Source organism: Carassius gibelio, chromosome B15, assembly GCF_023724105.1.
Source record: "Carassius gibelio isolate Cgi1373 ecotype wild population from Czech Republic chromosome B15, carGib1.2-hapl.c, whole genome shotgun sequence".
NCBI classification, from domain to species: Eukaryota; Metazoa; Chordata; class Actinopteri; order Cypriniformes; family Cyprinidae; genus Carassius; species Carassius gibelio.
Window position 1 is genome coordinate 25,689,898 of NC_068410.1, and position 72,089 is coordinate 25,761,986.

General features: G+C 38.2%; 1 protein-coding gene and 1 long non-coding RNA gene across 2 annotated transcripts in view; both read right to left on the reverse strand.

Moving 5' to 3' along the window:
• Positions 1-30,818: 30,818 nt before the first annotated feature.
• Positions 30,819-32,442, reverse strand: LOC127972601 (uncharacterized). Its single transcript, XR_008157125.1, has 3 exons — positions 32,266-32,442; positions 31,921-31,989; positions 30,819-31,750 (listed from the first exon to the last, which is right to left on the reverse strand). It is a non-coding gene; the product is annotated as an uncharacterized LOC127972601 (long non-coding RNA).
• Positions 32,443-71,803: 39,361 nt separating this feature from the next.
• LOC127972391 (olfactory receptor 52A1-like) overlaps positions 71,804-72,089 on the reverse strand; it is a gene marked incomplete at its 5' end in the record, with an annotated part of 913 nt that continues 627 nt past the window's right edge. The window contains 2 exon segments of the mRNA XM_052575854.1: positions 71,804-71,830; positions 71,832-72,089. The exon segment at positions 71,832-72,089 is cut by the window's right edge and continues 627 nt beyond it. Of these exon segments, the coding sequence (XP_052431814.1) occupies positions 71,804-71,830; positions 71,832-72,089 (285 nt within the window).

Here is a 72,089-nt window from a genome sequence, read left to right on the forward strand (position 1 = left end):
AGCAAGATAAACCCCCAAAACAACCATATGCCAAACTCCCCAACACAACTGATGCGATGTGAATGGCTGGCAATGGAAATGTTCCTTAATACTATATTCATGGGGGAAGCATCACCCCGATACAAAAGATTGCTTAAGCTGGTTATGCAAATATTAAATGCAAATGGGTAAGCATACACCCCTAGCAGCGGCATAAGTCTAATACGACGTTAGTTTGTATTCATCTAATTAAATGTATAACATGCTCTAAATTACAATAAGGGAGAAGCTTACACCCCTAGCAACAGCAGCAGCAGTCTAGTATGACGGCAGTTAACACGTTAACGGGGAAGCATCACCCCGAGTTTGAGCAGGTTTCACAAATGCTTAAAGCAAAGTGTGATTTGTAAAGGAGGAATCATACAACCCCTAGTGGCGGCACGAGGAGTATGATGTATGCTTTAAACTTATTGCAGAATTGGGTGGCAGTCTGGCAGGGGAAGCATACACTCTGCGGGAATACTTCAAATGACTGTCGCAATGGTATTCAGAAAAGGTATGACAACTAATATATGCCAACAATTAGAGGAGAGGAGAAAACACAAAATACAATATTTCATATCGAAGAGAACCTTATTAGATTAGACAGATGCCATGGATTTTTGAGCATCTAAAATGTCTTTAAGTCCAGGACGTACATAATGTTCATATGCGGAAGAAGACTATCTTCCCATCACTTTAAGGGTGTTGATCACTGTGACAGAGGCTGCTGATGTAGCTGCTCCGATGCGAATGGAGTGGGTGGTGTACTGCTCTGGTGAGAGGCCGCATGCAAGGCAGACCAGATGGAGACGAGCGGCAAACCAGGATCTGGACATAGCTTTTTTCTCTTCCTTGACGATTAAAGGTTCATCATGATGAGCATGAGGGCGAAAGCTCCGATACCGGGACATAGAATGAAAGGGGCAAAAAAGTGTGTTAGTACGAGCAACAACAACTGAAATACCTTTAGATTCCAAGTCAGACTTGGAATGCTTAAGGAAAATTGAAAAATATAAATCATCAAAAGTGATGTCAGACACTGTGAGGTCATAAGAGGGATCGAAATTATTATTGCGTGTAGTGAATTCACCAACCCTCAGAAAACCATCAAAAGCACACAGAAAAACAGCTTCTAGAAGAAAATCCACGTAAGGACTAAAGCACCCTTGTCTCAGTTTAACCCTCGGGAGTCTAAGGGTATTTTTGAGGCCTGGAGAAGTTTTGTCATGCACTGATATTTGTGCTTTTTTCCGTTTCTTATAAATATCTAAATGGGTAAAGTCTAATATCACTGTAATCAGCACAAACTGGGCTATAATAATATGTGAAATGCATGGTGTACATGATTGTATTTTTGAGAAAAAAAATGTTATGCATGGTTAGTGAAAAACTAAAAATGTTAAATCACTTGAATAAGGCCATAAAACACATACATAACATTGGTTCCAGGGATTGTTGAGAAATGGAGCTTGTAGCCTAGAATTTTTCTTTCTAAATTATGTGAAAATCATCTTGTTTACTCATTCACAGAAAACAATATATTGATTTAAATTTTCTAAGACACTTTTTGTTGGTAAAAGTCATATGCGAGTAGGCATCAACTATCATGAATATCATTGTGATTTACACCTGAGAAGACAAAGCCCTGCATAATGAGCTGCATAATGAGCCTCTCATTCAGCAGTGCCACTGAGGGGGAAGAGTTACAAGAAAGAATGTGAGAATAAAATAAATCTATATAATTTTATGTTTGTAGTTTATTAAAAATATATTTAATTATCCCACAACATAATTTAATATCCACTTGGGGGAGCAGTTAAACAGTTTATTAGGGACAATCAAAGCTTACTTTCAAACTATTTTTTTTGGCATCCTTACTCCAGTCACACAATCCTTCAGAAATCCTTTTAACAATCTTATTTTCTACCAAAAAAAAAAAAAAAAAAACATTTATCATCATCATCATCATCATCATCATTATTATTATTAATGTTGAAAAGAGCTGAGAATATTTTTCAGTTTTTTTTAGGGGGAATAATTTGAAAGAACTGCATTGTTTTTACATTTATTAGAGTTATCTCTATTTGTCACATTTATATTATTTACATCAATCTTTTGAATGGTATAGTATTGTATATTATTATTGAAACTTCATAATGTTTCACTTGATTATACATTTAGTCAGGAATTATAGTTTGGAAAAAGTATTTGGAAAAAGTCTAACTAGTAAAATGTTTACACGTTATGTGAAAAATAGTACAAATAAATAAAAAGAGACTTACTCATGTTTATGATCTCTGCTGAATAAAGTGCTTCATTCTTTTTTCTGAGGAAATCCATTTCTCAAATCCTCAACCACATCACATCTTTTTGGAGTGATTTATGTCTTATTCCTCTCATCGCGAAGCAAACAGTAAAATAAAATAAAAACTTTTTCTTCTGTGTGGGCGTATTCAAGCTGCGCGCTTCAGTTTGAATCTGAATAGCGTGTTCAGCGCGGGGGCGTGGTCACATTAGATATAATGAAGGGAGACATGAAAAATAGACATCGCGTTGTTTTCATATGGATTACTTTATCTCAGAATATTTGTTTTCGGCAACACTTGTTTAGTTTATAAGTAGACATTTCAGGCTTTCTATAGATATCTCTCTCATGTCTCTTCGTTGAGTATTCAAGGAGTTACAGTTCATTTTAATGACATGTTTGTAAATGAAGATCAGCGCACACAAAGGCTGCAGACAGCGCACCTTGTTTGTTATCTTTATTTCATAAGTGCACAAAGGTGTTTTGTTATTATGTCTGTATCCAAAAAAAAGTAGACCCTTTACAGATTCGATGGATGTATTGCTCTTATCTGTACGATGAAAACTGAGAGTGTCATTTAAGTTCTTTTCGGGGTTATCAGGAGAAAATGACTCAAAACGCATATATGCGTTAATCGACTTCAAAGGGTTAAACCGAGGTCCTGACTCTCTGTGGTCATAAAAAATCCCAGGATGTCTTTCGAAAAGAGAAGAGGTGTGACCTCGGCATCCTGGCTCAATTCGCCCATTGGCCTCTGACCATCATGGCCTCCTAACAATCCCCATATCTGCTGATTGGCTTCATCATTCCGTCTCCTCTCCACCAGTAAGCTGGTGTGTGGTGGGCGTTCTGGCGCACTATGGCTGCCGTCGCATCATCCAGGTGGATGCTGCACACTGGTGGTGGATGAGGAGATACCTCCTGACTATGTAAGCGCTTTGAGTGTCTAGAAAAGCGCTATATAAATGTAAGGAATTATTATTAGCTATCAAATAGCACAACTAAGTTCCTAAATGATGATGAAGAATTAAAAGAGCAGCCATCAAGTCTTAGACAGTCTTCTAGGTTATTAAATGCAGAGTTTTTAGGTCCTATAATTAACACCTATGTTTTTTCAAAATTTAGCATTTTGGGGGGTGGACTCATTTAAAATAATGTAATTATCAGGTTTTAGCCAGGTTTCTGTCAAAAAGAACACATCTAATTTATGATCAGTGATCATATTATTTACAAAAAGTGTTTTCGTAGAAAGGGATCTGATATTCAATAAGCCAAGCTTTATCATTTGTTTATCCATATTGCATCTGTTTTTTGTTTGTTGAACCTCAATTAAATTGTTACTCTTAACTTGGTTTGGACATTTTTTGTATTTTCTAGTTCGGGGAACAGACACGGTCTCTATAGCGTGATATCTAGGTGAAAGAGTCTCAATGTGCTGAGAATTAACGGACCTCTGTGACGTGAGGCAGCTAGCAGACGGTTGATTTAGCCAGTTTGTCTGCTTCCTGACCTGGGCCCCAGTTAGTCAGATATAAACTCTAACGCCCGTTTCACACATACTCCGTCTGCAGTGCGTATGCATTGCGTATTTTTTTACGCACCCATGTTAATGGATTCCAGCGTTCACACTGCATGTAGTTGCGGTCCGTCAATGCGTTCCAGGAGCGGTGCGTCTGCAGCATTGCAGCGATCATTTACGTACCGAGTCTATTTTTGCTGTGCTGCAGGCACTGAATTAAAGTGACAACGCATTTTTCGGGGTAAAAACTAACATGGATTGACACTGAAATGCAGTCATTTCACAAAAAATGTATACTAATTAAAGCTTACTGTGTTTCACACGCAACACATGGGTTTTGGCTAGATTTAAAACAAGAAAAAGAGCAACTTTAGATATACAAGGCAACATTATATATACACTTTTATAGAGGCAGAAAAACAAAGTTATTTAAGACCCGTTGGGTTGCGTGTAATAAACATTTAAATGCAAAAGGCAGGAGAGTCGACTGTTTCTGTTAGTGGTGAGTTTTAATTTTAAATGTTTGTGATAGCCTAGCAAGAAAAGTAGGCTAATGTTGTGTATACATGTGTTGCTGTCACAGTGTCTGGGTTGTGTTCCCTGGGAATCCACTAGATGTCCCCCTTCCCCACGGTGTCTGTCACTTTATGAATCACATTCCTCACGTTCTCTGCTTAATTATTGCACCCAGCTGTCACTAGTTACTAATCATTACACTCTGTCTAATTCCCATTAGCATTTGTCTCTCCTTGTGTATTTAACCCGGTCTGTCTTAGTATGTGTCACGGAGTCCTTGTTTATTCATGTCCGTCAGTTCATGCCCTTGCCCTGTGTTCTTGTTTAGTTTATGTTTGGATTGATGTTTTGGTTTTTGACTCATGCCTGGACTGTTTATTCTCTGTGGATTAACCCCTAATAAAGACATACTCGCAATTGGTTCTCTCTCCGTGAATCCTTGTATCACCGGTCGTGACAGAAGGACTCCGTCACTGCAAGAGCCAGCGGTATGTCAGCTTATGTCTCCTCCCCAGCCACAGAGCGGGAGAAGAATGGATTTGAGGGAACTCGCCTGGTGGTTTACCGGGGGACCAGGGGAGGTCGCCGAGGAGGGAGTGGTCGAGAGGAGATTCAGCACCGCTCTCAACCATGGCCTCCCTTCGACCCGGGGCTCGTGTGGGATGGATCAGAGCTACCGTCTCACCATGGCGGACGGAGAGGAGAGAGGAAGCGCACGTCCGCCACGGTGGCGCCACTGCCCATGATGGCCGCTAGTTCAGCGCCACGAGGCAGGATGGATGCCAACACAGCACCACAGCACAAGGTGATCACCAGTCCAGCGCCAACGCCCAAGATGGCCGCTGACTCATTCTTGGATTATTTATCCATGCTGTCAAAGACCTTAGAGATTCCCAAGACTGTTCACGTCACAGCGGCTGAGCCAGCGCCACAGTCCAAGATGGTCACCAGCCCAGCACCACAGCACAAGATGGCCGCCGATCCAGCACCACCGCACAAGATGGCCGTCAGCCCAGCACTACAGCACAAAATGGCCGCTAACCCAGCGCCAAGGCCCAAGATGGCCGCTCATCCAGAGTCATGGCCCAAGATGGCCGCCAATCCAGCACCACAGCACAAGATGGCTGCCAGCCCAGTTCCACAGCACAAGAGGGCCACTCACCCAGCGCCAATGCCCAAGTTGGCCACCGGTCCAGAGCCACGGTCCAAGATGGCTGCCCGTCCCGAGTCATGGCCCAAGATGGCCGTCAATCCAGCGCCACAGCACAGGATGGCTGCCAGCCCAGCGCCACAGCACCAGATGGCCGCATGTCCAGAGTCATGGCCCAAGATGGCTGCCTGCCCTGTGTCGCTGCACAGGATGACATTCACAGCTGACCCTCTGGAGTTGAGTCAGGTTCCAGTTGACCCTCCGGAGTTGAGTCAGGTTCCAGTAAACTCTCCAGAGTCGAGTCAGGTTCCAGTGAACTCTCCAGAGTCGAGTCAGGTGCCAGTTGACCCTCCAGAGTCGAGTCAGGTCCCAGTGAACTCTCCGGAGTAGAGTCAGGTTCCAGTTGACCCTCCAGAGTCGAGTCAGGTTCCAGTGAACTCTCCAGAGTCGAGTAAGGTTCCAGTGGACTCTCCAGAGTCGAGTCAGGTTCCAGTGAACTCTCCAGAGTCGAGTCAGGTTCCAGTGAACTCTCCAGAGTCGAGTCAGGTTCCTATTGACCCTCCAGAGTCGAGTCAGGGGTTCATGGACCCTCCAGAGTCTGGGCTAGTCACCGATGACCCTCCAGAGCCAGGGCTAGTCACTGATGACCCTCCAGAGTCAGGGCTAGTCACCGATGACCCTCCAGAGTCAGGGCTAGGTACCATGGACTTTCCAGAGACAAGGCTAGTCACCGTTGACCTTTCAGAGTCGGGTCAAGTCACTGGTGATCTTCAAGGACCGAGACAAGTTGCCGGTGATCTTCAAGGACAGAGTCAAGTCACCGGTGATCTTCAAGAACAAAGGCAAGTCACCATTGATCTTCATGAACAAATGCAAGTCACCAATGATCTTCATGAACAAATGCAAGTCACCAATGATCTTCATGAACAAATGCAAGTCACCAATGATCTTTATGAGCAGAGTCAGACCACCAAGGATCTTCAGGAAGAGAGTCAAATCAGCATTTATCTTCTGGAATTCAGTCTAAACACCATAGGGTTGCCAAAGCATTGTCAGGTCCCAGTCGAACTCGCTGAGCACCCGACGGATCCTGTTGTGGCCAAGGAGGCTACTCTTAACTTGTTCAGATTCTTTGTTTCAGATTTGCCCAACCAGACTCGTCCTCCTGTTGGTCCGGCCGCACAGATGTGGTGGTCTTCTGCTCCGCCATGGGGGCTTTCTGCATTGACCACAAGGATGTGGTGGTCTTCTGCTCTGCCCTGGGGGACTCCGATCTCGACCACAAGGACGTGGTGGTCTTCTGATCTGCCCTGGGGGGCACCCGTACCGACCACACGGTTGTGGTGGTCTTCTGCTCCGGCCTGGGGGCTCTCGTCCTGACCACACGGTTGTGGTGGTCTTCTGCTCCGCCCTGGGGGACTCCGGCCTCGACCACAAGGATGTGGTGGTCTTCTGCTCCGCCCTGGGGGGCTTCCACCCTGACCACACGGTTGTGGTGGTCTTCTGCTCCGCCCTGGGGAACTCCGGCCTCGACCACATAGATGTGGTGGTCTTCTGCTCTGCCCTGGGGGGCTTCCGCCCTGACCACATGGTTGTGGTGGTCTTCTGTTCCGCCCTGGGGAGCGTCCGCCCTGACCACACGCTTGTGGTGGTCTTCTGCTCCAGCCTGACGACACAGCGGTGGTGGTCTTCTGTTCCACCCTGGAGGGTTTCCGTCTTGACGACAGGGGTGTGGTGGTCTTCTGCTCCACCCTGGAGGGTTTCCGTCTTGACCACAGTGGTGTGGTGGTCTTCTGCTCCACCCTGGAGGGTTTCCGTCTTGACGACAGGGGTGTGGTGGTCTTCTGCTCCGCCCTGGGGGACTCCGGCCTCGACCACAAGGAAGTGGTGGTCTTCTGTTCCGCCCTGGTGGGCGCCACGTGATGTCCTTCATGGACTTATGTTTTGTATTTTTGTTTTCTGTTGTGTTTTCTGTCTGTTCCCCTCTGTTAGCCTGGCCCTCCGTCCCTCCCCTGAACCTCCTCTGGTCCACCTCCCTCCTGGTCTTCCTGTTTTGTGTCTGTCGTGGAGCGCCTGGGAGCCGCTCCGTAGAGGGGGGGTATTGTCACAGTGTCTGGGTTGTGTTCCCTGGGAATCCACTAGATGTCCCCCCTTCCCCACGTTGTCTGTCATTTTATGAATCACATTCCTCACGTTCTCTGCTTAATTATTGCACCCAGCTGTCACTAGTTACTAATCATTACACTCTGTCTAATTCCCATTAGCGTTTGTCTCTCCTTGTGTATTTAACCCGGTCTGTCTTAGTATGTGTCACGGAGTCCTTGTTTATTCATGTCCGTCAGTTCGTGCCCTTGACCTGTGTTCTTGTTTAGTTTATGTTTGGATGGATGTTTTGGTTTTCGACTCATGTCTGGACTGTTTATTCTCTGTGGATTAACCCCTAATAAAGTCATACTCACAATTGGTTATCTCTCCGTGAATCCTTGTATCAACGGTCGTGACAGTTGCAGCTTGTTTCAGCAACTTATAAAACCCTAGCAGTCAAATACATAAGTAATACATTGTTTATATTTGAATTTAAATATGTATATGAAAGATTGTTACTGTACTGTGATAAAAGAGTATCACAATGCTGAAAAAGCTTTTTGAATTTATTTATTTATTTATTTTTACATGTTTTGATATCAAAATAATGGACAAATATTGTGTTTTTTGGCTTAAACAGGTGCGGATCAGTAGCGGACTGCAAACGCGTCCTGTGTGAAAGCACAGTGAGTCCGTGCTGCTTCAGCACCACATACGTAACACATATGGACTGCATACGCACTGCAGATGGATTATGTGTGAAACAGGCATAAGACTATTTCTAGAGAGAAGAGCGGCCCCACCCCAGGAGGGATGAAGACCATCTGTTTTCAACAGGTCAGGTCTGCCTCAAAAGCTCGTCCAATTGTCTATGAAATCTATGTTATTCTGCGGGCACCACTTAGACATCCAGCCATTGAGTAATGACAATCAGCTATGCATCTCGTCACCACTGTTAGCAGGGAGGGGACCAGAGCATATTACAATGTCTGACATTGTGCTTGCAAGTTCACATACCTCTTTAATGTTATTTTTAGTGATCTCGAACATCATTTAGTGAAGTCGAACATCATTAGCATCAGCATGAATAACAATCTTACTGTATTTGTGTTTAGCATTAGTCAGCACATTTAAATTTGCCAAGATGTCAGGCGCTCTGGCTCCTGGTAAACATTTGACTATGGTGGCTGGTGTCTCTATATTCACGCTTCGTACAATAGAATCACCAATAACTAGAGCACTTTCATCAGGTTTCTCAGTGCGTGTATCACTGAGTGGAGAGAACCTGTTTAATGTTTTGATCGGAAGAGAAGAACGGTGTTTTGACCGATGACTATGCTGCCTCACTGTCACCCAGTTGCCCTGCTACTGGGGCTCTGTTGCCCGGAACCGAACAATATACATGAATCCCTGAGTTAGATGCTTCCAAAGCCGTATCTAGAGCCCTAACATTCTTACTGTCCTCAATTAAAGTTAGGATGTGTGTCTCTAATTCTGAAATCTTCTCTGTCAGCCTAACTATTTCCCTGCCTTTATCACATGTGAATCCCTCATCAGTGACAGAGATAGATACACTGTACATGTGGCAAGAAGTGCAAATAACAATAGCAGGAGAAATTAATCTGATAAAATTGATTGATAATATCAGAAATATGGTGTGAATTAAGTTATATTTTATCACTTTAAACAACAAATAGGTATAGTAAGACAAGGATTCTAGAGAAACAGATACTGAGCTATGATCAGCTGCAGCAAGGCCAGTAGGCCAACAGGAAGCAGAGAAAACACTGTCCAAAAGCGACACCCGCAGTCAGGGAGTCAAAAGAGCAAGCAGGTTATGGCATGCTTTACTAAGAGCAAGCATGCCATAGTAAAGTACCTATAATAGCACAACAAACTGTTTATCTGTCTTTGATCTATTCTTCCGAATAAAATAGAACAAATACAATGTAACATGTCTTGGAATTATGTATTTTTAGGTCACATCTGTCTGCATTCTCCACCATAATGTAAGGAAATATTAGATCATTTATTTTGAGAAGAGTCCAAATTGAATTAGTTTATACTTCATCAACGGTTCGTCCACCGAACTTAAAATTGAGTATATCCTTAAAATTCTATTTAGATTGCTTCATGAAAAAGAAAATACAAACAGAATGATAATTAATATGCTACAGGCTAGGAAGCACAGGATCTGGGCAAAGTTTAATCTTAAAGGTCCCCTTCTTCGTGATCCCATGTTTTAAACTTTAGTTAGTGTGTAATGTTCTTGTTAGAGTATAAATAATATCTGTAAAATGCTAAAGCTCAAAGTTCAGTGCCAAGCGAGATATTTTATTTAACAGAATTCGCCTACAAAAAACGACCCGTTTGGACTACAGCCCTCTACTTCCTGCAGTAATGACGTCACTAAAACAGTGTTTTGACTAACCTCCGCCCACATTAATTCACAAAAAGGGAGGCGTGGTCTTGTTGCACTACGACGGAGAAGAAGGAAGAGCTCCGTTTTTGTTTGCCATGTCGTTGAAACGCTGTAATTTTCATCTTGGAGTCAAATCATCTTTGTTTGGGCTTCCCAGGGACGCTGTACTTGGAGATTAATGGTTACAATTAATATTTAACTCGGTTCCCGAAAATTATAATCCACATGTAAAACTATGTGTAGCACATTTTGCTGAGGACAGCTTGCTGAGGACAACTTCCTCAATCTCAATCAGTTTAATGCTGGATTCGCACAAAGCTTATTCTTGAAAGATGGAGCAGTTTCCTCTTTGTCTGAAGAAGGCGTTTTTTATGGAACACAACCGTTAAGTGTATTTTATTATTTAAGTTGGTGCATTTAACAGTTTCTATAACTTATTACACAAAGAGCAATGCTGTTTAGTTTTGTTAACTAGATGTTAGGGCTGTGCAAAAAAAATGAATGCGATTTTCATGCACGCTCCTGTGATTATAAGTACATCTCCAGTGCGTGCGTTCTAGCCCAATCACGTTAGCAGGAGGGCAGTGTGCGCTCAGCTGCTGTCGAATCACAACACAGGAACCGCTGGCCCAATCAGAACTCGTTACGTATTTCTGAAGGAGGGACTTTATAGAACAAGGAAATGATCAGCCCGTTTTTATGACAGTGAAAGCTGAGGTATACAGATAGGTGAATTGTGTGAAAAATACTGTTTTTTTACACGCAAAACATGAACACATGTTATATTGTACACTGTAAACACAATCAAAGCTTCAAAAAAGCGCAAATAATGGGACCTTTAAAATACACCACACAAGACAATACTTCTTCATAAATGAAACAAGAATTCATTGAGCTATTCTATAGATTATATGGATCTAAAACTATTGAACACACACATACAAACAAACATACACAGTTACAATGGATTTATGAGGTGAGTTATGGAGAAAATCTCTACTTAATTCACAGGCATTCCAAGAATCAATAAGAGCAGAACCCTAGTTTATCTTTACAACGTAAAAACAACCTTGCACCATTTCAGCAATAGATAGAGGGTTTGTTTGCCTTTACTTGTGGTTGTGCTGCTGACTGCGGTGTCGTTTCGTCTCCTTGGCTTGCGTTGAGCTGAAAGGGGAATCCTGGCTGGGATTCGCTGTTGTAGATGACGTCTGGGGATACCCTTTGCCTTGATTGATTGGTTGGCTGCCCGGTGATTTTGAGAGATCCAACAGCTCTTGCCTTGACTGTGGACAAAGTTTCTTCTGAGTCCTCTCGTTTGCCCGGTGTAACCTTTGAAGATTCTGTCACAGAAAGTTGAAGTTCTTTATGAATTGCAAGCACGCTGATGGCTAGAGGCCGGTGGTTGGAAGGGTAAGCAAGCCAAAAGAAATTCAGGCATGGTGGTTTTAAGGGGAAGATTTTGGTCCGTCCCATGACATTATCCTCCAATCGACTGGATGCAAGGCGGACCGTGCATTCCTTAACACGACGCTTCACTTTAATACATGGAGATATAACTTTGTAGGTTTGTAAAAGAACTTCTCTAACGTGTCGTGCACATCATTCAAAATACCATCTTTTCATTCATTTCATATCCTTGCAAATGTCTCGACCGTTCATTCAATACTATACTATATAATACAATACAATACACTACACTACCTTCCCATATCTTACACTCATTTAATAGCATACATTTATCTGCTGACAGGGATATAAAACAATGATTAAAGTTACACAGATTACATTGAACACATCAAATGTAGTTAGACTTATCAAATTATAAGACATATAACATTATTTGTGAGTATCATTAAAACTTCGGATTTCTCAGTGGTTGTCCTTTTGAGATCATTTATTGAAAAGTTCAGTTTGTAGAAAAATTCCCAAGTAAGTCACAAGACATGGGACACTCTGAATGGACCTTTGTTGTGGTCCATTTTAATTATTGATGATTTCTGGGTTTGATTCCTGGCTGACAGGATGACAATTCAGGATGTGATGCCACATGATTAGTTTTCTGACAAGAGGGGTTATAGACTTGTCCTGTTGTATGATCACATTATCACTTCACTTAATGTCGAAAGGTCCTTTGTTCATTTGTTTCCTTGACAGGAAAGGGGTCCAGACAATCTTGAGCATTGTTTGTCATCAGCTAATCCAACATGTCCATGTGGGCCCCACATGGGATTTATCTGGGCTATGTGGGTATCAACTGGGAATGGGCTCAGAGTGGGGACTTTGATGGGCTGAATGTGGGCCCCAGCTTGGATACAGTTATGGGCCCCAGTAAGGCTGCCCATTATTGTTTATTTGTGGGTCCCAGGTGGGCCACATTTGGGCTATATTAGGATATATTAATAGTAGGGGTGTAACGGTTCACAAAATTCACGGTTCGGTTCGGTACGATACACTGATGTCACGGTTCGGTTCGGTTCGGTTCGATACGTTTTAGATACAGCAAAATGTAAAAACATCTCAACTTTTCAGAATGCCGCAAGCGCATCGCGGGTCATGTGACAAGAACCAACCAATCAGCTTCATCCTTTCCCGTAACAAGGTTGAGAGCTCAGCCAAGATGAAGGAACAGCTGATCATAGTTGTATATGGATTGCAATTTTGAAATAAATTTAGTAGCAGAGCTACTGCAAGCGATTTTTAGAGCTGCAAATCCATTTATCCTTCGCTGAAATTTCCGCGTCTCATGGAGAGAGCACGTCATTGTTGCTTAGCAAAGACAGACGCCTCATGAGCGCTTCTGCCCGAGCGCTTTGGAAAGGAGGAGAAAGATATTTTGCAACGAGCCTTCAGCGCGTACTGAGTGAGCGAGCGCCTGCTGAGTAGCCTAACATAAACATATAAGATGGTGTTTTTTTCTTCTTCGGGAGTGTCAGGGGCGTTGCCTGTTACGTTGTTTGGGTTATGGGACTACCTTGTTGAACGCATATCATTATATTTCTATCTCTCTCTTTTTTTTTTTTTTTTTCCAAATATAATTAATTACTCCAACGAACCGTTCGGTATACATAATGCGTACCGCGTACCGAACCGAAAGCGTCGTACCGAACGGTTCAATACGAATACGCGTATCGTTACACCCCTAATTAATAGTTACATACATTTTTTATTTATTTTGCAGATTATTTTTTAATGCAAATATGGGTAGCTACATAACCCTAACAATTAAATTGATTTAATTGTATGTATTTCATGTTTTATGTCATTTAGGGTTATATCATAAGGTAACAATACAAGATTATTTATTTTATGAATAATCATTTTTTATTTTATTTATAAGTATCTCAAAGGGTTTTGTTTAATAATCTAAAAGAACTTGTTTTATGCGGTCGAGTCATGCGATGATTGGCGTGCGTGTCTTCCCGCCCATTCTCATTTTATTTTGTAATATTTGAAAATACAGTAATGGCAGAGTCGCTTATGAAACTTAAAGGGTTAGTTCACCCAGATAGCAAATTTATGTAATTAATAACTTACCCTCATGTTGTTTCAAACCCGTAAAACCTCCGTTTATCTTTGGAAAACAGTTTAAGATATTTTAGATTTAGTCCGAGAGCTCTCAGTCCCTCCATTGAAGATGTGTGTACCTTATACTGTCCATGTCCAGAAAGGTAAGAAAAACATCATCAAAGTAGTCCATGTGACATCAGAGGGTCGGTTAGAATTTTTTGAAGCATCAAAAATAAATTTTGGTCCAAAAATTTAGCAAAAACGACGACTTTATACAGCATTGTCTTCTCTTCCGTATATGTTGTGAGAGAGAGTTCAAAACAAAGTAGCTGGATATCCGGTTCGCGAACGAATCATTCAGTTCACCAAATCGAACTGAATCATTTTAAACGGTTCGCATCTCTAATACGCATTAATCCACAAATGACTTAAGCTCACCGCGTCGCCAGGGGGGGTGCCAAAAAATGCCTTGACCGCCCATTTGAACCCCACCCTCTTCCTGATTAAAAAAAATATATATATTCGGGATAAAGATCCAAAAATGTTTCTCTTCAAACTACACAGATCAATAATAAATAATAATTATTTCGACATTTATTCGTACACTGAACCTAGAACCGTTTCTGTTTGACTCGTCCAATTCAAGAACCGATGAGCTGATGATACTGCGCAAGTGTGATTCAGCGTGAAGCAGACTGACACAGAGCGCGCATCTGAACCGAACTGATTCTTTTGGTGATTGATTCTGAACTGATTCTGTCCTAATGTTATAAACGCGGGTAAACCAAAGGCTTGAATGAAGGGCAATCATCGCCAATGACGGCATTACATCGAGCGCAAAAGAACCGGTGAACCATTTTTTTCTTTCAACTGGTTTATTTGATCGAATTGTCTGAAGGAACCGGTTCACTTGAGCACCTGCTCCTTTGCCCCTTAAGTGCCCTTTTGTCAAAGCAAAATTTCCTCGAATTTGTTTTTGTAATAACATAAACTTTTGTGAATACCTGCCCACGCCCAATCATAATATTAGTACAATCTATCAATAATAATTTAGCCGTAAATAAAATGACCAACATGATGACCTTTCACCTGACAACGACCTTATCCAACCGGGAAGATTCCTCACACTGCACGCACATTTTTTAATTGCTAGAGGATATTTTCAACATCGTGGCAGCTGGTAAGTGGCGTTTCATTCTCAGCGAAGTGATTTTGATGTTTATTTACTTATTATTATTTTACAAGAACGATGTGATGTGAGAACATGCTGATATGTTCTTTATATTGCTGTGTGTAGCCTGTAGTGTAGAAGTAACATTAGCGTGCTGTTTGAGGGAGAAAAGTTTCACAGGCATCGAGGGGTCTAGTATTTTTTTATGTTATTTGACTAAACTTTTATTATATTACTTTAATAGGTAAAAATAATTATCACAACACTGGTAAGGCTTATTATATTTTAAATGTGATGCAGATATTTTTTTCTACAATAGCAACAGTGTTTACAACACAAGACCACTTTAGCCTGTAAACTCAATAATATCTCTCTGGAAATAAATGTAAAAATAGCAATGTCAATAAAAATGCATAATATACCTGACATGAAAGTGCAGTGTGAAGGATATGAATAACAAATGTAGCCTGTCATTTGTTTACATTGCAAAGGTGTTTTTGTTGTTAAGTAGCAGTAATATGCAATTATTAGCCAAGTCCACTGTATTTTTTGTTGGTTTTTATGAGACCCCCCTTGAAAAGACCAGGACCCCCCAATGACCCCCCCAATGAAAATTGTCTGGAGCCGACACTGCTTAAGCTGCTAACTTTTTTTAATGTGGCTGACACTCCCTCTGAGTTCAAACAAACCAATATCCCTGAGTAATGCATGCACTCAAACAGTACACTGACTGAACTACTGTGAAGAGAAAACTGAAGATGAACACAGAGCAGAGCCAGATAACGAACAATAGACTGACTTGTTCACGAGTGAAGAACCGGTTGCATCGGTTTTCGGATCACCAGTAGCTCTTTCGGACTCAATAAACCGATTGATTCAATAAACCGGTTGAAGAAAACGGTTCACTGGTTCTTTTGCGCTCTTTGTAATGGCGTAATTTTTGCAATGATTGCCCCTGATTCAAGCCTTCAGTTTACCCGCACTCATAACACTAGCACAGAATCAGTTCAGAATCAATCACCAAAAGAATCAGTTCGGTTCAGACGCTCTGTGTGTCAGTCTGCTTCAAGCTGAATCACACATGCGCAGTATCATCAGCTCCTCGGTTCTCGAATCGGATCCGTCTGACAGAAACGGTTCTTGACTCGAGAAGATTCAGTCTTTTGTTCGTTATCTGGCTCGGCTCTGTGTTTATTTTCAGTTCTCTCTTCACAGCAGTTCAGTCACTGTACTGTTTGAGTACATGAATTACTCCGGGATATTAGTTTGTTTGAACTCAGAGGGAGTGTCAGCCACATTAAAAGTTAACAGCTTAAGTCATTTGTGGATTAATGCATATTGGAGACACGAACTGATTCAGTTCGATTTGGTTAACTGGTTAAAATAGATCCGGTTACATCGAATGATTCATTCGCAAACCGGATATCACAAACTGCTTTGTTTTAAACAATAGACACAGAAGAAAAGACAATGCTGAATAAAGTCATCGTTTTTGCTATTTTTGGACCAAAGTGTATTTTCAATGCTTCAAAATGTTTTAACTGACCCTCTGATGTCACATGGACTACTTTGATGATGTTTTTCTTACCTTTCTGGACATGGAGAGTATACCGTTCACACAACTTTAGTGGAGGGACTGAGAGCTCTCGGACTAAATCTAAAATATCTTAAACTGTGATCCAAAGATAAACTGAGGTCTTACAGGTTTGGAACAACATGAGGGAAAGTTATTAATAACATAATTTGGATATTTTGGGTGAACTATCCCAGATAGCAAATGACATGTGGCCCAGTTCTGGCCCACATCTCCCATATTCTTCTGGCCCACATACCGCGCGGAATGACGGCGATGACTCAACCTGAGTCTGGCTGACATATGTCAGCCACAACTGAACCAGATCTGGGCCACATCTCAGAAATGGTGTGGGTGACATCTGGGCCAGATCTGGCCCAGTTTTGTCTGACAGAAGTCAGCCACAACTTTACCAGATCCATGCCGCATCTCACAAATGGCATGGGCGACACCTGGCCCAGATGTCAACCACGCCATTTCTGACATGTGGCCCAGATCCGTCCCAGTTGTGGCTGACTTCTGGGTTAGATATGGCCCATATTAACCCTTTCTAGACACAAAAGAATATGTAATTCATCCAGAATAAAGAAAACACTCATGTAGTCTAAACTGCTTTATTAAAATATAAAAATTTGACAAATAAATATACATACATGAATACAGCTGCATGTATAGATATAAAACAAATACATTTACATTATTACAAAATAAAAAATACAGATAAATATTTATAAATATAGTTAAATACACATTAACATTACATTTACATTTAGCAGACACTTTTATCCAAAGCAACTTACAAATGAGGACAATGGAAGCAATCAAAATCAACAAAAGAGCAATGATATACAGGTGCTGGTCATATAATTAGAATATCATAAGTTGATTTATTTCACTAATTCCATTCAAAAAGTGAAACTTGTATATTATATTTATTCATTACACACAGACTGATATATTTCAAATGTTTATTTCTTTTAATTTTGATGTTTATAACTGACAGCTAAATTCAGACGCGGCAGAGAGGAGTGAGTATGAGAAACATTCAGATACACAGGCTGATTCAGTTGTAACAGATATGCAGGTCAGCGATTCATGGGTTAAATTCTGTTTTATAAATTCAGACTGTTGGTACTAAATGCCAGCCTGGCTGGACTTAAACTATTTACGATGCCCATGCGAGCTTCAAAGAAGAAACGAAAACCCCCAACCCAAATTCTTCCAACACTGGAGACAAAGGAACTTTTCGTATAAGTTCCTTACTTTCATTTTATTATTAATATGTATTTTAATTATGTTTATGGATTGCATAAAATGGTTAATCCTTGTTATGTGAAGAGTATAAGTTGCAAGCTTATACTTTAGGAAATGTCTTTCCTCACTTTAACTTCCTCAAAGAGAGCCATGTCTCTGCAACCCCCACTTTTGCAGGTCGTAAAGTTTACGACCACACTGGAGAGGAGAGAAGCCAAATCTTCTCCCCAATGCATTCTATGGAATGAATTTGTTACCTGTTAGTTTTTATGCTGTATAAATGTATTACGTATTCCCTTTTGGTACATTTAGATGTTTCCCAACATCTGCAGTGTTATCATGTGTTAAGCAAATCTTTCAGATGTAGAATTACACATATTTAATGTAACTTCATGTTTTGATCACATATACCTATTATGTTTAGTCTTGTTCTAATCGTCATGCTTTGACAGACCCATTTATCTAGAGCAAAGTAATGAAAAATGTATTTAATCTGGAATAATGAACTTGCTTTAATATTCCTGATGAAATCGGACAGGCCCTAAATCATCAGGGGTTTGTCTCAACCGAGACAAAGGAACTTTCCCTCCGCTTCAGATCGCGGACATTCATTGGATGCTCCCTCGAAAATGGGCGTGAACTATTTCAAGCTATAAGAATTGACCAAACAAGGTCCACCCTTTTTTTTTTTTTGCTTCTTCCTCTTCCCCGTTCTCGGATACGCTGCTCTCCAACGTTGTTTCCGCGCGGCCATAGGCCGCGCTCACAGCGCGAACCCCCTCAGCACAGGGGCTGAGAGAAAAAGCCATTTTAATGGCTCCTTTGGAAGCTTTCGTTTCGTTCGTTTTCTTTTCTTTTCTTTACTAAGTTTATTAAACTATTCGCCTCTCCACGCAAGGAAGACGAATTCTGGAACAATGTTTGTTGAACCTTTCAAATACCGCGCGAGGACAGAACAAAGGACCACGTGCTCCACGCTCACGCCAAGCGCAGCGTGCACGCGCGTCACATGGCCTCCGTTTCATGGCACATGGCTGTTTCAACGGGAACAGTGCGTAAAGCTCACAAGCTCGACGCCGATCTCACGCCACTCACATGGGACACCTTTTGCAAGTATCACTTTCTCTATGGAGATTTAAATGCTGCTTTAAAGTGTTGTTATGATCTGATTTGTTGTTGGCTTCTAAAAGTTACTGACTATGATTTTCATACCTGAGCTCCTTATGTGATCCCATTCTATTTTCTCTCTCTCTCTCTCTCTCTCTCTCTCTTTTATTTGGATTCGTTATGTATTGTATAAAGCTTACTGTTTGTATTGTCGTACGCATATTTACTCTGTGTGATTTGTAGTTTGATGTATTACTAGTTTAATTATTAAAAAACCATATACTGACGATTGGCCTGGACTCCACCCCACTCACATTACGAGTCACTGAAATGTTTTGGTCTTTAGCTACAAGCTCTAAATTTAGAAACTAAATTTATCATAAGGATAGGATAATATTTTCATGGCCAGAGAATACTTTTCCTTGAATTATAAGGCGTGATAACTTTATTGAAAATTGATAAGTCTACAGTGGTGTGCAGGACATACCACGGTTTGATCTGCAGTAATTTATAGTAAGAGATATCACAATAATTGATATGAAGAATGTAATATTGACATATTAATGAGTAAATTACAGTGCCCTGTGATTAGTATTGGTATTGGCAATTGAGCTATTTTTCATAATCAATAAAATTAAATGTAACTGTCATCTGAGATATATATTAATCAAATTCTTGATTAATTATTCAAATTCCCTATATATCATTTGAGTTAATTACTATGTAAAACTCATTGTTGTTATATATTTTGGTGGAGGAACGCGGCTATTTCAAACTTTGTTTTGTGAGCAATCAATCTGTGTATATGGTTTTTAATAATTTCTGCACGTGCGCTATGAAATTATGTAACGTTACTTGTGAGATAAGTCGCAAGACGCGAACTCACTCCTAACTGACTGAGGCAAAAAGCTGGTCAGTAAGCACCTAGGTATTTATAGAAACTTAACAGTATAGTCACTGTTAATTTTAATGAAAGTAATCTGCAGTATAATGTTAAAAGTATCCTGTTAAGAAAGACCAAAATCTTTTTACAGTGAAAACATTTTAATATGAATAATTAAAAGATAAAGAAATCTTTTAATAGTTGCAACATGTAAATCTGAACCTGAGCGATGTTCCTCTGATTCAGTTAAAAAGGCCTTGCTTATTAGATATCGTTATTGAATTCGTGGTAAACCACAATAATATTCAAAAATAAAACGATAAAAACTCCTGGTCTAAAATTGGCTTAGCTACCCGATTTGTAAACCTAAAACATTTAAATCATAAGTGCTATTTTGATAAATGTTTATTGGAGTCAACAGTTGGAAAATTCCTGTTTTTTATTACAGTTGTGTTTTGGAAGTGAACGGATCCTTCTTCAACCTATGTTAATATAGCACCTCAGAGATTAAAACTTTCTGTTTGTTACTTGTGATTTTTGATGCAGAAAATCAGCCTGACAAACGATCAGATAAATTCTAAGTCATATTGAAATTGTAATTCCTCTATCTAAACACTAGAGGGAACGTGTGGGTTAGAAATTTCAGGGTACGCCCTGCTTTCTGATTCCAGCTTGCATGAGTGCAAAGCTGCCAACCTGTGGCCATTTCAGATAATGCGCTCTGATTGCTAATTTATAATCCCCTGTGATGTATATTTGAATTGGATGTCTAAATTCTCGATAATTATTAGCATTTACAGCTTTGCTCGTGCGAATATTATTACAGGGAAACAAAAGAATGTTCCCTGCCTTTGACTGTTTACATTTACTTTGAGTTTAGTTCAAACATGATTTGAATTAAAATGTAATTGTTTAATAGTTGAAGTCTAGATGTTTCAGGTCAACCACTGATTGACCCACTTAGAAGGTAAGCCATCTAGTGGCAGTCTCCTGTTAAATTGACTAACAGACCTATGTCTTTTCCATTCTGTTTTGAATTGAATATCCACTTTTACCCTCTTTGATTAATCTCACACTGTTTGATTAATTTCATGATCATTAATGATAACTTACAAGCTATCAATGGTTATTATAGGATATTATTCAGATTTTCCTTTTAATTCTTACATGCTTATTTTAAATTTTGATTTAAACCAGTTTTGAATTTTTAATTTGAATTAAGTTTTCTGCTCAGCAGGTTAAAGACAGAGAAGCAGTACTTCCCCCCCCCTTGTGGTGAAAACCAGCTACTCCTTCTCCCTTGTTTCATTCCTGTCTTTTAATTTGATGTTTATTATTTTGCTTCTCTCTTTTGACTTAGGTTATTTTGATAATTACCATTATTATCATAAATTCCTTTGTTTTGTTTTATCATGATTAGGTAAAGCTGTTACCTTTCCTCTCTACATATAGTTACTCAATTGATGTTAAACAAACCAAACCTTAATTAACTTTAAGTTTCCTTTGTTCATCCTTTGTGTATTTGATTGTAGAACTCCCTTGGTGATTGGACAGTCATCTCAGGTTTCCAGTGAGCAAGGCTGCCCGATCGGTGTTACCGATACTGGCTGCGAGTGAAACTCGGTCCCTCTTGTCTCAAGAGACATCAGCAATTTTGGCACTCCAAAGGTTGTGCTAAAAGTCACAAGCCGTGCTGTCCTGCGACACGCCAGAGTAACGGAGGACCGGGGACACTGCGGTTCAGTGTTTGGGGAGCACCGGGGAGGTTGACCAAGCCACTGGTTTCCACCTGAATGACTTCAATTCAACCAGGTGAACCAAAAATGATAAAACCTATCCACTTATTATAAGCCACAGAATATTAGATATTCCCCCGGATATATTTTCAGTGTTCTGACCCTTTTGCTTCTTTAAGCCACACCATATTTCTAGGTTTCCTACCCAGATAGCCCACTCACCTGTTGGCCCTATCTTAAAACCTAGCAGTAGGCTTAGGCCTCCTTATTCCCACTAACACATTGTGTTTCTATTGTTTTCATCTCATTTCAAGTGTTGTTTCACTTTGATCTTTTCTACCCTCGGTTCTGTTGTGATTTGTTTCTTTCATTTCACATAGAGACAGTAACCTGGGAGCCACCAACGAAGTTAAATAGTAGAGCGACAACCAGCAGCCGGTGTCATCACACGACCCGCTAGGCTACTGCCTGTCAAATCTCCATTTCAGGTCCTTCGTTGACCCAAGTTAATTGGCTACTTAACTGTCTGACTGTTTGCATCAGTCAGCCCCAAAATTCTCATAAACGGCACAGCCCGTATGAATATAGCTCGTTAAACGTAGAACGAACTTGCATTGGTCTTTTTGTGTGTGTGTGCTGTGCTTCTCTCGCCGACAGAGAATCAGGATGTTCCAGGCATCCAGTCCAGCAGTCCACGGGGGCAACCTCTCGACATGGTTGAAAGCAGTGACGACCCCCTTCCTGCCCAAGGACGCCAGTAACCTGCAGCACCCAGAGCAACTAGACACCGAGCTAGATGAACTGATGGCACGCGATCCAAACCAAAGCGACTACTACAGAGAACTCGCCAGGATCTTCGGAAGCCCAGTTCCCATTCTCGTCGCCCAGGCACGGCTCAGTGAACGGAGCAACATCGCGGAGGAGGCCTGGAAGGACCAGGCCCCAACCCAGAGTCATCTTGATCAGCTTCTCCTCGAGACCCAGAACCAGCGCGAGAAAGAGGACGACACAGATCCAGAGCTACAGAAAGGAGTTGAAAGACTTCACAATGCCCTGCAAGATCTTCGCCTCGACACAGATCAAAGAGAACAGCTGGAGAGAGAAGCCAGAAAAGAACTCAACAAAAAACTCCAGCAAGGTGGCGCTCTCCTAAAAAGAGCAGAGACTGAACTAAAAAAAAAAAAGACTATAAAACCTGGGCCTGCAAAACACACTTGCAAGCGGCCCAAGCTAAATTCAACAAGCTTACTCTGCAGAGAGACAAGCTCCAAGATGAACTTTACACTGTTCACACAGAACTGAGACAATTTCACAGATTACAGAGTGGCTGGATCGGAGAAACGCACACCACAAAATTTCTCCCGGGCCGCCACTCCAACCCTTTCAGCCAAGAACCCAGAGCTGGAAAAGGGGGTGTAATCTCCCTTCTAAGGAAATCACCAGCCAGCTTGCAAGAACATCTGTCAACAACGGAGGGAAGAGAACCCTTCCAGAGAACGCATGTCACCAAACCCTGCACTGCTCACAGAGAACTTCACAAGCTAGCCAGAAGCATCTCTACATTCAATCCAGATCCTGCAGGAGGACATGACGTTCATGCTTCTTTACAAGCCATTGACTTTCATTTGCAAACTGTCGCTAACGTGACAGATGTGAACACATTGTACCTGTTAAAAATCACGTCCAGCCGTGATGTGCATTGCTTTCTGGATCGTCAACCAGAGACTGTCAAAGCGTACTACCAGCAACTGCTACAGACTTTGATTCTTGAATTCTCTGATCCAAACTCAGATCATGGGCTCCTTATTGCTATGGACCTCAAACAGGGCCGATTTGAAAACCCACAGACTTTCTGTAGTCAGCTACGAAACACCTACTTCGGAGCATGAAACGAACCAGGTATGGAACAGGATTTCAACTTAAAAACTCTGTTCCTCCTAAACCTACATGCTAGTTGGAGTTTTCATCTCAGAGTCCCAGCGTGTCCCCGTAACAGGACTACACAAGAGTTACGGAACTTAGCCCACAAAGCTTGCACCAAGCAAAAGACGATTTGTGAAAAGACTGTGAAATACCCCAAAGTCTCTGTCTCTGAGCACTGCTTGGAGTTAACCCTAGATGGCGCCCTACAACACCACAGTCACAGACATTTTTACAGAGAGTCAATACCGTTCCAAGCCAGCAGAGGGCAACACAGTGCAGCCACGTCTGAGACAGCAGAGATCCTGAGGGTGCTGAAAGTGCTTCTTCACATGAAAACTCACAAGGAAGATGAGCCAAGCACCCAGAACACTGCCCGTCATCTACAGACCACAGAGCTAACTGTCACAGCACAAGGTGACAGCAACACCCAAGCTCCACAGTCAACACCTGCACACCCTGAACGAGACAGCACAGGTCCTCACGCCAGGTACCACAAACACAAGGTACCAGAAAATGCTGTTTCGACTACCTGCCTTCGCAGCGAGCTACACAAGACCACCGATCGTCCCACCTGCCCTGATGCCAACATTCCTGGGCAGCCCTGTCAAAAAGGGGGTGGGTCAAAAAGGAGTCAACAGGGAAGACCTGATCGACACAGGATTAAACCTGACGGTGATCTCATCTTACCTTTTCAAAAGACTCCAATTTGAAGCTAAGAGACAAGATCGAACTCTTACACCTCAAACTTATGAACTGAATGTACAGGTGTACAGACAGGATGACATCCAGTTTGAACAGGTTGTTTCCATTCACCTGACATTCGTTCCGATGAGTCTAATACATCCCATGTATGTCCCACCAATGAACACTCATACATTGCTCATCGACAAAGACCTGCTAGAACACTTTGACCCTTTTCTGAACTTCAAACAGCTAAAAGACTTTGCTCAAGTGCGAGAACCTCTTTCTCTCCAGCCACACAGGTTGCTAGAGCCAGACTGTCAGGTCGCAGAGGTCACGGGAACTCCCACAGAGCCAGACGGTCAGGTCACAGAGGTCACGGGAACCCCAGCAGCCAGCCATGAGTACAACGCCCTAACAACAGGCCCAAGTTCAAGCCTCTGTACCTTTAGTCAACAAACAGGGTACGGTGGTACCAGCTTACACCAAAGGGGTCGCTGTTCGACTCAACCTGCAAGGTGGTCAAACCTTACACCACACGCTGGGTTTCTTCCAATCCTCACCTGAATGTGTGGAACTCGGACTCACACTTGAAAACAAGCATGTCAAACACCAACACCTGTTCCAGCAATGTGATAACATCACAAAAACACACAATGTGATCGTGTACTGGAAGAAGGAAAAAGGACACTCAAAGTTACCAAGTCTAGACGAGGACTTTAAAGATCACACTGACACCCTTGCCAAAACTGGCACACTAAACAACATTCTGTGGTCACTCCCAACCCACCCACCCACATTCAAGGTTGAAGTGATTACACACAGCACAAGAACTTTACTAGCTAAACTGCCTACCTCAGAATCGCTTACGCAGGCTCCGTTGTCTACACAGACCAACATAGCGGACATGCAGGCTTCTGAAACCTTGATAATGACTTTGTTTTACCACCTCTCAGACCCCTCCATCCACCCTGGCAACCAGTCAACAGTCACTGACAACCAAAGCCCCAGACCACTGCATGATACACAAACCATGCTGCGTGCACAGAACAATATTGTGGGTTGTGCACCGTCTGACATCACAATGCCAGGGCGTGTAATGCCACGGAGCAAAAGGGGGATAAGGCCAATATATTTCCATGACGCAGCATGTGCTGCACCACGCAGCACCAGAGCCACTGACAAAACACTGAGGCAAGCGTCATGCCAGCAGCAAGATGTGGCAAAACATGGGCGAGGGCGAGCTAAACCCAGTCGCCGCCCACGAAGCAAAGAGACTGTCCTGTCCAACCAAAGACAGGCCTTGTTTGTTTCTTTCTCCCCTTTTCTCTCTCTCTCTCCCTATTATCTGTACCAGGATGCTGCTGTGGTTTGCCGTGCTGTGCTGTCAGCCAAAGAGAGGACAGCTGCCACCGAGAAAACCGCTGAGACTCCTGACTACCGATGACAGGGCACACTACCCCAGCACTGTAACCGAATACAGCTGTACAAGGTTCCGATGGAGAGAGGACTCCCTCACTCACACTGAGGCCGATGTCAAACACCTGTTCAGCCAACATGAGAAAGTGACGGTTACACAAATGGAGTTAGGTGGACACCACCACCGCTCCAAACAGTTCCCGGGAGCTTTGCTTAGAGCCGCTGCTGCCGCCAGAATGTTAACATTGTTATGTCCAGTGTCAATGCAGCGAACCAGACTGTAAACTCCTTGAAACCACTGTTTACTGTCTTCCAGAAGAACTTTACCCAGACTCAGCTGTTTACAGCATTAACAACAGCCATGCTGTGGGAGGTTAGCTCCTCCAATGACAGCCTAACCACGAGTAAAACCCCACCGTACATGATATCTTTAAGCCTTGTGTTAACTGTGCTGTCTTACGCCATCACCATGCCAGCTGACCTGCTACGAATGCACCTGGCCAACTCTCTGGATAGCGCCTTCCTACGGCACGCAAACCCCAAACAGGGAGAAGTGAACGTGCTCCTGAACCAACTCATCAGCGAGTCAAACCAAGTCTACAGACCTAAAGACATTGTCAGTGTCAGGATGTGGAAGAGCAACACCCACACCAAAACACACATTCCAAATGTGGTGGCCTACCACGACAGCAACACACAGCTGTACCTGGCCCCAAACATGCACATGTGTACTTTAACCAAAGACATTCATTATCTCTGCCTTAGCAAACCCTTCCTCAGACACAACTCTGAAGGAATCTGCGAGCTGCAACCCTGGGTCAGCGATACGCGCTGCCCTGCCGAAGCCAAGCCTCGTACACAAGTCACAGAAACGCAAGCAGAGATTGTGGGTAACAGATGGCTCGTCAACACTCCTGTGCGCTCAGCTATGCTGACCTACGACCAGCATGACACCGCCACCCGTGCCAACCTGCTGGACCAAGTACTGAAAGGTACCACCCAACACATTGACATTACTCCTGTCGATACAGCCCTCCAAGCACTGTCTCGACAGCCCATTCTGAACCAGTCATCTGCGGTCCTAGCCTGGACTGCTGCCGACACTGCACGGTGCATCTCCACCGTCATTGGTCCCGCCCTGACTCTTGGCGTGACCTTCATCCTATACAGGATACTCAACGAGATGCAAACCTCTACAGCCAAACTCACGACAACTGTGGCTGGAGGTCTCCGATGGAATCCCCGGAAAAGGGACGCAAAGTCAAAGACAATACCGAACCTCACCAAGCTGAATCCTCAGCTTCAGGAACCACCTGTCATCATGACCCACCTGCTGCATGACCATCACGATTCACCTGTCATCTGCCCATCCGGGATGATTGCCGTCCGATGATGTCCACACAGGGACTTCATCTGACGTAAAGGGGGAGATGTAACAGATATGCAGGTCAGCGATTCATGGGTTAAATTCTGTTTTATAAATTCAGACTGTTGGTACTAAATGCCAGCCTGGCTGGACTTAAACTATTTACGATGCCCATGCGAGCTTCAAAGAAGAAACGAAAACCCCCAACCCAAATTCTTCCAACACTGGAGACAAAGGAACTTTTCGTATAAGTTCCTTACTTTCATTTTATTATTAATATGTATTTTAATTATGTTTATGGATTGCATAAAATGGTTAATCCTTGTTATGTGAAGAGTATAAGTTGCAAGCTTATACTTTAGGAAATGTCTTTCCTCACTTTAACTTCCTCAAAGAGAGCCATGTCTCTGCAACCCCCACTTTTGCAGGTCGTAAAGTTTACGACCACACTGGAGAGGAGAGAAGCCAAATCTTCTCCCCAATGCATTCTATGGAATGAATTTGTTACCTGTTAGTTTTTATGCTGTATAAATGTATTACGTATTCCCTTTTGGTACATTTAGATGTTTCCCAACATCTGCAGTGTTATCATGTGTTAAGCAAATCTTTCAGATGTAGAATTACACATATTTAATGTAACTTCATGTTTTGATCACATATACCTATTATGTTTAGTCTTGTTCTAATCGTCATGCTTTGACAGACCCATTTATCTAGAGCAAAGTAATGAAAAATGTATTTAATCTGGAATAATGAACTTGCTTTAATATTCCTGATGAAATCGGACAGGCCCTAAATCATCAGGGGTTTGTCTCAACCGAGACAAAGGAACTTTCCCTCCGCTTCAGATCGCGGACATTCATTGGATGCTCCCTCGAAAATGGGCGTGAACTATTTCAAGCTATAAGAATTGACCAAACAAGGTCCACCCTTTTTTTTTTTTTGCTTCTTCCTCTTCCCCGTTCTCGGATACGCTGCTCTCCAACGTTGTTTCCGCGCGGCCATAGGCCGCGCTCACAGCGCGAACCCCCTCAGCACAGGGGCTGAGAGAAAAAGCCATTTTAATGGCTCCTTTGGAAGCTTTCGTTTCGTTCGTTTTCTTTTCTTTTCTTTACTAAGTTTATTAAACTATTCGCCTCTCCACGCAAGGAAGACGAATTCTGGAACAATGTTTGTTGAACCTTTCAAATACCGCGCGAGGACAGAACAAAGGACCACGTGCTCCACGCTCACGCCAAGCGCAGCGTGCACGCGCGTCACATGGCCTCCGTTTCATGGCACATGGCTGTTTCAACGGGAACAGTGCGTAAAGCTCACAAGCTCGACGCCGATCTCACGCCACTCACATGGGACACCTTTTGCAAGTATCACTTTCTCTATGGAGATTTAAATGCTGCTTTAAAGTGTTGTTATGATCTGATTTGTTGTTGGCTTCTAAAAGTTACTGACTATGATTTTCATACCTGAGCTCCTTATGTGATCCCATTCTATTTTCTCTCTCTCTCTCTCTCTCTCTCTCTCTCTCTCTTTTATTTGGATTCGTTATGTATTGTATAAAGCTTACTGTTTGTATTGTCGTACGCATATTTACTCTGTGTGATTTGTAGTTTGATGTATTACTAGTTTAATTATTAAAAAACCATATACTGACGATTGGCCTGGACTCCACCCCACTCACATTACGAGTCACTGAAATGTTTTGGTCTTTAGCTACAAGCTCTAAATTTAGAAACTAAATTTATCATAAGGATAGGATAATATTTTCATGGCCAGAGAATACTTTTCCTTGAATTATAAGGCGTGATAACTTTATTGAAAATTGATAAGTCTACAGTGGTGTGCAGGACATACCACGGTTTGATCTGCAGTAATTTATAGTAAGAGATATCACAATAATTGATATGAAGAATGTAATATTGACATATTAATGAGTAAATTACAGTGCCCTGTGATTAGTATTGGTATTGGCAATTGAGCTATTTTTCATAATCAATAAAATTAAATGTAACTGTCATCTGAGATATATATTAATCAAATTCTTGATTAATTATTCAAATTCCCTATATATCATTTGAGTTAATTACTATGTAAAACTCATTGTTGTTATACAGTCTTCTGAATTGGGAGTAGCTAACATGCATTATAAACTTCTTTCAAATTAGAATCTGTTGGGGAGATAAAATGTGCAAGATAACGTATATGTACTAATAAAAACATCAAACAAAAAAAAATGTATCTTTTACTCTCCAATACTGAAAGCAGAACTGATAAGGGAGCCCTTGATACTAGCCGCATTTCCACTGTCGGGCCAGTGCGAGCCAGGGCTTAAAGCGGGTCGGGCGGGGCTCATAGCCCCGGGCCAGAATAGCGCAGGGTTTCCACAGTGGAGCTTGAAGCACCGCTGCACGTCACTAAAACACTCCCTTTACACGCCTCTCAGAACAACGTCATGCAAAATTAATCACACATAAACACACTTATTTCTATTTTATTTATTTATTTATTTTTAACGCTTATGAAAATAGCCTGCTTATTCAGTCGAGTCTGTTTCTGTTTATTAGCCACAGTATAGCTGTCATATTTATAATGAATGATAATATATCTTATTTTTATAAAAGCTCCCGAACAAAAAAACATTATTAGGCTATATTCTTTTATGATAGGCAACGTGAGATAAACTCTCGAGACGAGGCTTGTGACAGATAATATAAGTTACTTAATAAATACACGATTGTGATAGAGAATAAGAAGCTGACGTCTGATTTCTTCAAGCGGTCTTATTTTACCATGTTTACTATGGTAATATTTTTAGCGTGCATATCTTTTTCATCGCTTATACATATTTCTGCCTTGCATAGTGATTATAATCCACATTGGATCAAGTTATTTCAAACACTCGCTGCTGACTGAAAGAGTTTTGAGCTTGATTTATTTAAAAAAGTGTTTAATGCTGGTGTTAAAGCTATTATCTTTCTGAAATGATCCGCAGCGCAGACTCGCTATTTTTATAAAAGCTCACAAACAAAAATCATTTTTATATTTTGGTGATATGCAACGTGGAGCTAAACTCTTGAAACGAGACGACAGATAAAATGTTACGTAATAAATACACAATTTTGATAGAGAATAAGAAGCTGACGTCTGATTTCTCCAAGCGGTCATATTTAACATGTTTACTATGGTAAAGTTAATGTTTAGCGTGCATAGTCTTTTACATCGCTTATACATATTTCTGCTTTGTTTAGTGATTATAATCCACATTGGATCAAGTTATTTCAAACACTTGCTGCTAACTAAGAGTGAGTTTTGAGCTCAACTGATTTTAAAACGTCTTTAATGCTGGTGTTAAAGCTGTTATCTTTCTGAAATGATCCGCGCTGACGCTCTCTAGACACGGAGAAACCCTGCCTTTGTTCATAACCCCTCCTCTAGCCCCAGCTGGCCCGCTTTGGCCCAAGGTTTTCGTCGGGCCCAAAAACCCTGGCCGTTGGCCCCGAGGAAGCCCCGGCGAGGCACGATCAAGCCCCGGAAGTGACTGTGGAAACGCGACTGGCCCTGGCACGCACTAGCACGCCCGGTCTTAGCTCGATAGTGGAAACACGGCTACTGTGACACAGCTCTTTCAAATTAACATTACCTTTTTTGCAGTGGCGGTAGTTGCCATCATCTAAGGTCTTTTGAGTACTGGTATCATCTGAAGTCCTCACAAGTCCTCACAAGTCCTCACAAGTCCTGTGCTGTGCAGTTTCTAATAACCCTGGGATGGACATTTGCAGAAACAGGAAGGCAAAGGGAGAAAGATTAGCATAGCTGCTGTTCATATCATTTCAGGCAATGTGCACTTTTTACTATTTCATCAATGGAGTACATTGAGTACTATTTTTAATCTAGTAGGTTTAAACTGAAATAATTTTTCTAGATCCCTTAATAAACATATTATTTGTTGTCTGTTTTTGGGGAACAGACACAATCTCTACAGAATGGACTGCATATGCCAGAGTAACATTTAATACATTTTAATAAAGTTTAACTGGGAGGAACATCATAACTGTAATTTACACAACCATTCAAGAGTTTGGGGTCTGTAAGATATTTTATGCCTTTATAAAAAATCTCTTATGCTCACCACGGCTCCATTTATTGTATCAAATTACAGTAAAATAGTAACACTGTGACTATTAGAATTCAAAACAACTCTTTTCTATGTGAATATTATGTTAAAATGTCATTTATTCCTTTGATCAAAGCTGAATTTTCAGCATCATTACTCCAGTCTTCAGTGACAAATCTTCAGAAATCATTCTAATATGATGATTTACTGCTCAAGAAACATTTCTGATTATGATCAATGTTAAAATACAGATGTGCTGAATTTTTTTGTTGTTGGATTCATTGTTACATAGACTCTAAACATTTTAATGTTAGTGTTACATGCATCAAATTGTTCAAAATCATCTGTTTCAAATAGTGTTCCTGTAGCTCAACTGGTAGAGCACTGTGCTAGCAAGCAAGCAAGCGCAAGGTTGGGGGTTTGATTCCCCGGGAACACATGATATGTAAAAATTGATAGCCTGAATGCGCTGTAAGTCGCTTTGGATAAAAGCGTCTGCATAAATAAATGCAGGTCTTTTGAACTTTGTATTCATCTGTGAATCCTGAAAAATAAAATGCATCACGGTTTCTACAAAAAAATGGAAGCAGCACAACTGTTTCAACGCTGATAATAAGTTTCTTGAGCAGCAAATCAGCATTTCTGAGGGATCCATGTGACACTGAAGACTGGAGGAATGATGCTGAAAATACAGCTGCACATCACAGGAATAAATTAGTTTATAATGTATTCACATAGAAAACAGCTATTTTAAATTGTAATAATATTTCACAATATTAATCTTTTTACATATTTTAATCAAATAATTACTACAGAGGTGAGCAGAAGATAATTATTACAAATTGTATCAACTTCAAGCTTTTGAACACTAGTGTACTGTATATTTGAGGTTTGACTTACTGTACTAGTCTTGTGGTCAATAGCATCTTGGAGATGTTGTCTTACAGTAGGTTCACTCCGACTCTGCTGGATGCAGCAGGCCATCAGCACTGGAGAATCTAGGAACAAAACAAGCAATTTGACACAGAGCCAACAATATTTAGTCTGCAGTTACAGGTTTATTAGATGGAAACAAGCTAGAGCAGGTGAAATGCAAAAAATAAATAAATAAAATAACAAATTCATTGCGATATATGTTGTGAAAAAAATGCATATTAGGTTACTTAACCTTTTCAGTGCTTCCTACATCTCTGTCAGCAGCTCCCTTCAGAAATATTGAAATCTTGGAAACTCCCTTCTGTTGTAGAAGGATTATTTTGTCACTCTTGAAATCGCAGAACAGTTTTATGTTTACCATAAAAGATCAAAACAACTTTAGTTTTCTGCCAATTTTCGCGCTCCTTGATAACGTGACGTCATCGATCAACAGTAAAGTGTAAATGTTAAGGTTAAATAAATTAAGCAATTTCCAATTATCCATTGAAAGATTACAGTCAAAAGCTATCATCTACAGATGAAGATTTGATTAAAAGCCCAAACTTTCATAAATAAGAGCACAATAGAGTTATCATACCTGACGATACGTCGTCTGAAAACGGTAGAAACGCTAACGGACTTCTTCGAAGACATTAAACCATTCCTATAAAGTAAATAAACAACAGAAGCGAGTCAAATTATAAGTAATATTTGTGTGATTTTATGGACTTAACTCACCTGAAAACAGTGAAATCAGCGAGAAACGGGGTGTTTCCTCGTGACATTTGCAGTGTTTCGCTCCGTTTCCATGGCAACTCCATCCGGTCCGCGCGCACGCCCATGAAAGCACGTGACGAATTAAAAGTCACACGCTTACGTTACATAAATAAACATATGAATAAACATATGCCCCTTATTTTTTTCTGTAAGAGGGGCCGCGGCCATTTGTAGATTTAATGTGTCTGGCTTTCGGTGTCATTCCAGCTATATTAGCTGTACAAACAGCTTGTTTTGCTGTTTACTGTTGCAAACTGCTGTATTACCATGTTATTTTTAATGTATTGTCTTAATTATGAACGTACTGGTTTGTAGTGCAAACAGTTTTACCGTTTACTGCACTTTGTTCTTCTTGTTATTTCCCTATAACCATGACCATAAGTCTCACACATTCAAATGCAATTGTTTGGTGGATAGAATTAGATCACTACATAATTCAAAATGTCATTCAATTATGATATTTCTAATTTAAAATTCATTTTGTAGTTCTATACATACCTGTCAAGTATCCCGTTTTGGCCGGGAAAGTCACGTATTTTACCCTTCTTTCCCGCCGTCCTCCCGTATTAGTATTTTCCCGTAAGTCTCCCGTATTTTTATTATAATTTTTTTTACCTGCGTTATTAATAAAATAATAATAATAAAAACATTCCCAATCTGAGCTCTGTCACTAGTCTCGCGATAACTCCCACCTGTAGTAGCCTGTCGCGAGGGGTGTGTGAGGTCAGGTGACATGAGTTATAACGTGGGAAAAACAACAACAACAAAAGAAAAAACAGAGACGGATGATGGATGCTACAATAGAGAGTGAAGGCACACCTGCCAAAAAACCAAAACCCATGTGTAAATACCGTGATAAATGGGACCAGCGAATTTACTTTTTTAAAGAATGCAAAGTCTGCAACAAATTGGTACAACAACTCACTAAAAGAGTAAAAGAAAAGTTATGTGAAATGAAAAGAAAAACTGTTAAAGAGAAGCAATATGAAATGAAAAGAATGTGTGGAATTAAAATAAAATGTAAATGTAAAGACAAGCAATGTTAAATTAACAGAAAATATGCAAATAAGCCTTTAAATAAATGCTCTTCATATATACCCTTTTGTGTTTTAATTTGGGCTATAACACCTGTCTTAAAATGTAAGGGATACTGGAGCTTTGTTGGGGTGGTGGGACTGCTCGCAATGGGCGCTGGATAATTTCCCTTATTTTCAAATCCAAAACTTGACAGGTATGGTTCTATAGCCCAGTGCAAAATGCCAGGCCTGCACATAATAGTGGGACAAAGTGGCACTTTTATAGTTTAAGATTTTGTATTATTACTTTTACGAACACTCATATATATATATATATATATATATGTGTGTGTGTGTGTGTGTGTGTGTGTGTGTGTGTGTGTGTGTGTAAAAGGTGCATCTTGAAGAAATGTGAATATCATGAAAAAAGTTCATTTTTTGTAACTTTTTTTATTAAAAAGTGAAATTTTCATATATTCTAAAGATTCATTTTTTTTTTTTTTTTTGATGATTAGAGCTTAATTTAATGAATGTAATTATTACATTTAAAAGTAAAAAAAGGAGTTAAACAAATATTATTTAATTATTTAAAATGATTTTTAAAGAAACTTTGTCCTGTGGTGTGACAGTACAAGTGTCACAATGGAGGACTTTTTTTTTATTTTTTATCACACCTAAGGACGTTTCAGCCTTTTCTGTCAAATAATGACCTTGCTGTTCCAAGCTAACCTGTCATTAGTGGCAAGCAAGACACATTTGCTAAATTTTCTAGGATTATGTATCTTAACATGCACTTTTTAATTTAAAAAATATATAATTTAGCGGTGTCATATTAATGCACAACAAAGCATAAAACATTTGTAGTGGTTCCGAAAAAGTTCAAAGGACATGGTGTCACACCAGAGGACATGGTACAAAAATGTAAAAAAAATCGAATAACATTGCAGCTTCATAAAAGGTCCGTGTAGGTCAAATAAATGTGTGTATGTATTTATATTACGTGTCCTGAAATATTATGGGCGTCCAGTACTCAAAATAGTTTTAGAACCACTGACTGGTAAAGTAAGGTGATCTGCCAGGACGTGTCTTCAGAAAATGGCACATCTGGTCACCTGGTATAGGCCATATCTGGCCCACATACAACAAGCCAGAACTCAACCTAAAACCGGTTTGTCACACACGGGCCAGATCTGGCCCACACACAGCAAACCACGACTCAAATTAAAGCCGGTTTGTCGCACACGGGCCAGATCTGGCCCACACACAGCAAGCCACGACTCAAATTAAAGCCGGTTTGTCGCACACGGGCCAGATCTGGCCCACACACAGCAAGCCACGACTCAAATTAAAGCCGGTTTGTCGCACACGGGCCAGATCTGGCCCACACACAGCAAACCACGACTCAAATTAAAGCCGGTTTGTCGCACACGGGCCGGATCTGGCCCACACACAGCAAGCCACGACTCAAATTAAAGCCGGTTTGTCACACACGGGCCAGATCTGGCCCACACACAGCAAGCCACGACTCAAATTAAAGCCGGTTTGTTACACACGGGCCGGATCTGGCCCATAAACAGCATGCCACAACTCAAACTAAAACCGGCTTGATGTGTGTGGGCCAGAGATGGCCCATATAACCTCTGCCGCTGCCAGAACTGAGCCAGATGTGCCATAGTTGGCCCAGATGAGGCCCGGATATGTTTGCTATCTGGGATCCCTTTAAGTTGCACTGTCTTGGGGAAGAAAAACAGGCGCTGTCTGACCGGAGGCAACTCGGGGAAAACTGAACTCACTTGAAGCTACATACGTTGTAAAGTAGTGTATATTATGAACAAATGTCATTCAAATCATGCCTTAAATTGATACACAAAGAACGACCATTTACCGGAGTGATAACAATGATGGACAAAAATTAACTGGGTGCAGCTGAGGCAACTCTAAAATGAAAGGAAATACGCTGTACAAAAGCACATATATTGAACAAACATAACTCAACTCTTATCAGTGATGCACGGGTTACCTGCGGTTACGAGTCATCCAAAAATATTTTTAATGAGATCCGGGTCGCGGTTGGTCGGGTCATTTGAAATACCTTTGTAATTTATATAGTACTAGACACAATTGAGAAATACATAGGCCTAACATTACACTTTATTGGCTGAATAACTGGCGCGAATAGAGTGACCACATCACAGGACAGATGAGGACTCAAGAGCGCATGAGGCTGAAAATGGTAACTTTATTAAAAGGGACGTCTTAACGTCAAAAACCACTCGGGGGGAAAAAACTCAGTCTTAACTTCCAACTGCACAGTGGGCAGGTCATTCGCTCAGCCTCCGAGAGCGCCAGGAGAGAAGGAGTAACAAATCCAAAACAGTAGGCAGGAATATGGCCGAAAAGACAAGGGGTCAAGCGAGGTGCAGACAGGGCTGAGAACAGTAGTACCAGGGTCAAAGACAGTCCAGGTCGAGAACCAGAAGAGCAGTCCGAAATCCTCTGGGGGCAAAGCACACGTTACACCACCCGGGCAGACAAACCAACGAGCGTACTGACCAGAAAGGAGGAACAGGACAGAACCGAAGCCAAACGCCAAAACATCACAGAACACACTGACAAGGAGGGGTGAAAATCAAGCAGAATAAATAGGGTGAGTAACGAGATAGAGGGAACAGGTGCGTCAGACAAGCCGCAGCCTAGATTGCTGAGTGAGATCAGCTGGCGCTAAAGCGAAGTGAAAAAAAAACAGAGAAAATATATAAAAAGTCAGAGAGAGAGAAGAAATGGAAACAAAACGAATACAAGTGTAGAAAAATGAGTAAAAACAAAAATATATATATAAAAAATAAACAAAGTAAAAAACAAGGAGGAAAAAAGGACAGATCATACCCAAGTCCTGACACCTCCTTGTCCCGCTTTGTTGTACTGTACAGCAATTTTACCCTTTGTCCCACCTCATTCAAATTGAGCATCTGTCCCGCTTTTTCATTCAACCCTAATAAATACACGGATATGTCCATGGGTATACTGTTAACTAGGTCCAATAGTTCAGAGGAGAGCAATAAAAGCGTTAGTCGATAGGCTGAGTCGTACGTCAATCAAACTGTTGCTGGTGCACAAACGCCTTCTCAAGAATCTCAAATTGGAGAGCGCGCGTGCTGTTCGCTCAGTTTAAGCAGCCATGGCCAGTGTGGCCACAAAAAAGAGAAGATGCACTTTTAATAGCGAATAGACTGCTACATAGTGTACTCTTGGTTAAGACCTGTAGATGGCGAAGCAGAGAGAGATTTTTGCATTTTATGCAAAAGCAATTTTTCAGTGGGACATGGTGGAGAATACGATGTGAAGTGACATGGTGTATGTGAGTACCCCAGAAAAAAGCACATCATCAAGAAACATGCAAATCAGTGCAATCGTTTTTCAATAAACCAAATGACTCACAGACTGACAAAGTTTGGGCAGCAGAAGTGACAAGAATTTATCATGCCGTACATCACACACATTCATATCGCTCTGACTAGAGTAACAAGTTAGCCCCAGTAATTTTTCCAGATTCTGAAATAGCTAAGAAAAAGTTGTAGAAACTTTGGGTGATATTATGGGACAGGTATAGTGTCTTAATTGTTTCGTCGGTGGGTTTAAAAAAAATATAGGCATTATTATATATTACAGAAAGCTTGAAATGTCTACTTTTAAATGAACATATTCAAACCAAAATAAATAGGATACTCTCTGATTATGTAGTCCATATGAAATGTGCATTTCTCTCTGGTGTTCATGGCGAGTCCGCATCGACGACAACATCTTTGCAGTGACACAGAAAACACCAGATTATTACAAAACAATTAAATGCGTCCATGCTAATTTAAACACATTCATAATCATTACTATTTAACTGGTTCTTTGTGGCAAGCCTTATGTGTGCGGTCATAATTCTTATTATAGGCTATAGTCTATTTAAGTAATTAAATTAATATAAAGGGGCGACGCATTTACTACTTTTAAAAAATGCGGGCCAGGAAGCTGTTCGGGTACAATATTTTATTTTTATTTTTTTGTGGTATGAGTTGCGGGCGGGTTAGTTGAAAACATTGGTCAGGTGCGGGTTGTTTATACATTGACCCGCACATCACTGTCTCTTATGGTAAATATTATATATAGAACAGTACCTACCGGAAAAATTAACTTACACTGTCAGGCAGAAAAAAATAGGCAACGTCTGACCTGAGGCAACTCATAAGACCAGGCAGGAAAACTCAACTGACTTAACGCCACCTATGTTGTATAAAAGCGCATATTTGATCAAACTTCAATTAAATCATATCATGAATTGACACGCATAGTACTGCACTTACCGGAGTGATCACAATGAAGAAATAAACGGGCGCCGCCTGAGGCAACTCGAAAATGAAGTGAGAGAAATGAAAATGCCGTTGTTTATGAAAAAGTGATCGATTGAGCATGCTCATCAGCCTTTGTTGGTAGTACTAATAAACAACTTAAAGTTATTATTTGTTCCAACTTTCAATATCAATTTGGTCAAACAAATTGATCTACATTTCTATTTTACTTACTTTTCTGTGTTATCTCAACTTTTTTAATATTAAGTAGTTGAATTTACTTAAAAAACTGAGTTTGTAATACAAATTGTAAGTTGGATTTTTTACAGTGTAGTAGTAGTAGTAATAATAATAATAATAATAATAATAAATGTTTTCTCAAACAGCCAAAAGATCAGATATCAGATCAGATTAATTTGAAATATGATACATTTGATTTGAACTATTTTTACTGTTATATCAGTTTGATTATTTTGATGGTACCCCTTAGACAGCTGTTGAGTAACTCTTCCAACTATATCAACTAGTGGTCATTACAATATTAGTATGTCTGCAACTGTAAATATATGCTAGCACTTTATTTTGATGGTCAACCAACAGATAAATTGACATAGGTGTCTTTGCAAGTACGTCATCTTATTCTACCATAATAGATTATACCATTCTTGAGCATACTTATACTCTAATGAGACTTAGTTGGGATGTAGTGGCAAAGTTGCTTATAATTGATTGATTAAGTGGACCATCAAAATAAAACATAACCATGTAAAAGTTTGCATTTTTTTTCAGTTGGAGTATTAATCTCACATTAATTAACATTATCTCCAAAGGAAACACTCAAGTATCACTCAACATCTAACCACTCACAAGCTTCCGGTTCTGGTTCCGATTCTGCCTAACGATTCCTGTTCCATTAAAATTATTTAACAACTAATAAACAAATAGTGGTAAGTAAAAATGCACAATACTTAAACAATCTTTTTTTGTGTTTATTACTTACTGTCAAATGAATTTGCAGTTGGCAATTAAAAAAAATTAATTACATTCTGCTTTTCAGTGTCATAACCAAGCAGGAATAAGCTGGTTGGCTAAACAGTCCTTAGAGGGTGGGTGGTATTTAGGGTTAAGAAAAATTTGTATTAGTATGTAGTAGTATATAGTAGTATTAGTTATATTTTTAGTATATTAATTTACAAGTAATAAATAGTAATTCAATTAACTTTGTAATAAATGGTAGTTCAGCTGCATGTATGTACCTTAAACACTTTCCTAAACCATGGGGACTCAAAGGTGGAAAAATGATGTAAACATTTTACTATAAATCGTGTAACAGTCCTGTGGCATTCATTTATTCTCTCTGTCGTCATTTTCCCTTTACTCGCTAAAGTAAACGGAGTTACATTCTCTGAAGTTCCAGGAGCAGGTGTGTTTGCATTGCGTGGTTATCCGCGCTTGGTGCACTATGTTTAACATCTGGCAAAAAAAAGTAAATAATATTGATATGGTATAGTTTATTACTACTGAAATAATACATTTACCCACGTATGAATTCCTACCTGTCCATGGGGACATGCAAGGTGCAGTTGTCTTCCTTAAACAGTCGAAAACATTGCATGTTTAGTCATATTGCTAGTCAGTGTTAGGAAGGTTACTTTGGAAATGTAATAGGTTACAGATTACAAGTTACCTGATTTAAAATGTCATAGTAGTGTAACTTTTTAAATTACTTTAATAAAGTAATGTAACTAATTGCTTTTGAGTACTTTTTGATAACTTTGATTTCTAATGAATGTTAATTTGCAACTGTTAATAATTATGTCTTAGTGCAATTTGGGAAAGAAATAAGCTGAATGTGGTTGTGAGTAAATATTCAAATGTAATCCCCTTTTTAATTGTTAAAATTTTCACAAGTAACTGTAATTTAATTACTAATTTTTTCTTCGCAATTGTTACTGATTACAGTTACATTTATTTTGTAATTAAACACGTAATGCCGTTACATGTAACTAGTTACTCCCCAATACTGTTGCTAGTACAGCCTGCATTGCATGTAATTAGCTTGTCACATGTGTTACATTTTGCTTCATCATCATTTAACCTTTCGAAATGAAGCCAGACTTTTGACTTTCTCTTTGCCATGCTAGTCAACATCAACAAGAAAATATCTCACGCAAGGAGTAAATGAATACACAGCAAAAAAATCTGAGTGAAATTAACTCTGCTGGGAGTACATGTGAGACCACACTCAAGAGTGTGAAAGTGTTAAAATAGGAGTGTTTAATTAACACTGAAGCAGAGTTAGAGTTAATTAGATAATTAAGTGATTAATTGAGTGATGATTGACCATTATTGATGAGACCTGATGTTAACATGCAGAATCACAAAGACGAAAATCACTATTTTAATGGTGTCACCATTATAGTGGTCAGTGTTTGCTTTAGTTGGGCTCTTGACCCCTAAAATGTTAAAGTCAGATTTTAACTGACAGTTATAACTAAGGTATAAAACTGATGGACAAGCAAAGGCTCCTTATTCCTGAATTGCTGAGTTACAGTTACAGCGTTGATTATTGCAGCCCTGTGATTCTTCAACAACGTATTTCCAGCATTTTAAATACAATCTGAGGAATTTCTTAAAAGTTGTTTGCTCAAACATCTTTCAAAAGAGTCACTTAGTTAGACATGCAAACATCAAGAATCAACCTGTGAATCTCAACAATGGTGAAAATCCAAAAAGCACGTTGTAGTGCATTCTGGGTGCCACCTATCAATATTCATCCATGACTCCCATGATGCATTGCGGCATGAATAAATTATTAGCAGAATTGTTTCAGTAATTTCCTTTATTCTTACTATTCTATTTTTGTTTTTATGTTACTTTTAGTAGTTTGTTTTCTAATGTTTAGAGTTGTTCTGTTTTTCTGAATAAGCTGTTTGTCACCGTTGTTGAGATTCCTACACTAATCTTTGATGTATGTTTGTGCCTAAAACAAGCTTTTTTTTTTTAATTATCAGAACAACTTTCAAGAAATCATTTTAATTAGCGCATACTGTACAATCACAGGGCTGTTATAATCAATAAAGTCAATCAAATCTGTTTAGGCTTTAGGTGAGTTTTGTGATTCAGGTCAAATGCCCATGTTTAGATTTTTTTTTTCTTGTCTGTTTGTTACAATTCAGTTGTAACAGCCAAACCAAATCTCACTTTAAAATTGTAAGGCTCAAGAGCCCAACTAAACCAAACACTGACCACTATAATGGTGACATAAAAATAGTGATTTTCATCTTTGTTGATTCTTCATGTTAAAATCAGGTCTCGTCAATAATGGTCAATCATCACTCAATTAATCACTTAATTATCTCATTAACTTTAACTCAGCTTCAGTGTTAATTTAACACTCCTATTTTAACACTTTAACACTCCCGCGTGTGGTCTCACATGTACTCCCAGCAGAGTTAATTTCACTCAGCATTTTTTGCTGTGTAGCGTTGTGTGTGAGTGAGCGTTTTGAGTTTGTGTGTGTGTGTGAGTGTTTGTTTGAGTGAGTGTGTGCATTAATTGGTTGTGCTTCTGGAAGCGGCGGACAACATAATTAATACTCATGAGGTGAGACATCGCTATTAAAGGATACACTCCCAGTGGTTCGCAGTTCGCACACACATCGCACAAGAACTGTTTTCAATTCAATTAAATTCAAGTTTATTTGTATAGCGCTTTTTACAGTACAAATCGTTACAAAGCAACTTTACAGAAAATTATGTTTCTACAATATTTAGTAATAGCTTATAAGTGGTGACTGTCAGTTTGTAGACGTATGACAGGATTTGTAGAAAAATGTATACAAGTCGTAGTCAGATGATGAACATTATTAATATTATTAATAATTAATATATGATTCAGTCACACTTGTAGCAATATTTGTTAGTTATGTTGTTGATTCAGGGTTAGCATCATCTGGGGTCCTCTGAGGGTCAGCATCATCTCTTCTCAGGTGTTCTGGATCCAGACTGGAGCTTGTGTAAATCCTAGTTACATCCCGTGGCAAAACATAGAAACAAATAGAGACATCATTAGCATAGCTGCTGTTCCAATTATTTATTAATTATTAATTTCCATTATACTGAAAATTTAGTAGATTTAATATGGTGTTCACTGTGTTATAAATAATCATACTCTTAAACTTATTACCAATGATTAATTATATTATGATGTATTATAATTTTTATGATTATTCATGAGTTGAAATAACATAATATGTTTTTTATAATGCATTATGCATTCATTATAATGCCTTGAGAGTACCCTTATAATGTATTATAAATATGGACTTCATAGAAAGTGTATTTTTTATCCAGTATTTATCCTGTTTTGTTTTATTTTGTCTTACCCAGTAAAACATTTGATTTAGAGATTCTGAGATTAAGTCATTTTCTTCACATGTGAAATATTTTAACATGTAATTTAAAATGTATTAAGCACCAATTTTTTAGGTAGATAAAATATTTTAATTTACACTGTCAGAAATAGGGGTACAGTAGGAGTCTGTCCCCTTTCTGTCCCCCAAGGTACAATCTACACTAACGTACCCCATAGGGCTTATTATAGGAGGGTCAAAAAGGTACATATATGTTCCCAAACTTTTCTTTTAAAGGTTAAGGTACAATTTGTAGAGCCAGCCCTGATTGGCTGCTTGAATCTCAATTAAAAAAAACGTCCAGTTTCTTCTGTTTCTTTCTTTTGGTGGAGACGAAATCATAGCACAGTTACGCATGGTTCTTAACACATTTGGGTAGTCCAGGGGCCAAAGAGTAAAAGTCCTGCCATATTTTTGCTCTACCCATGAACTCAGCAGATGATTTCATCAGAGGAGGAGCCAAGTAATTCCTTCCAAGTCACAAACAAGTCTTGAGTTAAATCCCAAGTCCTCAAAGAGTAAAAGTTAATGAGATAATTAAGTGACTAATTGAATGAAGATGCATTAGTGATGATCACCTGCTGTTTACAATCAACATCACTTAAGAAAAGAGAAACACAAGAACTACAACTGACTTTAAGCACAGCCTTGGATGAAATTAATTGAAAAAAAAAAAACTTTGCCACCATAATTGTGGTGAGTATTTGCTTCAGTTGAGCTCTTGAGCCTTTAAACTGTTTTAATACATTTGCTTCTAAACTATTTCATTGTTGTTTTGCAGCAAACATTTGCGCAATGCTGATACAACTCTTGATCTGGCAGATGACTTATGCTTTTGATGACTGTATAATCTTGATTAAATGTCTTGATTATACGTTTAAAGAGAAGAGTTTGTGGCTTAGTCCTTAGAGTACGAATTCTGAGAACGGGTCACCATACTTAACTGTATGTCACTTTCACAAAAAAGAGAGAAATCTCATTATGCAAATGCCACCATATAACGTTGCAATATTAAGGGGGGAAAAAAACATTTTGGAATTAGGCTTTTAAGCCATGAACATTTATCATGTGATCCTCAACAGAGGTGAAAAATATTATTCATACTGCAGTGCATTATGGGAGTAATTCATGTATTGCAACATGAAGCATTTTGTTGATTGTCACCATTGTAGAGATTCATATGCTGGTTCTTGATATATGTGTTTGTCTAAAAAGCACTGGAGTGCAAACTTGTGTTAAGAATAAAAAAAAATCATACACCGTAAATATTAGAGCAATGCTTTTCTTGTGTGCATGCTTTAGTTTAGATAAGAAAGAAAAAAAAAACTATTTGAGATGTAGTTAAACCAGCTCATTGTGACAAAATTTCTTCATAAGTCACTATTCTGGCTTCTTCACAACACCACATGCAGAGCTATAAAGAGAGATCTAGCACAACAAGTCAAGGGTCAATAGCACAACTAAACCAAACACTGATCTCCATGATGGTGGCATAATTTTAACCAATAAAACATCAACATCTGATCCTCTGTAATTCTCAATAACAGCAGGTGTTAATCACTAATGCACAATCATCATTTAATTAGTCACTTAATTATCTCATTTACTTTACCTCTTTGAGGACTTGGGATTTAACTTGAGAGTCGTTTGTGACTTGGAAGAAATTACTTGGTTCCTCCTCTGGTGAAATCATCTGCTGAGTTCATGGGTGGAGCAAAAATATGGCAGGACTTTTACTCTTTGGCCCCTGAACTTCCCACCTCTGATTCTTACAGGGCTTTCAACCAAGGAGGTCCTTCAAAAAATATCAGAAGCAGGCATAGAAGTAACCGACGTTGAGATGAACTGCATTCTGAGTATATTCCATTGTTTTGGCAAATCAAGTATCTTTTTAATGTAGACACCATATGGATCCTTTGTGGAAAAATGCTTAATTCTTTGTCCTATGAGCGTCACTTTCATGCATGCAGTGTCAAGGCTGATAAAAAAAAGTCTACTGAAACCAGATAAAATGGATTTTCAGGCAAATTACACTCACTCAGTAGTATAATATATATATATATATATATATATATATATATATATATATGTGTATATATATATAGTCAACGATTGTACCCTTTTTGAAGGGTGAATTTTTGTACTGTTAAATAAAGGTACAAAATTGTCACCACAGGTACAAAACTGGTCTCTTAAGGTACAAATTCTTAAGGTACAAATTTTTACCCTATGCCAAGGGTACAAAAGTTGTACCCTTGAGGGTACAGCCCCAGTGACAAGCTATTGTACCCCTAAAGGTACAATTATGTACTTTATTTTCTGAGAGTGTAGAGTTTTAGTGAATATTAGCACATTAACTTTATCCAGAGAAATTAATACAGAAATATAAATGGGGCCCAGTTCTGACCCACTGTGGTCCCACTAAAACCCCATAAGTAAGTCCAAACAGCATGGCCACTGCTACAGCTACATTCTTCAAAGAGCAGAGAACCTCAGTCCCTTCAATCAAGATACCAACGTCCACAGGTTTATCTCCTGGTTGGTGTCCTTCGGATCGGATGATGTAGATCCCCATTACCATCTGCTCTATGGCTTCTTTAGCATTCACCCAGTCGCAATCCTGTGCAAGACAAATAAAATGTTTCACATGTAAAACAACAATATTTATTAAAGGGGGGGTGAAATGCTCGTTTTCACTCAATATCCTGTTAATCTTGAGTACCTATAGAGTAGTACTGCATCCTTCATAACTCCAAAAAGTCTTTAGTTTTATTATATTCATAAGAGAAAGATAGTCTGTACCGATTTTTCCCGGAAAAACACGAGCGCCTAGTGTGGGCGGAGCTAAAGAATCACGAGCACCAGTAGGATTTTGTGTTGAGCGCGTCTGGAAGCTGTGACACAGATCCAGAGGCTGAAATTTAACAAGAGCAGCATCAGCAAAGGCTTCTCTATGTGGTATGTACTGAAACTGTATATATTTGCTTAGCGGTTTTGGAAAATGACTAAGTTCCACTTTGTCGTCTTTTTTTTTTTTAAGCTGTACATGTGGAAAGTGCAGTTTGATAACAACATTGGATGTTGTTTACTTGATGTGCTTATGCGCTGATAGCTAAGTTAACAACACAGAGATATTTGAAGCAGTTTTACTCGTGCAGTTTGATGACAACATCGCATGTTGTTTACTTGATGTGCTTACACACCGATAGCTAAGTTAACAACACAGAGACATTTGAAGCAGTTTTATTCACCGTCTGCGGTTCCAAGACACGATCCTGACCCTTTTTCGTTGGGATTGCATTATCCTTAAGAAATAAACAATGTGCAAATCCAGCGTCAACCTGGGCCTTGTTTGTAAAACAAGCATCTTCGAAATGCAGGGGAACAAACACAAACACTTGCACAACTCCGTTGATGCTCTGTAAAAATAAACTCCATCCACTGGTCCCTTAATGCTGTTTCTCTTTTGGTAATCTGTGGAGGGTTGTCTTGCCCTGGCAACCAAAAACACACTCCTTTTGTGACATTTCGCGACGCTCTCGCTCTGATCAGTGATTGTCTGTGCACACCCTCTCTCTGCTCTGCTATACGGGAGCGCGCACTCTTCCGGCACACACGCCCTTAGCACCCATATAAGGAAATTCCGCTCCATCTAACGTCACACAGAGCCATACTCGAAAAAAACTTTCCGAAACTTGTGACAAACCGGAAGGAGTATTTTTGGAACAGAAATACTCCTTCAAACGTACTTAATTTTTGAAACTTTGTCCATGTTTAGCATGGGAATCCAACTCTTTAACAGTGTAAAAAACTCAGTATGCATGAAATAGCATTTCACCCCCCCCTTTAATGACAGTAAACATTAGGGGTGCAACGGTTAAAAATGCTCACGGTACGGTTGAGTATGTGCTATGTTCGCTTTGGATGAGTGCACTCACAAATCATCTCACAGTTCTCTTTCGCGTGTTGCTCCTGAATGTTTAAGTTAGCAAGGCTTAAATAAGTTTAGTTTAAAAAAAGATGGCAACAGCGTTCATGACTGGACGTTAGAGCAGCATACAGCACTCGCATTGAACAAAGTTTACAAAGAGTGACTGTTTGGTCAACGCTTTTTGATTATCGTTGTTGTAACGTTTTGGAAAGCCAGAATGCCCAGCCATCAAATGAAACATACATTTATATGAACTCCGTATGTTTTCCACATTGCTATTTTAAACAAACCTTATTAGCCTACAGATTCATCGTAATTCGAGGTGGACCACGGTGCAAGTGCATGCCAAACCGTAAGTAGAGAACGGTACGGTTCGATTTTTTATAGAGAACCGTTGCACCCCTAGTAAACATATGAAACCTGTAACAAGCGTACAAAACATAACGTAAACGTGAAAGTGAAGAAGAGAAAAGCTTTTGCTTACATTGTACTCCTTGAACAGCTGTACATAGTCCTCCTTTAAGTATACACACCCAGCTTTGTGGATGCATTCTCTTTCCATGTCTATGCTGTTATTCTGAAAAAAAAAGGCACAAAAACATTGATTATTTGACCATAGCATATCAATAAACCAAGTATAACAGTACATACAATCTGCATGAAATTTCACCCAATAATAAAATTATATCATTAATTAATCACTCTCGTTTCATGCTGGAATACATTCGTTCATCTTTGGATCACAAATAAAGATTTTTTTGATGAATTCTGAAAGTTTTCTGTCCCTCCATAAACAGCTACTGAGATTTTGATGCTTCAAAAAGTTCATAAAGAGATCATAAAACAAATCCATATGAATTGAGCGGTTTAGTCAAATTTTTCAGAAGACTCACTTTATATTATGAACAGATTTAATTTAGGGTTTTATTTACATATAAACATTCATCAACTCGCACATCAGTTGTGGTGAACGGAAGCTTAAGCATGTTTGTTTGACATGCGAGAATCAATGAGGTTCATTCTCGTTACGCAGCACGTTTGATCTTCTGTTTTTGGGCATCACGCAGGTTCAGTTGTCAATGTTTGTATGCAAATAAAGCTTAAATTAAATCCGTTCATCATACTTTCGAACATCGAACTTATTAAAGCATCAAAGTCTCAGTTGTGTCGCTGTTCATGAAAGGACAGAAATCTTTCAGAATTCATCAAAAGATCTTCAATTTGTGTTCCAAAGATGAACAAAATTCTTACGGGTTTGGAACAACATGAGGGTAAGTAATTAATGACAGAATTTTTGGCTGAACTTAACCTTTAAGAACATCACTAATACAACTTACCACATGAAAAAGTTTACTAAAACCCAAGCATGGGATGCTGTTTATGGCTCTTGTAAAAACTGTCAAATAAAATAAAAATATATACAAATAATTTTTACATAAATTTGCAGTGTTCTCATCTTTACCTGAACAGAAATCTCCTAGAGAATGCTCAGCAGAGATCGCCTGAATGAAATGGCTAATTTTATAACTGAAACAATGTAGTAAAATAAATATCAATTGAATGAAATCAGAAAATTACGTTATCCATTTCTATGTTGGTAATCTTAGTTATTTCCAAGGACATACTAATAAAACACTTTAAACTTTCCTTTATTTTATTACAGTAATAATGAGCCAATTTTAAGAATATAACCCATAATATAACCCATTTAAGAATATTCCTTAATACAACTTACCACGTGAAAAAGTAGACTACAACCCACGCATAGGAAGCTGTTCAATGCGCTCTTGTAAAAACCTGTAAAATAAAAAAAATGTTTACATAAATGTTCAGTGTTCTTGTATTTACCTTCTCAGATGCTTCACCTATTACATGCTCAGCAACTCTGTAAAACGTAATACAATAATGTGCAGTAGCAATTATAACACACAGTGATAAGTTGTATATCACGTTTAAGATCATAACTATAAAACATTATGAACTTGAACATGTTACAGGAGTGAGAGAATCAATTACGGTCACAGTATCATCTGTGCGAAATTAAAACGCGTGCATCCTAATCCTGTGCGACCATAGTCAAATGACACAGGCCTAGTGCGCATGTGCTCTATACTGTATTCCACACCGCCTGGCTGCTTGTTGATTTACATCAAGCACATAATTGTATTTACATTGACATAATTGTTTCTTAATTAGTTTTTACATTAATTCACAGTGTTCTCATCTTTACTTGTACAGAAGCATCACGTACAGCACGCTCAACAACAGTCGCCAGAACACGTTAACTGAAACAATCTAGTAAAATCCAATTAGTGGTCAAATATCTGCTTAATGTTGAATTCTGACTGATTTAAATATTTTTACTCTCTATCAGCACAATGCAGACAAAGATGATAAAGGATTTTTGAACTTACCAATTCTACAGCATTCCACCATAGACTGGACTCCACCACCACGTTAATGGCACCCGCGGTAACTGACGAGGTCACGTGGATTTCCTGTCATCTGCGCATGCACAAAAGTAGTAGTTTGACTCAAATCATTTTTTGTTGTTTCGACACAAATGAATTGAGCTCTTTTAAGGCTGTATGGATTTAGTTCAGACTGATTTAAAATAATTGTGTACATCCCTTAACTCCAAAAGTATTTATATATATTTAGTAATTCCAAACACAAAATATAAATGGAAGCCAGTTTAAGGACCTGAGAACTGGTGTGATACGCTCAGATATTCTGGTTTTAGTCAGAATCTTGGCAGCAGCGTTCTGGATGAGCTGCAGCTGTCTAATGGTCTTTTTGGGAAGGCCGGTGAGGAGCCCATTACAATAGTCCACTCTGCTGGTGATTAAAGGCATGAACAAGTTTCTTCAAATCTTGGCTGGAAACAAAACGTCTAATTCTTGCAATGTTTTTTACTAGATTGTCTTACCCCCCATCAAAAGTCTATCAGTGATGCAAAATCTACATACTTTTCAAATTTGATTGCAATGAATGCAAACAGGCCAAAAGTTCTTTTTAAAACTATAAACTCAGTTTCTTAATCCAGCCAATTGCTCAGTCCCTGTTGCCAATCTCGAGACCTGCATAGAATTTTTAGATTTCTTTATGCAGAGAGTACAAGATATAAGATCTCTTCTCTCTCCTTCTGACATGGTTCTTTCTCACCCTATCTCTCCTAGCAATTTCACTAGTTTTAAACAACTGATTCCATCCTTGCCATTTTAACTATTATAAATAGTTATTTGACTAGTGAGGTTTTCCCCAGATCCGGCCCACATCTGGCACCCGTGAAAAGATAATCTGGCCCACATGCAGCGTGGAATGATGGCACTTGGGTGGACCGCTCCTGTTTGCCAGATTTGAGCCACAAGCAGGCCATAGCAATGCCACATGTCAACCAGAGTACACTGTAAAAAGTGTTTCCCTATATTTATTCAGTAAAATTGTGTCAAAAATTTACAAGCAATATTATTAATTAAATTTAACACTTTTTAATTAAGTAGAAATAATCATTAAAAATGAGTAGAACAACATGAAAAAATTAAGTAAAATTTACATAAAAATATTGATTTCATCAGACAAAAAACAAACAAACTAAAAAACACTATGCTAAAGAATACTGTTATGCATGCCAGGCCAGTAGTTGGCGATCATGAAACACCCTTCGAAAACATTATATGCAGGCACATGACATCAGCCTTTTTACAAACTCACATTTTTGTTGCTTACATAGATATGATAAAGGCATCATGTTCAAAAGGTTGTAATGCCCCCAAAACAGTTATTGAAGACACCTAAAGTTCACAAACCAAATCACTGAATGAAAAATAATAATAATAATTTGCTTACCATTGTAGTGGTCAGTGTTTGCTTTAGTTGGACTCTTGAGCCTTAAAATTTTAAACAGATTTTGTTTGGTTGCTAGTTGTGATACAGCAGCTAGACAAGCCAAGAAGGAAATGCGACCAGGTGGTGTTATTTGTTTTTACGTCATCATTTGGTCTGAGTTGGGTGTGTCTTATCAATAACATGTGTCCTGTGATTGAACAATATAAGCTCTGGGGTTTCTTAGAAGCACCTCTGATCAAAACCTTGTTACAAAAGAGAAGTGTTTTCATTTAGACACACAGACATCAAGAATCAGCATGAGAACCTCAACAAAGGTGACCATTAAAAAGCATGTTGCACTACATTCTGGGTGCCACCAATCAAAACTCATTTTATGGCGCCCATCATGCTTTGCGGCATGAATAAATAATGAGCAACAATTCTATAGTAGCTTGTTTTGTGATTCTGACAGTTCGTCTGAATATGCTGTTTGTCACCATTCTTGAGATTCATACGCTGGTTCTTGATGTGACTGTGTTGTCAGAAGAAAGTTCCCCTTTCTCTGTTTTAAACAGAATTCTCAAACTCTGGTTTACACTGAAATTTCCACTTTTTTGTTGAATCACAGGGATGCCATAATGAGTGTTATTTTTTCTCAGAGATCAGACTCTGAATTAGTTCAGATATTCAGGATGAACAAAGATTATGTAATCGCATGACCAGCACTACCTGATCATCTTTATTCTTAGTTTGTCTAGCTGTTATAACTGAGTCACAACAGCAATGCAAAATGTAATATTAAAAAATCAAGGGTCAAGAGCACAACTAAAGCAAACACTGACCACTGTAATGGTAACCAATAATTTACCCTTTGATTCTGTTTGTGAACTTTAGGTGTCTTCAATAACTCTGTTTGGGGGGCCTTAAGACACAGCCTTTAAACATGGTGCCTGTATCATATCTATGTAACCCACAAAAATGTTAATTTGTAAAAAGGCTGATGTCATGTGCATGCATATAATGTTTCACGATCGCCAACTACTGGCCTGGCATGCATAACAGTTTTCTTTAGCATAGTGTTTTTTTGTTTGTTTGTTTTTTTGTCCAATGAAATCAATATTTTTATGTACATTTTTCATGTTATTCTACTCATTTTTAATGATTATTTCTACTTAATTAAAATGTGTTAAATTTAATTAATAATATTGCTTGTACATTTTTGACACAATTTTACTGAATAAATATAGGGAAACACTTTTTACAGTGTAAAGAAATTAACCAGAACTGGACCTTATCTGAGCCACAAAATCTGTGTATATATTAAATATGAAGTAATATCAGCCTTAATAAAGCCTGTTAACAAGCAGAATCACTGAAGGAAAGAAAAGCAAAAAGAAAGAAAGCTAAAAAGAATTGAGATCAGGTGATGGAGATTATCTGTTGATGAATTGTAATCATCATGAAACTCACAAGCATGAAAAGTCAATCTATGATAACACACACAGACATCAACAGTCAGCACATGAATTTCAATAATGGTGACAATCAAATGTACCTTGCTGCAATGCATGCTGGGTACTAGCATAGTACAAAACTCCAATTATCTAAATATTTTTGATTGTCACCATTATTGAGATTCCTGTGCTGATTGTTTAAATCTGTGTGTGTCAGCATAGGTTAAGTTTTTTGAGCTCATGTTTGGGAAAAGATTTAAACTGATTGTTATAATACTGCTGGATCTCATGCAGCATAAACACAGGGTTTGCAATATGAATGTATCATTGGAACAACATAATTGGGAGATAAAATATAAAAATCAATGAACCAGTGTACTTCATGATGATTATAAAACCATCAACAGATTGCAGCTGTCACTTGAAATCATGTCACTCCTGCTTTCTTTGAAGCTGCAAATGTGTTTAACAAACACACTGAATATATAATAAGAGTTAAGAGCCCAACTAATGAAAACACTAATCACTGTTATGGTGAAACACATTTGAGTTAAACCTGTTAATTCTCAATAAAAACTTTTGTAGATGTCTAACAAAAGAAAGTCAATCTGGTTTGTAATAAAAGAAGCTGGTAAAGCTGTTTGTGGATTTGTTTAATCCTCCTCTGCTGAGATATTGAGAGATTGAATGTCTTCTTTTATCTTCAGTTGATTTCATCTAAGGTTGTGGCTGAAGTCAGTTGGAGTTTTTGTGTTTCTGCTCTTCTCTTTTTCTGTTTTCTTTTTTCCTTCAGTGATTCTGCTTGTTAACAGGCTTATTAAGGCTGAATTTACTTCATATTTAATATATGTAGATATTGTTGCTCAGATAAGGTCCAGTTCTGGTTAATTTCTTTACTCTGGCTGACATGTGGCATTGCTATGGCCTGCTTGTGGCTCAAATCTGGCAAACAGGAGTGGTCCGCCAGAGGGCCATCATTCCATGCTGCATGTGGGCCAGATCATCTTTCCACGGATGTCAGATGTGGGTCGGATCTGGGGCAACACAATGTTGCTATGTGGGTTTAGCCAAGGTTGAGGACTAGATCTATCTTTCCGCTTTCTCCACTTCATCAGATGAACAGTATTCAATGCAGTAGAGCAAGCAAAGATGAACGTAGATGAGAGATATTTAAATTAAAATATCGATTCAATTAAAACTGTATCGATCCGATACCAAAACCAGTGTCGGCATCGATACTATCGATATTTAGATCGATCTGCCCACCCCTAATGTGAACGGCGCTAGACTGAAACTAGTAAACACACTTGCGTTGCATTGCACATTGCGTCTCATTGCACCGGGTGTATGATAGGGTCCGATGTTTGAGAACTCTTGAATAAACATTGTTATATTTTGAGTGATCTATAAACCAGGATTCAGATTACACTCTCGGAAAAAAAGGTACAATTTTGTACCAAAGAAGGTACAAACCCTTGTCACTGGGGCGGTACCTTTTACTGGAACAAAATTGTACCTTAATGTGAAGTAACGAATTTGTACCATTATAGTTTGTACTTTTAAGGAAATGATTTGTACCATGGAAAACCAAAATGTACCTTTTTTTTTTTTTACTTACTGCTACAATATTGTACCTTTATCTAAGGTACAAATTTGATCCTGTAAGGTACCACCCCAGTGACAAGCCCTTTTGTACCTTAGCCGTGTCAAATATGTTCCTTCAAGAACTATTAAAGGCCATTTTTCTATTGAATAAAATCAATTTAATATGAGAAACAATACACAAATACATTGTATTTGAATACTTTGTTACAGGTTATTTTGTAAAATACATCTCTGCAGTTTACAATGAAGATTTCAAACATTTTTAACAGAACATTTCTCCATTTGCTACAAAATATTTCACTAAAATGTCACAATATGTCAATTTCATTTTCCCATCTAAAAAAAAAAAAAAAATCACAAGCTATTCACAATACACATAAATACATGTTTGAATACTTTGTTACAGGTTCAAATATTTCTTGTTTTGTAAATACATCTGTACACTTTAGAATGAAGATTTAAAACATTTTTAACAGAACATAAAAACATTTCTCCATTTATAATATAAAATATTTCACTAAAATGTCAATGTCAATTTCATTTTCCAATCTACAATAAAAATTCACAAGCTATTCACAATACAACTTAGACTTTAAAATTTTTAACTTCCACACAATAGCCTTGAATTTACATAACATTAACAGTTTTAAGGGAGTAATTAAATTAAGTATAGCATTATAAACATTTTAATGAGATGTAAACCTAATGTTTTGTAGGTGAGTGACTATGCATATCTGGCTCTTACATACAAATGGTCATCAACCACATAAAGGTCAAGTGCCTGGTGGTCCAGTTCCTCTGCTGGCATCACACAAAACCAATCCTTATCATTTGAAACACGAAATGCATGGAAATGATTGTCAAACGATTGTGGGAGCAACAGTTTCCCACACAGTATCCACAATGTATCTACACTGAAAACGTACTTAACCTGAAAGAATAAAGGAACTTACTCTGTATGCACAACATCAATAACAAACACATCTTTTGGTGCTGTACTTTACATTATTTACACGTTGAAGTGTTTTACCTGCAAAATCAATGGCATGACAACTTTTGTGACTTTTAAGTGTATTTTGAAGCTCTCTGGGTAAAGATGTAAATTGAGTGCGTATGCTTGTTCCAGTCACTTTTTCATAATCACTCAACATGCTTTCTGATGAAAACTCCCAACACTGTTTGAATTGGTGTCTTTTGCTTAAGGAAGCAGCAATATTCATGAATGTCTGTGAGGAACAATTTGGACATGCATAGGGTCGTGGCATCCTCTCAGTCTAAGATAAAATAATCCTGACGACAGCAGTTGGCAATGGTTTGTCACCAGGTGCAGTTAGCTTCAACACATGCCTTTGGAGAAAGAGATGTGTGTTCCTGTTGTATGAGGGACGAAAGGTTGAATACAAAATACATGCAAAAAGCAGAGAGAACACCGTCCTCCACCCCAACTGCTCAGCAAAGATCCCTTCATTTTCACAGTGCTGAAAATTCTCTTCTCGCTCAAGACCTGTTTCCAGTTAGACGCTCCCAAAATCTGTACAGTGGAATATGGTGTGGCTGGTTCTTCCTAAACAGAATGGAAAAAACAATATTACAAACATCAAAACGAAAACTGGATTAAATTCATGTTCCCAATGACTAGTTACAACTGTCTATCTACACTTAAGCCAGAATATTTTTATATCATCTTACTTTCAGGGATGCACCGAATAAATTCAGGGCCAAAACTTCTAGATGCACTTGGCCGAAAACTACTTTTAAAAAAATTATTATTAATTTCTTATTTAAAAAATGTGAATGTTTTACTCTCGAATTAGTGATTTAACATCCCGCCCCCCAGGCAGCTTATAGCCTGTATAAAGACGTACAATATTCAATTTGTATTTTCAATACAAGCTGTCTAAACGGAAAACATGCATACCACAAAGACTCTCTGCAACGGCTTCTCTTCTGGCATCCTTGTAATGTGCTTCTATAACGGATTTCCCCTTAGCCAAACTCAAAACATTGGACACAATTTTGCTGAAGGAATCCTGGAAACACCGGCTTAAATTTACGGCATGCATTCGACCCATTTCCTGGAATAACAAATACAAATACGAAAAAAATTTTTTTTTTAATTTTAATTAATGTTATTTCTTTTCTCACCATAGTATAAAGCAACAGTTCACACACCATGCTCTAATGGGAACTTTAAACTATTTTTCAGCACTGAACTAGTGAATATTGCCCTAATAGAATAAAAAAAAAAAATTAAACTGTAGCAAGAACCAACTGGTGCTGAAACAGCAGGTTTCATGACCTTTTAAGCATGTCTATAAATTGTATATTACATTAATGTCTAAAAAATAAATATTAAACAGTTGACTTACATATCCATTTCCCTCTGCATCTCTCAGGTAAGGGTATTTGGAGATAAGAGCCTTGACTGCACAAACATAGTCACTGTTTGAAGGATATCTATCAGAAGATTAAAAAAGTGCGCAAATTTACTACAAATGTTTACCAGGGTTTGGAATTTAAAAAACAAAATAGTGTTTATTAAACTTACAGTGTGTGCTGAGCCATAGTCTCGTGCAGCACTCGTACAATTTTATGCCGGTAAGTGCTGATCTTATGACATGGTTCTTTGTTATCCAATTTTAACTGAACATCCTTTGGGAATTTGGTAGTGAGAAGACGAGGAATGGGGCTGAAATTCTTTATTCTTGGCTGTTTAGACAGAGGAATGACGCAGAATAGAGATGAAACAGTATGAAATGTTCATATCACGATAATAGTGACCAAAATGATCTCTGAATTTTAACAGCATTAGCTACGTTTACATGGACACAATCAGAATGAAATCAATACAATTGATGAATCCGAACAAGGTGTTTACATGAATGATAAATAAAGTAATCGGGTTGATGTGCGCGTTTATGTGTCACAAGTTTCAAATCGGATTTGATGTTTTGACATGCGCACACTGCACAAATATACAGAGTTTCCGGCTGTTCGCGCATAAATATTCTCCTCTATTGGTTATTTATTTGTTTTAAACAGCAGACATAATATTAATTTGTCTCTGGTCATAATTTAGAGCAGATTAACTGTTTTGCCGTGCTGCTTATTGATCACGCAGGAAAAATGCCCCTCACCACGGCCAAAACCAGACATCTTTGGATGAGAATCCAAAACAAGGACTGGTGGGACGTTGTCCTGCTTCACTTCACAGAGACGCGAGTGAAATTAGGATTTTAGAATGACGGGAAACTTATTAATATGACACTTTATTCAACAGGAAGAACAGCTCGTTCCACGCGTCATACGTCATTACGCTATTTAACGTCATTGCACAGTCCTTTCAGTTTCGGTTTTCAAGTGTTTACATGTTCTCTCGATCGGATTACAAAAGAGATAAACCGCCCATTTCAATCCGATCTAAATTTCATCTGGATCAAGCTAAATCAGATCGATTAAGGTGTTAACATGAAGGTTTTTTAGTCCGATTGAGCCATCAATTCAATTACATGTGTCCAAGTAAACGCAGCAATTGATAAAATGTTCTGGAATGTTCAAAAAGTACTCACATATACTGAAATCACTTCACAGAATTGTATGTTGAAACCAACAAAAATTAGCAGCATTATGCACTTTTTGTAACATAAAATGATGGCCAGATTTTAAATAAACAAATTAATTAACCGACTTAATTCATTTGGACTTATTTTACGATCTCTTTATTGAAGTTTTGAAGCATCAGAGTTTTGGGTTAATAGACTTCTAATAAAGTTACTTCTGTGAAATCTTTCAGACTTTGAAGTGCAGTTTTACTGTGCTTTATCAAGACTGACATCAATGTCATTATGGCAAAAAAATTAATACAAAATTTAAGGACTTAAGGAAAATCAGTCAATCAGAAGAAAATATAAGGGAACATAAATAAAACAATACTAATACTTGCCTCAAAGCTGAAGGTGTAGTCAGACTTTCAGACGGTTCTTCACTCTGGTTCTCTTCAAGTTGTTGGATAAGTTTGATAAATTTAACTTGCTTCTTAAAAGACTTCTCAAAAAGCTGTGCTATCATGTGATCCGTGAGACCAGCACTGACAGTTTCCCCATCAACTTCAAAATCTAAGAGTCAAAGAGACATTTGCTAAGTTTCAAAAAACTTACTATGATTGAAATGTATATGACTTATAGATAGCGCAGAATCAGGTAACGTTAATCACACTATTTTAAACACAGGGATAGAGTGATGGGCAGAACACAAAGAACACACGTCACAAGTTTGTCTGGACTTTTGCAAGATATATACTTTTTGAAACATGCACAAGACGGATGTTATTTGTATATCGGAGTTAGGTTTAGGCTGAAAACATGAAATGCACAGAGTTTAATAGGTATGAAACCGTATGTGTAACGAATGTCAAACGTTAAATTAATGCCTGGTTCAGATTACACGATAACATTTAACAGATCAGTTTGACGCAGGGTGTCGTGGGGATTCATAAACCACAACGGGCGTCGGGACGCAAGATTCAATAGTTTCATCTCGTATAGTGTGTCATAACTGCCCACTGCTCCGGGTGTGTGTTCACAGTGTGTGGGTGTGTTCACTGCTCTGTGTGTGTGCGCGCACTTCGGATGGGTTAAATGCAGAGCACGAATTCTGAGCATGGGTCACCATACTTGGCTGAATGTCACATCACTTTCATAATAGGCGACAAACAATGTCGCGTCTGCGATGCGTCACGACATCATGACTAGCATGTTTAATTTTTAACGGTCATCCATGTCAAGAGTGAGTGAGTATGTGAGCAAGCAACAGTGAGTGAGTGTGTGTGTGTGCGCGAGTGAGTGAGCAACAGTGTGTGTGGGCGAGACACCGTGACTATCATAACTGACACAAAAATCTTGTAAATTAATCTGAAACAGGCATAACTTAATTTACCAGAATTGCAACACACAAACTGAATCACTTTATACTATAAGCGGACGGTTAATAGCACTGGATTCGTACATAAGCTAAATAAACTTGCTAATGCAATGCTTAAAAAGCTGTAACATTTTATACATTTTTGATTTGATTAAATATAAAACTCACCTTTGAATTTTCTCTTTTCTTCCTCTGAGAATTCGAGTCCGGCCTCTGTTAATTTTAATAGGAGTTCTTCTGACAACATCGACGACAAAGCCATGGTCGTCTGCTTCCCGCTCTCCGTTGTTTGAAAAATCTTTGGCCAATCAATGTCGTGTTGCTATGCCTATGACATATTGTGTATTGTAACGTAATATTTAAGAAACTAACTGCTTTAAAAATGTCAAAAAGTGTACACAAATGGATAACAGCATTGCATGCTGTCGTATATGCTAAATTTACGTTTCTAATTTTGCTTTGAGTAGTTGAAACATTTAAATTGTTTGTCACATGTACTAATTATATAAACACTATAAACTATAAACACAAATAATCAAAACTCACCTTTACATTTCGTCTACAAACTATTTGATCATTTAAATCCACCTTCTTAATATTTTTGAGCTTTTAAGTCGAAAAAGACAGAAGCAAAATGCCTGGACGTGTGTTTCAGTAGTGCTTCTTCCCGCTCTCCGTAATGACAGAGAAAATTCCGTATAGGCTAGTGACAATACCCCTGAATTTTCGAGATACCCCTACCGGAGGTAGAACTAAACCCAACAATGTTTTTCCTCATCTCTAAGGTCTCCCATATTTGAAATGGATTCTTGGCTAAAAATATTTTACTGCTAAGATTGTTAAATTAACAGATATTGTTATACACCACAAAACCAATAAAGGACTAAAATATAGCCTGTCCGTATGGGAGTTAAGGCATATAAACTAATGCAGATCAATCACACAAGCTCTGAGAGCTTTGAAACTTGACATGTTTGTAGTCAGGAAGATGATTTAACTACTAGAAAAGACTGGATGTGAATATCTTGATGTATGGAATAAATAGAGACATGTAAACACATATCTAAAATAAGCGGAAATGCACAAATTTAATATCTATGCAGAATGTTTTCATTTACTTTGTGCTTGCTTTGCCTGGGATTATCATAGAAACACATTTGTTGGCTTGTTGGAAAGGTGGGGTTGTGCTGAATCCAGCAATACCAAATATGTAAATATAGCATGACACATAGGAGTGTTCTGTCACTCAATGTATGAGGTGTCCAAAATGAATGAAAATGGAACACTGACATACGTTTGGTCCAGAGCCCATTATCAGTGGTGAGAAGAATGTTGAGAAATTCAAATATAAGATACATCTAATAATGAAATATTTCATATGGCACCTTGTATTATATGGAAACAATGACTGAAATCGAAAGATAACACCTTACCATAGCACAAACAGGAGACCAGTAGTTTTAACTTAATTAACTTTTTAATAAAACTATAACTTAACTGCATACAATACAACTTAAATTACTGTCTTAAAACAAATGGCAATCTAACTAAAGAAACAAACACTCTTTTGGGGAAATGAGCCCTGTCTTCTCTGGCTTTTGAGTTTATTTTCTAGCAGCAACCATTTGGAACATCAACTGCTTTTGGTAACCATTGGAGAAGGGTCTGGCTGCAGACTTGCACTTGCACTCTCAGACACTGCTTCTGCTAGTGACGTCACTTGCGGTCTTTATTTTTTATTTTGTTCTATTTATTGATAACTTTTTGTTTGAATTTCCCAACATTTTATAACAGTTGCTATGTGGCGAAGACAAGAAAAAATAAACTAAATTACAATGTCACTTGCAATCGCTACTTGCACTCTCCGCTACCTGTGACTTCACTTGCAATCAACACAAGTGAAGTATATATATATATACTTATATCTATATATAGAGTATATACTTTGCCAGCAAATATGAACGGGCATTATGCATTAAGTGATTTTAAAATGATCAACTCCGTACAGGCAAGAAGACAAGTACAGAACGCAGTGCGTTAAATTGTACATTAAACGTTTTCCTCCTATAGAAAATCATTATAAATAAAACATAATGTAGGTTAATGGACAAAGACAGTGATATAAACAAGTTGTAGACAGTTTATTCTATATGGAAAAATACTTAATGTGAAACTTTGCATGTTGCGATTATTCTGAACTCACGTGCTTGCCTGTACATATTAGTTATGTATTTTAATAAAGTAGAGAAGCATATTGAGTTTGGCCTTTCTCATCTTAGTCCATTATGCCACATTTTGCGGTATGTGACGAAAATACTATATACATATTCCTTATATTAATGAACTGTACATTTAATTTGATAATTTAATAGCATCTTAAACTCTCTACTGTAAAGACGGAAACTGCACCGATGCCACCAAATGCCAGTGTCTTTCTGTGGGCTTGACCTGCAAGAGAGAATGAGGCCAGTCTCCGAGTAAGGCACTGCATCGCTTTTCAGCTGTGTGGAGAAGCCCATTTCCACCTCCATTGCATTGGAGAAGCAATTCCGCGTAAAATGCAGTTTGCACACTCCAGCTCTAGGGGGGAACTCACAGTCTTTCAGGCCAAGTGTATGCAACCACTAGTGCCTAATTTTCAAGTCTGCTGGAAAACTATACAGTCCGTGCTGTTGCAACCAGCACGTACCATCCTGTAAATAAATCTATGCTAACTTGAAGCTATCCTAACTGATGCAATACTATGCTACTAACTAACTGTGCTTCTAACAATACTAAGGTTATACTAAAACTATGCTAATTAACAACATAGGCTACACAAAATAATCTAAATAACTATATAAATGCTATGCTAAATAGATGCTAAATTACTCTATCCTGATCATTTTCAATACTCGCAATTCCAACTCCTGACTCACAGTGATTTTGACGGAACAAGATGGTTTGATACTGCCAAGGGCGTGGTAGCTCGCACCAAGGGCATGGTGAGCTGGTAACTGTTTACGTCATGTACCACCGCAAACATAGGAATAGGAATAGGAAAAATCTAAAAATTAAGGCAAAAATTAATCTGCCGCAAACAAAGTCGACGGTCGCGTTGAGCCTTTTGACAAGAGAAAAGGCTTCAATAGTTAACCAAAGCTAACTGTAGTTACATACATCTTCCTAAACTCTATTTTAAACATTTAAGAGCTTCAAAAGTGAAGCAGAACAAAAAACGATGAGGTGACTAGGCTGTAATAGGCGGAAATTAGCCTAATCTGCGCACAAAGTTACTTTCGTGGTTCACAGGCTTCCTTCTGCACCGAAGCATTACAGCTATGGATTTTTAACAAAACAAGCCTACTCAAATGTATCTAAACTAACTTTTTTCATTCGTTACTGTAAGAAAAAAAAACAGAGTTATGCAAAGATAGGCTTACTTGGCGCCAGTAGACAGACCTTTTTTCTCCCATAAATAAAACCTGTTAGCCTACTTGGGGCATTTTACATGCACTGTGGCAACTTTGAGTCAGTAAAATAATAATAAAAACAATAATTTAATGCTGGTATCCAAAACATTTAATTCAATACAAGTAGAATTAGAAATTAGATATATTTTAAAACTTCAATGCACATGTATAATAAGCCTAGTAATAATAACCCTAGTACTATCGACCATAACATACTTCTACAGAGACTGGAAAACTGGGTTGGGCTTTCTGGGATGGTACTCAAATGGTTCAGGTCATACTTAGAAGGGAGAGGCTATTATGTGAGTCTATTAGAGCATAAGTCTAAGTGGACGTCCATGACATGTGGAGTCCCACAAGGGTCAATTCTTTCACCGCTCTTGTTTAGACTGTATATGCTTCCACTAAATCATATAATGAGAAAGAACCAAATTGCCTATCACAGCTATGCTGATGATACCCAGATTTACCTAGCCTTATCTCCAAATTACTACAGCCCAATAGGAGGATCTTTGACATCTTTGTACGCATGCGCGAGTAGTTGTGTTGCAACAAAACAAACAGTATGGCGGCTGTAAAGACGTGACGAGCACTTTCAAGAGAGTTAGCGGGCAAAATCCTCAATATATAAGCACTTTAACATCTGAAGACCAGAGGAGGTTTGGAGAGAAGCTCAAAATTTGTATTGGTGACAAAATCAAACTTATTCAAAGCCCATATGAGATCTGGTATGACAAAAAACATTGGTCTGACCCGCCCGTATCTTGGCCACCAATCTGTTGGGGAGACATTTATTCTTATTTAATAGAAACTTCTGGACCCTTCACTCTTGAAAGATTAAAGGCTTTCAAAAGTCTGGAGGCCTATGATTATTTTGTTTCTCGAAAAGTTGGGCCGATCTTTTCTGTCAAACAGAAAGCAGTGATCGTGCTAAAAACAGAGGTTAGACCTGGCCAAGCAGAGTCACAGCATGATTCACATCTCCCGTGGGTGATCGCCAAAGAGAACGGCGAAATAATCACTGCTCACTGCGACTGCAAAGCCGGGTAAGTCTTCATTGATCAGTGTTCTTATTTACTTATTTATTTATTGAAAATTTAGTGACTGTTGTACCAATTCAATTGTGTTCAGTGTGAGAATTTCAATGGCGTCTGTACTAATGGTGAAAAATTGTATATCACTGCTTACACATTTCTCCTTCTTTCAAATCTAGTCTTGGAGAAACATGCAGTCATGTAGCAGCTTTAATGTTTAAAGTAGAAGCAGCTGTCAGGATAGAACTTACAAATGCTGCATGTACTAGTGAGGCTTGCAGCAAAGCACAGCTACAGAATGATGTGAGGAACATAGTCTGGGTGCTGTGGATTGCGGTTTGGGACACCTGAATCAGAAAGCGAAAACATATGACTCGGTTGATTTGACTCAGTTTTATTTATTTTTATTCAATCTTCTATAAATACATAGTCACTAAGACTTACCATGAACAAAATGTGCCTCACAAACTCGATCAGAAGCTGCGGGCTTTCTTCGGAGCGTCCAGGTTCAATCGCCTAATTGCATGCAACCCTTTCTTTCGTTTTTCGCTATCCTTTTTGGAGGGAATTCGGAAAAACTTTTTATCAGGCCCCCAACTAACCGTACAATCGACCACACAGCAAGAGTGAACCATCCTCTTCTCTAAATCCTCCTCCAAACATGCAAAACAAACAAATTACAGGTATCTAGCGGTGTTTCCTGCCACACGATTCCCATGATGCAACGCGACAAACATAAACAATGACGTCACAAAAGATCCGCCTATTGACTCCCTCTGCCAATCCATTGATAAAATGAATAGTTGGATGTGGCAGAGCTTTCTTCAGTTAAACAAGGAAAAAACTGAAGTCATTGCATTTGGAAACAAACATGAAGTTTTCAAGATGAATGCATACCTTGACTCTAGGGGTCTCACAACAAAAAATCAAGTCAGGAATCTTGGTGTGATTCTGGAGACAGACCTTAGTTTCAGTAGTCATGTCAAAGCAGTAACTAAATCAGCATACTATCATCTCAAAAACATTGCAAGAATTAGAGGTTTTGTTTCCAGCCAAGACTTGGAGAAACTTGTTCATGCCTTTATCACCAGCAGGGTGGACTATTGTAATAGGCTCCACACCGGCCTTCCTAAAAAGACCATTAGACAGCTGCAGCTCATCCAGAACGCTGCTGCCAGGATTCTGACTAGAACCAGAAAATCTGAGCATATCACACCAGTCCTCAGGTCCTTACACTGGCTTCCAGTTACATTTAGGATTGATTTTAAAGTACTTTTACTCGTATATAAGTCATTAAATGACCTAGGACCGAAATATATTGCAGATATGTTCACTGAATATAAACCTAACAGAGCACTCAGATCATTAGGATTGACTCAGTTAGAAATACCAAGGGTTCACACAAAACAAGGGGAGTCTGCCTTTAGTTACTATGCTGCCCGCAGTTGGAATCAGCTTCCAGAAGAGATCAGATGTGCTAAAACACTAGTCACATTTAAATCTAGACTCAAAATTCATCTGTTTAGCTGTGCATTTATTGAATGAGTACTGTGCAATGTCCGAACTGATTGTACTATATTTTCACTTTTTTTTTTTATGTAAAATCATTTTCTAACTGTTTTTAAATTCATTTTAGTTAAGTAGTTTTTTTTCATAATTTTAAAAGTTTTAAAATTGCTTGTCTTTATTTTTTTTTATTTTTCTTCATGATTATTTTACTTTATTTTATGTAAAGCACTTTGAATTACCATTGTGTATGAAATGTGCTATATAAATAAACTTGCCTTGCCTTGCCTAGTAATAAGTAGACATTTAAAATACATCAATAACTGATATCATAGTTTAAAATAGATAAAATCAGAGTTAAGGCTTGCTTTATGTGTTGCTCGACGAGGATTTCTCAATCGTTGCGACTTAAAATCCTGAGAACACAAAATGCCGTGGAACCTCTTGCCGCGGAGTGAAGAAGAGGTGTTACGAGGATTCTCAGACAGTTGAAGTGTCCAATGGAGTTAAGAGATTTACTCTCAATCTATTTTCAACACTTTAGATTGTTTACCACGTGGGGTTTGACCAATAGCATTGAACTGTGAAAAAATATGAAATAGACAAAATTTGGACATGCAAGGATTCTGCCCGACAGTGACGATATTTTAATAAAGGTGTTCCATTCCAATGTTAACCTGATTCAATTGGATCTGTGGTTCATATGAATTGTATAGTATACTGTGCCTTATGTAATGTATCATCATTAAATGTATCATAAATATAGATCAGCACTTACCTAATGTAAGTTACTTTGCAGTAACAATGAATTTGTCAACATTCTTCTCACCACTGATAATGTGATTTGGACTTGAGGCTATTTTGTTCAGTGTTCTTTCATTTTGGACACCTCATACATTGAGTGACAGAACACTCCTATGTCTCATGCTATATTTACATATTTGGTATTGCTGGATTCAGCACAACCCCACCTTTCCAACGAGCCATCATGTGTTTCTATGATAATCCCAGGCAAAGCAAGCACAAAGTAAATGAAAACATTCTGCATAGATATTAAATTTGTGCATTTCCGCTTATTTTAGATATGTGTTTACATGTCTCTATTTATTCCATACATCAAGATATTCACATCCAGTCTTTTCTAGTAGTTAAATCATCTTCCTGACTACAAACATGTCAGGTTTCAAAGCTCTCAGAGCTTGTGTGATTGATCTGCATTAGTTTATATGCCTTAACTCCCATACGGACAGGCTATATTTTAGTCCTTTATTGGTTTTGTGGTGTATAACAATATCTGTTAATTTAACAATCTTAGCAGTAAAATATTTTTAGCCAAGAATCCATTTCATATGTGGGAGACCTTAGAGATGAGGAAAAACATTGTTGGGTTTAGTTCTACCTCCGGTAGGGGTATCTCGAAAACTAAAGCACTTTTTGACCATTTGTCACTAGCCTAGTAACGGCTGCAGCAGCGCTGCCGAATTCGACCAATCAGTGTCTTGTTGCTACGCAAATTATTTAACACAGCAACCAATCGTGCATGAAACAGTAATTTGGTCGGATTGCAAAGGAAAGCAAACGACAAATTGCGTGGATACCAATGATAAATGTATTTCATCATGATTGTCTATTAAAATATTTATTAAAAAAACTGCATGTATTTTGTTTTATAAATATCACAAAACCTGTTTCCTAGTGGTTTTCACATGTTTTTAGCACTATTATCAGAACTGTTATGATAATGTACATTTAAGACAGTTGTATAAACTCATTTAAATATTTTAATCTGTAAATTATTCATATCTTTACTATTTAATCATTTTCGTTCACAGAGATTGTATGCTATTTGCAAATGTAATAATAAGGGAGCTGTCTATTAAGGTTGACAGGTATTCAATGTACCCTTGATGTGAGAACAATTTTGTACCTTCATTTCAGTTGTACCTTAAAAGGTACCAAACAGTATCATCAGAGGTCTTTCCTGTACCATTTAGGGTACAATTATTAAAAAGGTACAAAACCGTTCTTCAAGGAACATTATTTGTACCACCATGTACCTTTTTTTCTGAGAGTGTAGAGAACCATTGAGATCTATATGCAAGACTGTGGCTCAAAACTAGAAAGACATCATCAGACAGTAGTCAACATTTGAATGGCATCTTGAAAATTGTAGACAGACATCCATTTGGCCTGGGAGAGCTGTAAAAGGAACAGTCAGAAGGAGATCACCCAGAAACTAAAGATCATCTGGTTTCAGACATAAACAGAAAATCCTGAGTCCTGAAAAGTCCTGAGATGAGAGAAAGTTGTTCAAAATGAATGTTTATTTTACAGTGACCTAGCGTTTACTACAGCCATTTTCACTGAAGGATGAACTATTGCAGAGGAAGTAGTAGCTGGTGGTAGAGTCATGAGTGGGACATATTGGAGAGAACGGTGGTTTACTAAGTTTATATTTCCTTGTAAATTTAGTATTTACAATATGTATGTGCATAGGTACATTGTTGCAGTAGTCAGTAACATATCTCCAATTAGCTTGACCAAAGAAGGAATTAAAAATTAATTTAGCCTCTTATTAAATTTAATTTAAAAAAAAAAAATCCAACAAATTGTTATAACAATTAGTTATGTTAATGTTGAGAAAACATTCATGATTTTATTTGGTTTAAATTATCATTAAAAGATTCCAACTTCCCAAATGCTTTGCACTGGGCTAAACAATGAGAGATGATGAAATAAAGTGTTTGTTTGTTTGATTTTATGTATTTTAGCAAGTTTCGACAATATGGAGATTTGTTAATGTTTAATGCTCCATTATGCTGGTATGTAATTAAGTTATTTATTTATTTAGGATGAAGGGATAAATGCGTTCTTATGTTAAAAAAAAATAAATAATATATATATATATATATATATATATATATATATATATATATATATATATATATATATATATATATATATATATATATATATATATATAAAAGCACCTGTTACCACTGGCTGCAGGTGTAAGGGTAATGGACCTGTCTGTGTGTGTTTTTGCTCCATGTGACCCAGTTTCTCTCTCCCATTGATTATGTTAATTTGATTCCAGGTGAGTTTAGTTCTTGCCCAAGTATGCTGTGTTTAAAAGCCCTAGTCCTTTCATTCAGTATTTATCGGTTCTGAACGTCCTTCCATGTGTTCCTGTGTCTCCTACGTTCCCCTTGTGATTAGATTATTAAAGACACTGATGTCGAAGAATTCCTTGTTTCTTCATTCCTTGCTCCAATTACCACTATTAATTTTTAACCCTCTGGAGTGTAAGGGTATTTTTGGGGCCTGGAGAAGTTTTTGTCATGCCCTGATATTTGTGCTTTTTTCAGTTTCTTATAAATATCAAAATGGGTAAAGTCTAATATCACTGTAATCAGCACAAACTGGGCTATAATAATATGTGAAATGCATGTATGTACATGATTGTATTTTTGAGAAAAAAAATGTTATGGATGGTTAGTGAAAAACTAAAAATGTTAAATCACTTGAATAAGGCCATAAAACACATACATAACATTGGATCCCGGGACTGTTGAGAACTGGAGCTTGTAGCCTAGAATTTTTCTTTCTAAATTATGTGAAAATCATCTTGTTTACTCACTCACAGAAAACAATATATTGATTTAAATTTTCTATGACACTTTTTGTTGGTAAAAGTCATATGCGAGTAGGCGTCAACTATCATGAATATCATAGTGATTTACACCTGAGAAGACAAAGGCCTGCATAATGAGCTGCATAATGAGCCTCTCAGTCTGCTGTGCCACTGTGAGTGAGAAATTACAAGAAAGAATGTGAGAATAAAATACATCTATATAATTTTATGTTTGTAGTTTATTAAGAATATATTTAATTATCCCACAACATAATTTAATATCCACTTGGGGGAGCAGTTAAACAGTTTATTAGGGACAATGAAAGCTTACTTTCAAACTAATTTTTTGGCATCCTTACTCCAGTCACACAATCCTTCAGAAATGTATTATCATCATCATCATTATTATTATTATTAATGTTGAATAGAGCTGAGAATATTTTTCAGTTTTTTTTAGGGGGAATAAATTGAAAGAACTGCATTGTTTTTACATTTGTTAGAGTTATCTCTATTTGTCACATTTATATTTATATCAAGCTTTTGAATGGTATAGTATTGTATATTGTTATTGAACCTTCATAATGTTTCACTTGATTATACATTTAGTCAGGAATTATATTTTGGAAAAAGTATTTGGAAAAAGTCTAACTAGTAAAATGTTTACACGTTATGTGAAAACTAGTACAAATAAATAAAACGAGACTTACTCATGTTTATGATCTCTGCTGAATAAAGTGCTTCATTCTTTTTTCTGAGGAAATCCATTTCTCAAATCCTCAACCACATCACATTTTTTGGAGTGATTTATGTCTTATTCCTCTCATCGCGAAGCAAACAGTAAAATAAAATAAAATCTTGAAGAACAGTCTCGCTGCTTTTTCTTCTGTGTGGGCGTATTCAAGCCGCGCACTTCAGTTTGAATCTGAATAGCGCGTTAAGCGCCGGGGGCGTGGTCACATTAGATATAATGAACGGAGACATGAAAAACAGACATCGTGTTGTTTTCATATGGATTACTTTTTCTCAGAAAATTTGTTTTCGGCAGCACTTGTTTAGTTTAAAAGTAGACATTTCTAGGCTTTCTATAGATATCTCTCTCATGTCTCTTCGTTGAGTATTCACGGAGTTACAGTTCATTTTAATGACGTGTTTGTAAATGAAGATCAGAGCACACAAAGGCTGCAGACAGCGTACCTTGTTTGTTATCTTTATCTTATAAGTGCACAAAGGTGTTTTGTTATTATGTCTGTATCCAAAAGAAAGTAGACCCTTTACAGATTCGATTGATGTATTGCTCTTATCTGTACGCATGGGTGTAGGTTTAGGGGGGGATTCTAGGTACTAGTCCCTATCAATATTTTGCAAGCTTTTTTGAACTGCTATTTGGATCTTTGCACTGCTATTTGGATCGATCCTAATGGCCAGGACGACGACAGTACAAGAAATGCCATAATTTGATTGGCGGCGGGGTATCTGACAGGCTACACGCGCGAGCCGGGACTACTTTTGTGCTTGCACTAGCAGCGAGCGGGTGGTGTGTGTGTGTGTGTGCGCGCATGTTGACGACGCCGACGGTAAGTTACAAGGGCTGTCTCTCCACATACAAAGGCCAGAGTAAAAACATTTTAATATTCCAGTTTTTTTTGGGTGTCCCCACCAAAACTGAGACCAAACCTACGCCCATGTCTGTACGATTAAAACTGAGAGTGTAATTTAAGTTCTTTTCGGGGTTATCCGGAGAAAATGACTCAAAACGCATATATGCGTTAATCGACTTCAAAGGGACATTACTAAGTGTCTTAATTGTCTATGTATTTCCATACTGATGGTTCCGGGGAGGTTAATGTTAAAGCTCTTGTATGTTCAATTAATTTTGGAGCAAGAACCCACATAAGGAACCATAATGCCAAAGATAAATAGTGTTTCAATAAACTCAAGTAACTTGCCAAAATTGTCCTGTCTGAACTATTGTTATTTTCATTTATTTATTTATTTATTAGGGCCGGGACTCGATTAAAAAAAAAAAATCTAATTAATTAGAGGCTTTGTAATTAATTAATCGAAATTAATCGCATTTTAATCGCATATAAATATTTGACCTGAGAATAGAGAGTTTTTTTTTTTCACATGGATTTATAATATACCATTGAATAATGACTGAATACATAAGCTTAAGCAACAAAATATTGTTTATTTTTGTTCAACCAAGTCTAGCAGACCAGTGCAATTTTTGCCATTAAGTGTAGCAATAGCATATTTAGAAACAATTTAGAAATAGTACATTTCAGAAATTCAGGAAGCTTATAGGTGCTGGAACCTTCTGTAAAGTGTTTTTAAGTAAAACACAATACTGTCAATTACATTCAGAACATTGGAAACACTGACTATTAGAAAACATCTCTCTGTTGCTTCAGAGGCCATAACATACTAAGTCCAACTCTCAATAATCTTGGCCAAAACAATAAAGAATTCTACATAAACTGTTGCACCAACAAAATAATACATAGTTCAACATAAAGTGTAAAGTCCACGCTAGCTGCTATATGTTTTGAGTTGAGGTGATTCTTGAGGTTCGATGTGCTGCGGTGATATGCGAACGCTAGTTGGTGCTTCAGTACAATCGGTCCGCCGAAACTCATCCAGTGAGAAACGTTCCGCGGTGCAAAAATACGTTATTAAAAATGCGGGATTTTTTTTCTTTAATTAATTAATCTTAGTTAACGCGTTAAAGTCCTGGCCCTATTATTTATGTATTGTTTGTTTGTTTTTGTTTGACTGAAGGTTTGAATAAAATGCCTTTTATGCCATCACAGATTAAAAGGCTTTGTTGTAAATTGGGACTGGGTTTTATTTTCAGATATAGCCAAAATAAAGCTTTTTTAGAAAACAAACCATAGACAGCAACATGTAGATTAGTCTTATGCAGACTAGCCCTATAAAATAGACATAGCCTCCCAAGTGCTCATAATTGTTATGTCTTTATATATTATAACAAGGGTCAGACCTTGTAACATGCTAGATAATACTCGAGCGGTGCAGAAATATGAATGAAGTAGACTGAGAAACTGTTGGGCCCAATAACCAAAGGGCCAAATTAGTTATTTTTTACTTTTTATGACTAGAAACCATCACAAGTGATATATGTATAGGGCAAATAGCATAATGCATTAACACTATTTGATAAATGAAATGTTTCATGTTTCTGTGAACATGGTTAAGAGCAACATTGCTTGTTATCTGGGCATGTGCTTTACATATGGCAAAATATATAAAACTTCTAAAATAAGGGCACAACAGGAAACAGTAAACTTAAAGTTTCTATTGCATTGTGATTAACCTCTCATGGTGGTTGACTTTGTATTATAACTAATTCTAAGGAAGGACAGTGTGACCAAAATACTCGGAGTAGTACAGAACTGCACATAGCTCACATAAACATATAACTGCAGATGAAAATGCTATTCAACTTATTTTTTGAAATAAAATAAAATGTTTTATATTAAATATATTTATTTGAAATGCCTTTATATTAATGCAATACAGAGAATTTCAATTATCTGTGGTCTCCCAGTGGTTTATATAATATTAGCATGGACACATTTATATAACTATTAAAACGTATTAAATCCACTGGAACTACTGAATTATTACAGTCAGAAAGTCTTGCAATGTTGAGAATGCTGAGAGCTTCAGTGTTGACAAAATAACTACCATTGTCTCATAAAACGTATAAACTGCAGTTTGATTTTACATTGTTTACAAAGTGGACAGATTCAACACAATTCAGGCATCACAATATTTTTCTACATGCTATTCAATTAAAATTAAAATGCTTACTGTACCACAAAATTGTATGCATCACAGATACAAAACATGCCTTCTGTTTTATGTTTGTCAATGATATACTGTACTAGCTAAAGTCAATGTACAGCTTACACTTATTTGCATTTGTGTGTAGGTTACCATTTCTATTAGATGATTTAACTGTTTAGACATTATTTGTATTTGTTATGCATTTATCTTCAAGGTATCATATAGCTTTCATCAAGCCAGACAATAGGTCATTGTATTAAGCTTATGTGTTTGAAGTGTTATCATGTAATTTCTATTCATTTGTAAAAAAAAAAAAAAAAAAAAAAAAACATTCATTTTTTAATAGGAAAGACCTTTGCATTGTTTATAAACTTCAGAAATGTATGTCGTATTTCTTTTGTTCTCCATCCATAGATTAGTGGGTGTAGACAACTTGGAAAAAGTAAGTATAAGATGCTTATAAATATACGGTTACTAGAAGAAATGTTATTCCTTATTCTGTATGACAAAAATGCAATTAAAGCAGAAATCAAAGAAATTGTCATAATAATTATGTGAGTAATGCAGGTATTGATGGCCTTTAAATGAGCCTTACCAGATCTAAGCACAGAAGAAAAAATCAAAATATAAGAAATGGTAATGAGAATAAAATCAGTTGTTGTTATAAGGAAAGCAGCCAAAAGTCCTACAATGTTATTAAT